General features: G+C 37.9%; 5 protein-coding genes and 1 pseudogene across 6 annotated transcripts; 5 read left to right on the top strand and 1 right to left on the bottom strand.

Annotated features, from left to right (window-relative positions):
* The first annotated feature begins 24,250 nt into the window (after window positions 1–24,250).
* Window positions 24,251–25,963, top strand: LOC141621999 (1-aminocyclopropane-1-carboxylate oxidase homolog 1-like). 2 transcript variants are annotated; one of them, XM_074438092.1, is made up of 4 exons: window positions 24,251–24,538; window positions 24,644–24,956; window positions 25,028–25,349; window positions 25,575–25,963. In XM_074438092.1, exons 1-4 carry the CDS (start codon window positions 24,430–24,432, stop codon window positions 25,839–25,841), a joined length of 1,011 nt encoding a protein of 336 aa, XP_074294193.1. In that variant the 5' UTR covers window positions 24,251–24,429; the 3' UTR covers window positions 25,842–25,963. The 2 variants fall into 2 exon arrangements, with proteins under 2 accessions (XP_074294193.1, XP_074294192.1); XM_074438091.1 differs by having other exon boundaries at window positions 24,299–24,956.
* A 2,193-nt stretch (window positions 25,964–28,156) lies between these two features.
* LOC141620618 (putative disease resistance protein RGA1) lies at window positions 28,157–30,283 on the bottom strand. The gene has a single exon (XM_074437442.1). It carries the CDS (start codon window positions 30,281–30,283, stop codon window positions 28,157–28,159), a length of 2,127 nt encoding a protein of 708 aa, XP_074293543.1.
* Window positions 30,284–31,128: 845 nt separating this feature from the next.
* Window positions 31,129–33,007, top strand: LOC141620617 (1-aminocyclopropane-1-carboxylate oxidase homolog 1-like; annotated as a pseudogene).
* An 11,942-nt stretch (window positions 33,008–44,949) lies between these two features.
* On the top strand, window positions 44,950–47,235 carry LOC141617803 (1-aminocyclopropane-1-carboxylate oxidase homolog 1-like). Its single transcript, XM_074434947.1, has 3 exons — window positions 44,950–46,010; window positions 46,105–46,426; window positions 46,523–47,235. Exons 1-3 carry the CDS (start codon window positions 45,484–45,486, stop codon window positions 46,787–46,789), a joined length of 1,116 nt encoding a protein of 371 aa, XP_074291048.1. The 5' UTR covers window positions 44,950–45,483; the 3' UTR covers window positions 46,790–47,235.
* A 1,651-nt stretch (window positions 47,236–48,886) lies between these two features.
* On the top strand, window positions 48,887–53,795 carry LOC141617804 (1-aminocyclopropane-1-carboxylate oxidase homolog 1-like). Its single transcript, XM_074434948.1, has 3 exons — window positions 48,887–51,830; window positions 52,511–52,832; window positions 53,216–53,795. Exons 1-3 carry the CDS (start codon window positions 51,304–51,306, stop codon window positions 53,459–53,461), a joined length of 1,095 nt encoding a protein of 364 aa, XP_074291049.1. The 5' UTR covers window positions 48,887–51,303; the 3' UTR covers window positions 53,462–53,795.
* Window positions 53,796–54,657: 862 nt separating this feature from the next.
* Window positions 54,658–57,107, top strand: LOC141617802 (1-aminocyclopropane-1-carboxylate oxidase homolog 1-like). Its single transcript, XM_074434946.1, has 3 exons — window positions 54,658–55,588; window positions 56,033–56,354; window positions 56,591–57,107. Exons 1-3 carry the CDS (start codon window positions 55,062–55,064, stop codon window positions 56,855–56,857), a joined length of 1,116 nt encoding a protein of 371 aa, XP_074291047.1. The 5' UTR covers window positions 54,658–55,061; the 3' UTR covers window positions 56,858–57,107.
* Window positions 57,108–72,089: the final 14,982 nt, after the last annotated feature.

Genomic DNA, 72,089 nt, shown 5'->3' with positions numbered 1-72,089 from the left:
TGTGCAACCCTTTAGCCCAGAAAAGGTGATAACGCGTATCAAATTCCTGAGGTAGAAGGTCCGCTCGGCTGGGGAACATGAATTGATTATCTTCTCCAGACATCTTTGCCTCTGTTTGCTTGTTTGAGATCGCTTCTCGAGGTATGATGATTCGGAGAGCGGAACCAAGACCTTATCAACGTCCGAACCGAGCACTAGGCTAAAGGTGGTTTATTTTGGACTGTAGTTGAGACTCAGAAGATGCTTGTGGATAAAGGACGGGTGGCGTCTTGAAAGAGAAGCCCCCAGAGTGAGAAGGTGGGAATTTGACAAAATAAGGAATGAGCGACGTCTTAAGGAAGAAGCCCCCAGTAAAGAGGTATAAGATTAAATTTTGCAGCTGGGTGGGCTACTTTTGAGGATTGATGGTGATGGTTGAGATTGAAATTGGTGTGCGGTTGTGTCCTTGTTGGGGGTCTGCCTACGTATTCGCGTGTTTGCGAAATCAAACCAGATCGTAGTTCTGAGCTGGTTATTGAGGATTGGAAATGTTGTGAAAGGAGTATACGGTTGTGCCCGTGTAATAGGACTGCCTACGTATTCGCGTGTGTGCGAAATCAAACCAGATCGTAGTTCTGAAATGGTTATTGAGGATTGAAAATTGGAAATGTTTTGAAAGGGATGTGCGGTTGTGTCCTCGTAATAGGACTGCCTACGTATTCGCGTGTTTGCGAAATCAAACCAGATCGTAGTTCTGAGCTATGTGTCTAAGCGAGTTGTTAGGACCTTAAAGTGATTTTGAGGGGTATGGTTGTGTCCTTGAAGGACTGCCTACGTATTCACGTGATGTGAAATCAAACCAGATCGTAGTTCTGAATGTGTGCCTAAACGAAATGTTAGGACCTTAAAATGTGAGGGTCACGGTGGTAAATTCCGCTTGGTGACTCGAGAAATGTGTGCCTAAACGAGTTGTTAGGACCTTAAAGTGTGTGGGTCACGACGGTAAACGCCGTTTGGTGACTCGAAAGTTGATTGGAGAGAAATACCTCTTGATCATGAATCAAAGAGGCATAGCTTGTGAAAATGTTTCTTTTTGTGTGAGCACACTAAAAAGTGGACTCTAAGAAAGCAATGTTTTTTTTTGAAGACTCCGAATCTGAGTCAAAGTGAAAATGGCTTCGCCATTTTAGAATGTGAAGCTTGGTAAAAAAGGTTTGTTTCACATATAAAAATATGGAGTTTGTATTTTGTGATGTTTAGACCGATGGGTTACGGCTTGTAATGTGGTGCGGAATGGGGTCTCCGACTTGATGTGTCCTGAGCACGAAATGGTTGGTAAATAATGTGGGATCAGATTTCCATGTCTGGACCTTAAAGGTTAAGGTGCGATATTATGAGCTTGAGGGGAATCCTCAGAAGCCTAGATAGTTCTCCTTATAACAGTCTCTAAAAGGACTTAAGGGTGAAGCAATGTTGGTCATGATCTTTGAGGGCAATCCCCAGGATCCTAGACAGGTCTCCCTGTAATAGTCTGTAGAAGGACTTAGGGGTGAAGCAGTTTTGGTTGAGGTTTTAGTGTTTGGTGTTTTGGACTTGTCGGTCCGGAGTTTGGTGTGTTGGACTTGTTGGTCCTGGGCTTTGGACTTGTTGGTCCTGGACTTGGTGTTTTGGACTCATGGGTCCCAGGCTTTGGACCTGTTGGTCCTGGACTTGGTGTTTTGGTGTTGGACTCGTTGGTCCGAAGTTTGAAAGGTGACGGTTTTTAAATCCGTCATTTCAGTCTTTATGAAGATAACGAATTTGAATTCTGTTATTTCATTTTCTTGAAAAGTGACGGTTTTGAATTTCGTCATTTGAAATTGTGGGAAAATAGCGAATTTGGATTTCACTATTTCGTTTTTGTTTGAAAAGGGCGGTTGTAATTCCGTCGTGTGGGGTTGTGAGAAAATAACGAATTTGAATTTCGGTATTTCAATTTTGTTTGAAAAGGACGGTTTTTAAATCCGTCGTTTGACATTGTGGGAAAATAGCGAATTTGAATTTTGCTATTTTTTTTTTGATTTGAAAGTGACAGTTTTATTTTCCGTCGTTTGAAGTTTGTGAAAATAGTGAATTTGAATTTCACTATCTTGTTTTTTTTTTTGAAAAGGACGGTTTTAATTTCCGTAGTTTGAAATTTGTGAGAATAGTAAATTTGAATTTCACTATCTTGTTTTTTGATTTGAAAGTGACGGTTTTATTTTCCGTCGTTTGAAATTTGTGAAAATAGTGAATTTGAATTTCACTATCTTGTTTTTTGATTTGAAAGTGACGGTTTTATTTTCCGTCGTTTGAAATTTGTGAAAATAGTGAATTTGAATTTCACTATCTTGTTTTTTGATTTGAAAGTGACGGTTTTATTTTCCGTCGTTTGAAATTTGTGAAAATAGTGAATTTGAATTTCACTATCTTGTTTTTTGATTTGAAAGTGACAGTTTTATTTTCCGTCGTTTGAAATTTGTGAAAATAGTGAATTTGAATTTCATTATCTTGTTTTTTTATTTGAAAGTGACGGTTTTATTTTCCGTCGTTTGAAATTTGTGAAAATAGCGAATTTGAATTTCACTATCTTGTTTTTTGATTTGAAAGTGACGGTTTTATTTTCCGTCGTTTGAAATTTGTGAAAATAGTGAATTTGAATTTCACTATCTTGTTTTTGTTTTGGCATTAGCCTTGGCTTTCGCTTTGGCTGAATAGATGTTGGCTAGGGCCTTCGATTTTAGCCTATCGCTTTGACTTTGGGTAAATGGATGTTGGCTTGGGCCTTTGATTTTGGCCTTGAGCTTTGGCTTTGGGTGAATGGCTATTAGCTTGTGCCTTTGATTTTGGCCTTTCGCTTTGGCTTTTGATTTATTGGTTCTTTGCCGTCCTTCGTTCGAGGAAGGTAGAGGTGCAGACAGGGATGTGCCCGTTGGTGAGAGGTTGATTCTTGGTCTTGGGATGTTTTTGTGGGGAAATGGGCTTGCCTTCCCTCATTGATCATGAACAAGGAGATGTTCTGGTTTGTTATCTAGGTTCGTCATGGGATCCCTTTGATAGAAGCTCGTTCTAAATTGGGTGCTAATGAAAAGTTTCTATTGCCAGACATGGAATAGGTAAAGAGAATGGACACGGAGTTTCGAGTCCTCTGCTTACTCGGTACGGAACGTCATTCGAGTGTACTCACATTGAATTGGAACATATTGTTCATTTTAAATCAATTCTCAAATCAATTCTCGTTGTCAACGGGAAATGGTAAAGAGGAGAATATATGACAGCTGGAAATTGTGCTTTTATTTAGATAAATAAGATGTTAGCACAGACTCGTTGAATACATGTGACTCATGGGGGACAGCCCCCAGTTGTCGTTTAGGAATAAAAGGACAGACGCTAGGATAAATATGAGAAAGCCTAAGACTCGGAATCAGACTCAGACTTAATCGTAGATACGAACTCCTAATCATCAATTTCCTCCTCAAAGGTCTCTTTCGCAGCATCCAGCGGCTTGATTGTCTGGTTTTGAACATTGACCCACTTGAGCACTTCACTCTCGTTGTTGGGGATGATATGAGGACAACAGTCCATGAGGCTTTTATCTCCTTGCAAAAAGAGATGTTCATGAGGGTTATTTTCATCACTTGGTTGGCATAGGGATGAAGCTACCAGTTCATTGTTGTCGATCATATTTTGAATAGCATGTTTCAGTTTGAAGCATGTTTCCGTATCATGACCTTTTCCTTGATGATATTGGCAATATGAATTGTCGTCCCAAAAACGGCTTTTCTTGCATTCAGACGGGTCCGAGGTGGACCCGATTGGTTGGAGCTTCCCTTCAGTCATGAGCTTTTGAAGAGTTGCGGCATAGGTTGTGTTGAGACTAGTGAATGTCCTTTGAGAACGTTCAACCTTGCTATTTGACTTTAGACATTCAGGAGGATTGTCCTGACTGAGATGTGCAATTATGATTTTGCCAGCTTCAATCATATCTTGAATGGCATGCTTGAGTTTGAAACAGGTTTCGGTGTCATGGACCTTGCCTTGATGGTATTGGCAATAGACATTATCATCCCAGAATCGGGGTCTTTTGTGTTCGGGTTTGTCCGGAGTCGGACCAATGGGTTGGAGCATTCCTTCTGAAGCAAGTATCTCCAGAGTGGTGCCATATGTTATTCCCAGATCTGTGAATACCCTTTGATGTTTTCCAATGGTTCCCACATTGGTGTTTTTTGGGGTGTTTTAGTGAGTTTTGTTTTTGTTTTTGTCAATCCTGGGCGGAAGCAGGATTTGGTCGTTGTCAATGGGAAGTTTTTGGGATGTTGCTTGGTATTTTGAAAGGATATTTGTTGAGGTGATTTCATGTTCTTTGTTGGTAGGTTCGTGGATGTGGGAACCAACGGATGACTCCTCATTTTCAACAGTTGTTGGTCGGTGAACGGAGGGTCGGTTTTCTCCTTGATGGTTAGGTTCATTTTCAGTACTACCAAACCTCTTCTCCAAATTAGCCACCCGAGTGTTCAAATCATTGATAGCCACTTGCAGCTTTGAGAATATGTTGTTGATGGAGACGGAGAGCATCATTATACCGCTTTGTATTCCATCCTCATCAATTGCATGAATTTTCTCATCGTCAAGAGAAATGAGGTGAGAGCAGTCTAGGGAAGATTCCTGACTGTGTCCAACTGGGTTTTCTGGAGGGTTGATTTTGTTGTTTGTTTGGGGAGGTAATGGTAACTCGCCCTTTTCGATCATATCAAGGATGGCGCCTTTTAGGGAGAGACACATTTCAGTGTCATGTCCGCGGCCTTGGTGATATTTACAGAACAGTTTTCCGTCCCATCTTCGTCCTCGCTTGTTTGGAAGAGGGTCTGGAGTTGGACCAATTGGTTGAAGTTTTCCTTGGGAGGTTAGCCTTTCCAAGGCTGTGGCATAAGGCATACCCAGATCAGGGAAGGACCTATAAGGTCGTCTGGTTTTGGTTTGGTCGTTGGCCAGTAGCCGCCTTTCAAGGAGCTTAACCCTTTGCTCAATATCAGAAGAGAGAAAATTCTCAGTTGCCATTTTTTCCTCAACCTGGGAGAGACGAGTGCTCAAGTTTTCCACGGTAGCTAGGAGTCGAAGGACCATGTCAGCAGGAGTTATGGTGGATGCAGATGGATCAGCTTCTTGAGTTCCTGGTTGGCAATCGATGGCACGATAGGCATTATAACTTGTCTTGGCAAGGTATTGCACAAACAAAGGCAAGTGCGACACATATGTATAAAAGACAAATACGTCGTGAAGACGGGACGGTGTGACTAAGTTATGAGTTCATTAAAGATCGTGAATGACCTCTCGTTTTTTAACTCTTGATGCATGACGTTGAACTTAGACTCGAGTGTCAACTTTGGCATAGTGATGCCCAGACAGACGACTCTTGACTTAGTTTCGATGTGTGTTGATGGCGTGACGCCATTGGACGAGACATGTACACATGCTTGACCTTTGACCCGTAATGTAGGGGAAATGCGGGTTTAATACCCGAGAGGTTTTGACACTGCTAAGGCCATTGAAGATGTCTCGTCAATTAGGCGACACGACCTAGACCAGAAGGTAGGTACTATCTTCGGCGGGGACTCAACGTTATCGAGATGACTTGACTTGAAATCGACTGGACTCTAATCGACTCGAGGCTGAATCAGAAAGGTGGATTGAAATTTTCGAAAATAGAAATTCTCAAAAAAGATTCATTTGTCGTTTTATGGACGACTTCCGAAGAGTAAGGATCTTCAAAAGTCGGTCAGTTAAAAGGGTTGTCTTAGGTTTGTTTTCAAAAGACAGTTTGAGTTGAAATTGCGCCGGCTCTGAAAACAAAGTGTTGTTTCCAAAGACGGTTTTTGAAATTCCGAATCACGGATTAGAAAATCGAGAATCGAATAATTTGGAATCGGCATCACAATGGCCATGAAACGGTTAAGTTTGTTATCAAAGGATTTAAAATTGGGTTGAAAATTTGAAAACGGTTACATTTGTTTTCAAAGGTTTGATTTTGAATTGAAATTTGAAAACGGTTAAATTTGTTTTCAAAGATTTTATTTTTGAATTGAAATTTGAAAACGGTTACATTTGTTTTCAAAGATTTGATTTTTGAATTGAAATTTGAAAACGGTTAAATTTGTTTTCAAAGATTTATTTTGAATTTGAAATTTGAAAACGGTTAAATTTGTTTTCAATATTTGATTTTGAAATGAAATCTGAAAACGGTTAAATTTGTTTTCAAAGATTTGATTTCTATTTGAAATTTGAAAACGGTTAGATTTGTTTTCAAATGATTGAGTTTGAATTTGAAAGCTGAAAACGGTTAGATTTGTTTTTAAAGATTTGAAATTGGATTTGAATTTGAAAACGGTTAAATTTGTTTTCAAAGATTTGATTTTGAATTGAAATTTGAAAACGATTAAATTGTTTTCAATGATTCGAAAATGGAAATTACGAGGATTGAATCCGTCATTACGGCGGGTTAGAAAACTGTTTTAACCTTGAAAGAAGGTATGCAAATCAAAAATCGTGAGAATTGAAATTGTCATTACGACGGCTTAGAAAAGCCAAATTTGATTTCGGAGACGAGATTCGAAATTTGGAAAGTTGCATTGGTTAAAATTGTCGTTAAGACGGTTTGAAAAACGTTTTAGTTTGAAAACGGCTTTCGAATTTTGAAAATTCGAGGGTAGAATTCGTCATTACGATGGAGTAAAAGGGCGCTTTGAGAATGCAACGGTTGGCGGCAGACCGAGTTTTAAAACGGCCATTATGACGACGTAAAAGAGGATTTTAAAAAGGTTTGTGAAAACCAAGGTTTGAAATCGTCATTACAACGGTATAAAAAGGTGCATTTGAAATGGTTATAAAAACCGGGTTTTGAAATGGTCATTATAACGGCATAAAAAGGTGCGTAGAAACGGTTGTAAAAACCGGGTTTGAAAATTGTCATTACGACGGCCTAGAAAGGTGTGTTGAAATGGTTGTAGAAAACCGGATTTGAAAATCGTCATTACGACTAGACCTGGCAAACAGATCAGGTCGTGTCGTGTTCGTGTTCGTGTCAACTTTAAACGGGTTACCACTACCCCAACCCTAACCCGACCCAATTACTTAAACGGGTCATTTATCTCAACCCTAACCCAACCCATTTAATTTTTCTATAACCCAACCCGACTTGTTTAACCCATTTATCTTTTAGCAGGTCATGTTTAACCCATTTATCTTTTAGCGGGTCATTTTTAACCACCTAACCCGTTTAACCCAATAAACTATTAAAATAAACCAAACTTTATTAGCCTATTATCCCATAATTAAGGAATAAAAATACATTTTTTAAAGTTGTTTGGGTGGACTATTGACACTTTTAAATAAGCGGGTTATTCGTGTCGGGTTCGTGTCAAAAGAGTTCAACCCTAACCCGACCCATTTAAGTTTCGTGTCGTGTCCGTGTCAACCCAATTACTTAAATGGGTCACAACGTCTTGACCCTAACCCGCTAACTTCGTGTCGGGTTCGTGTCGTGTTTTCAGGTCGTGTAAATAATTGCCACCTCTAATTACGACGGCCTAGAAAGGCGTGCTGAAATGGTTATAAAAACCGAATTTAAAAATCGTCATTACGACGGCCTAGAAAGGCGTTGAAATGGTTATAAAAAACCGAGTTTGAAAATCGTCATTATGACGGCCTAGAAAGGCGTGTTGCGGTCGGCAAAAGACCGAGGTTTGAAATGACCATTATAACGGCGCAAAAAGAGGTGATTTTGAAAGTTTGAAAATGACACAGAAGGACTTATGATCAAGTAGCACATAAGCACTCACAGTTTCATTATATTATGCATTATGCTGACACGGGTTTTGCCTTAGAAGGGTGGGTTACACACCAAGCAATCAAACCCTGATTTTCGAGAGGGATACCAATCCAATAAAATGTGTAAGGAGGGTGCCCTAGCCTCGTGCTCGAAGGTGATGAAAGCTCTTTGACGAAACAGAAATGTGTAACGTCAATGGTATGCTTGACTCAATCGGGATTCGAAACGCGGGGATGAGAAAACTCACGCCGACAAGACGAGCCAATTGGTCGATAAGGGTTAGGTTGTGGTCCCAGACAAGGAACCCGACTTATGACCGTAATATCAATTAATGCACTTTAACGACGACCTCGTTCGATTTTCACCTCTAAGGATCACAAAGACACAAGTGTCCTAGTTTTCCCCAGCGGAGTCGCCAAATTGTGGACATGGCCCACAGGCCGGTCTGTGGATTTGGGACACCTACCAATCTGCGGTCACGGGCCACCTGCACGCCAGGCCAATCTGTGGACATGCAGCGGTCTTTTGAAAGCCACGCTCGGCGGCGTAAAGATGCTTTCGACCGGATCGCTTTAGATCGGTCGGTTTCGTCTCGGTAAAGGTCTCGAAACGATATAGAGATGTTCGGAGTCGCCACCAAGCATTTGTAGGATGCTTGGAACCCGTTCGAATCCACTTTATACCTCGGTCAAACGAAGCACAAAGCAGGGTTTGACATAGGTACTAAAGATAAGGACTCGTCCCCCTTTTAGCATTCTATGCCTAAAATGACTCTCGTACGCCCTGGATAAGGCCATCAACTATCCAAAGGTTCTGAGTAAGGGGTGAGGGTACGTATTAGGAAGCCCTTTAATCGAACACCCAATCCCGCCCGCGTTATCGGCCTCTACTGATCGATCGTGGTTGTTTAAGTGCAAGAGTTGATAAAACGGTAAATGCATGAATGCACATCCAAAAGTTTAACCTAACATGTGAGAGCTTTCTATGTCAGTTGATTTAATTCAAGTATCTAGTATAACATGTCAAGTTGGATTTAGGTTGATTTACATGTGAAAACGGAAATTAAACATCTATTTACCAAATTCGGATTATGATGCTTAATACGATCCATTTATTTGAAAAAGGGTGTTAAATGACAAAGTGTAAAAACACGTAAACTTGTCAATCTGAACCGTCATGTATACGGGTTAACCGTAGTCGAGATCGTCCTAGACAAGTACCAAAACAGGACAGAACAGTGTCAGGCAGCCCCTTTGGGGCGCGAGCCTATTGGCGAGGTAAGGGGTTCTGCCCAGATTTTAAAATATGAAAACATAAGCCTCTTGTGGCGCGAGCAAAGAGGGCGTCTCCTAGTTGTAAAAAAAAGGTTGTTTAAAACGTTGTTGAAAAGGTTATTTAAAACCGTATTTGTGATGAATGTTTGCAAACATGATTTGCATGACTCGGAATAATTACTATTATGTTAGTAATATTCGTTGTCGGATTTGCAAGTTTGAAAAGCATAGTTTACAAATAAAAATGTAAAATGTTTGATTTGAACTAATCATGTTAAGTTCATTTCTTTGTAATTAGTCAAGTTTGTCATCGTGCTCGGGTTAAACCGACATGGTATAAAGAACCAAGGATGATTATGAATTATGACTAATATATTTACAAATGTAAACAAATGAGAAAAATGGTAAATAAAATAAAAAGGGGGTTAAAATACCCATTAAAATGTAATTAACCAGTAATATCATCGAGTCACGGAATAAACCGTCATGGTATAAAGAACCAAGGATGATTTTGTTTTATTGTTAAAACGTTTATCATAAAAATGATTTGAAACATTTGAAACGGTAGAAACCGATTACAAATAAGAAATGAAATAAAGAGGAAAGACGAGAACAATCACGGTTGAGTCTGACCTGGACACCCATAAGAGGCGCGAGCCTCCCTGCATAGCAAGGAGCTCCTGTCTCAGGCCAAAACTCGGTTTTGGCTCGTCTAACCTATATTTGAATCGTGTTATGCATTGTTCATGCATATAAACTCATAAAAACAGTAAAGACATGAAATAAATAAGATATTTACACCCTCAAACTTACGTGTATTGATGTTTGCGAAGTAGACGACTTTAGAGACGGTTTTCTCGTTGTGACTAATCGCGATCAAAGAAGTTTAAAAAGGTGCCTTAAAAAAGGATTTAGTTTTGAAAATAAGTTGAAAATATGTTAATTAAAACATGTTGATTGATGAATTGAGTTGGCCAAATAGGTCGGTCGAATGCACGGCGACGGTACCAAACAAAATGTGTAAGGCTTGTGTTTACGATCGGTAGGTCGTAAACACATGTCGATTTTGTGACTTAGGAAGTCGGGTCTAGAAGTTTAAGGAAGAAGGAGGGGGCGGACTCTCGCGTGAATATTATGGTGTGTGATGGTGGGTATTTATAGAGAAATGTGGGATGGTAGGTCAGTTGAGTTTGCTTGGAGGCTAAGCAGACACCCCATTGAGGCGCGAGCAAGCCTTCTATGCAATGGGGTGCCCTGTCCTTTTCAATTTGGACGTGGCCAATTCTCCATCCATGGTTTGGTTGGTTTGATATGTGGTATTCATATAGGATGTCGTGTAACAATGTGGGCATCTAATAAGATGATTTTGGTGTTACTTGAGGTAGGTGTTTTGTGTGCTTGACTCGGGTTTGACCTGTGTGAGTCGGGATTTGAATTTCGAGTCGGTTTTTGGCCCGGTGTCGGTTTTGACCCTAATTAGGGTCATTTTAATGGAAATGACATGATAAAGACATTCATGGCATTATTTTTGTCATTCGAGATTTGGGTTGACTCAGGTTGACTCGAGTTGCAGATTTCTGAGTCGGTTTTGGGTCCGAAGACGGTTTTAACTCTAAATAGTGTTATTTTAATGCAAATGAAGTTAGAAAACCATTTATGAAATCGTTTTTCATATCCGAGTAGTGCATTAAACCGTCTCATGTATAGCCAATCCACGCACGCATATCAAAAACACGTTATAGTCCGATCATCATCGGGTGGTTTTTGGAAGGTGCAGATATTGGGTATCTACAACAACATTATGACCTTTAATTAATATGTTGTAAGAAAATAAAAATTGATTTTTTTTTTTATTTCTGAGGAAATTAAAGCAAGTTCAAATAAGTTAGCTAAAAGTTATAATTCACAAATTGTACGAAGCAGTATAATCATTTTTTTTCTATTATTAATACGAAATAAATGTTATAAACTTCATGAGAATATTAATGCGGTAGAGAACTATAGAAGAGTTGGCAAGTACGTGACCCCCTTTTAGGTTAAAATTTTTTCATTTATTTTTATATTTTTGCCTAAAGGTGGTCAAAGCATCGTATTATGCATGACAAATATGTCTCACCCTTCCCCAATTCGTATCTCTCCCTAAATTATAGTGTGATGATGTGCTCAATTTACACAAAAAAAACATAGCATCAACAATAATTAGTTTGCTTCATATAATTGAATAGTACGGAGTACCATTTTTTATGCATATAAATTTGTCAGAAGAAAAGCTTGAGAGAGACGGTCTTCAATTCACTATGTTAGGGAAAGACTACTCTTACCCTTTTATGTGTTTTTCAAGACTTTTTTTTTTAATGTTGATTGTTGCTTGAATTGAATCTTAACCTTATATATATTTCAATAATAAGTGTATCTAATTTACCTTGAAGCCTCATTCAAATCTATTTTATTACTCGTGGTACCATTTTTACTTTAAATTATAAAACAATCGCACAATAAAGTTTTTCAAACATTTACTCATTTGTCATAATATGATATTTCGATTCGCAAATTAGCAGCAACTTTCTTTATCTTTTAATACTCCTTGAAAAATAAATATCAAACTTTGTACTTATCAATAATTTGTGAATATTTTATTTAAATTTTGATTAATATACTTTTATATAATGACAAATGAATGTAAATAATATATAATAAATTATCAATAGAAGTTGAAGTGTATTGTGAGGGAAATAACTTTAAAAATGGTAGGAGAAATACATATGACATTTGAAAAATAAACTTCGTATTATGTATAATTAAATATGACATTAGCAATAACAAAATTTCATTGTTCATTTTACTCTTTACATGAGTAAATTCCATGTAGTACGTATTATGCATGCACATTTGTCACAACCCAATTCGGCCTAGGGTCTTTTAGCCTCATAATAGCTCATTTTTTTAATCGAAAGTTGTTATAAAATTTGATATTATAAATATATCAAAGATTTTTTTTCCTTCTAATATAATAAAAAGTGAACAAATACTAATGAATAATTTTTTAATATTAATAAATTTTAGATAATTAATTTATTTCCTGTTTCTAATAATAAAATTGTAAAATAATTAATTAATTCTCATTTATAATAGGAAAATCATATTCCTAATTATCTCCTAATTCTAATAGTATAATTAGGAAAAAACCTTAATAAATTGTAAATTTATTTCCTATTTCTAATAGGAAAATTGTAAACTAATTAATTAATTCTCATTTCTAATAGGAAAATTATATTCCTAATTATAATAGAAAAATTGTAAATAATTAATTATCTCCTAATTCTAATGCTAATAGTATAATTAGAAAAAAAAACCTCCTTTAGTTATATACTAGATTTAATGCTCGTGCGATGCACGGGCCGATTGGTTGAGCTTTTTCATAATATGATTTTGAGCAGATAAATACAATAGTTTAGGAATATTCTATTGATGACATATATATATATGAACAATGATTTTAAATTCTGATGATTTTAAACAATATCAAAGCCATGTTCTTTTCGGCTGATAGAAGTTGAACTGAACTAAATGAAGTTGAGCTGAGTTGAACTGAACTGAACTGAATGGAGTTGAGCTAATCTGAACTTATAGGAAGATATTATATGATAAGTTAGCATATCATATAATATCGTATCTTATATGATATGGTAGTGTGTATAATCTTGTTGCCTTATACATATAGATTGTAATTACCTTAAGTTTGTGGGAATATTTTGTTATAGCTGTATATATGCCTTAATGTACGAAGTTCATATTCATTCAATAAGACACAATTTTCCATCCTCTGTTTCTTCTTGTTCTCTTCATGGTATCAGAGCAAATCAGATTCTGAGCACACATCTTCCGCAAAGCGATTTCCTTGTTTCAAAATACAAAAAAAAAAAACAAACAAACAAACAAAACTAAACAATGACGACTGGAGAAACTGGAAAGGGAGGCGAAGGAAAGAAAGGAAACGGTAGCAAGACAATCGAACAAATTGCTCCGTCCTCGCCACTCTATTTACATCCATCCGACAGTCCAAATTTATCATTAACAAACATAATTTTTAATGGTGAAAACTATGACCTTTGGGCCGATGCAGTCCGAAACGGTCTCGACGCCAAGAACAAGTTGGGGTTCGTCGAAGGAATTGTGAAGAAACCAGAAGCTATCGAAGAGGGAGAAGAAACCCTTCAATCAGTTGCGTGGCGTCAATGTAACGCCATGGTAAAGGCGTGGTTGAGGAACGTGATTGAAACTAGGCTTCATCCTAGCATCACTTTCTCGGGAACCGTAATGGAAATATGCAAAGAACTTAAGGAGCGATATTCGACTGGTAACGCACCTCGCGTACACCAGTTGAAGGGCGAATTGAACGAATGCAAGCAGACAAAGAATCAGTCGGTCGTCGAGTACTACACTCGATTGAAGGCGATTTGGGACGAACTGGGGAACTACAGTCATGTTCCTCAATGTACTTGTGGAGCCGCGGCAGCATTGACAAAAGAACGAGATGAAGAAAAAGTCCACCAATTTCTTATGGGGCTCGACACGAGTCTCTATGGCAACATTCGCACGAACCTGCTTATGGAGGATGAAATCACCACCCTTAGCAGAGCCTATGCTCTAGTATTAAGGGAAGAGAGACATAGGAGTGTGACAAAGCCAAAGGAGGAGGTCAATGATGCGGCTATGGCGGTGAGAACAAATTCAGGGGAAGGTCGAGGACGCGGCAAAGAAACAGAGAATCAACCTCCACGATGTGCCGTGTGCAAAAAATGGTATCACACGGAAGAAAATTGTTGGGAAAAATATCCCGAGAGAGCACCAACAAGAGGCCGAGGTCGAGGTCGACGAGGAGGACGCGGCTACGGGCGTGGAGGCAGAGGACAAGGAGGCGCGTATCAGACAGCTAATGCCGCGACGACGAGCGAGAATGAGGTGAATAAGCAGGGATTTACCGAGCAGGAGATGACTCAATTACGAAACCTGTTGGTGAGCAAACCCGACAATAGTCAAAAATTAACAGGTAACGAAAATAATTTTATTAGTAATTGGCTATTAGATAGTGGTGCATCGCATCACATGACGGGACAACGAAAACTGCTCGCAAACGTGAGAAAAGGAGCATCTTCCACGGTGTCTCTACCTAATGGGATGACAATCATAGCCCAGGAGCATGGAGAAGTAGTTCTGAGTGATGGTTTCGTACTGAAGGATGTCTTATTTGTGCCAAGTCTAAATTGCGATCTTATTTCGATACAACAATTGATTAAAGAAAATAATTGTATTGTAACCTTTTATCCTACTTATTGTGTTATACAGGACCAATCTACGAAGATGACGATTGGACGGGGTGAGCACAAGGATGGGGTTTATTACTTGAAGAATGGTCAAGAAGCCGTTGCTAGGACACACATAAACAATGATGGGCGACTGTGGCACAGGAGACTTGGTCATCCATCACATAGTATACTACCTTTCTTTTCTAATTTGGTTGGCAAAAACTTGTCTTGGAATTTTGATGATGTTTGTGACTCATGCTGTCGTGCTAAACAAACGCGGTCAATTTTTAAATTGAATAATAAAAGGAGCCTTGAATTGTTTGCCTTAATTCATTGCGATATTTGGGGTAAATATAGCACGAGTAGTTTGTCGGGGGCCCATTATTTTTTGACCATAGTGGATGACTATAGTAGACATGTATGGGTTTACCTTATGCGAGATAAAGGGGAAGTGAGTCAACTTTTGAAAAATTTCTGTCAAATGACCGTGACTCAGTTTGGTAAACAAGTTAAAATCGTGCAAAGTGACAATGGGACAGAATTCCTTTCAGGGACTATGAAAGAATATTATAATGAACATGGGATTGTTTTTCAGACCAGTAACATAGACACACCACAGCAGAATGGAAGGGTAGAGCGCAAACATAGACATATCTTGGAAAAGGCTCGAGCCCTACGGTTTCAAGCTGAACTACCATTAAAATTTTGGGGAGAATGTGTCCTGACTGCAGCTTATCTTATAAACCGTACACCCACTCGCATACTCAACGGTCGGACTCCTATGAATTATTACATGGTAACGAACCACCCCTCGAGAACATACGGGTTTTTGGTTGTCTCTCATTACGCTCATAGCAAAGAAAAGCCAAAAGATAAATTTCACGAAAGGGGTAAACGATGCATATTTCTTGGTTACCCTCATGGTAAGAAAGGTTGGAAAGTTTATGACTTATCTCGACATACTATCTATGAATCGCGAGATGTGATTTTTTATGAACATATATTTCCATTGGGGATCACTAATAAAGAAATAAGCACGGGATTATTCTCAAACCAAAAACATACTATTAGTGATGACCATGTGACGATTACTTGTGACCAATTAGAAAATGAAAATGAAGAGCCTGACATAGAAAAAGAAAATGAGGAAGCAGAGAGCACTACTATGCAGGCTGATGAAGAACAACCCACAAGAGAAAATGAACAGGTCCATGAGCAGGCCGTGACTGAGCAAGCCGAGACAAGCATACCAATGGGTCGTGGTGCCCGCGAAAAATTCGAGCCCGCTTGGAGAAAGGATTATGTGTGTAAATCCACAAGAATAATAAACCCCACACAACAAGCTCACTCACCCAATCGCTAATTCGTAAGAAAGGTACGCATTATCCAATAAGTAACTATGTTACAAACAATTGTTTTTCTAATGCTCATAAGTGTTTCCTAGCTGCAATCAATGAAATTCAGGAGCCTCGGAATTATTTCGAAGCAGCTACAAAGGCAGAATGGCGAGAGGCAATGTCCAAAGAAGTTACGCCTAGAAACGAATGGGACGTGGAAAATTGTCGACTTGCCAGTTGGAAAGCGAGCAATCGGGTGCAAATGGGTTTACAAGGTGAAGTACAAGGCGGATGGTACAATCGAGCGATATAAAGCGCGACTGGTGGCCCAAGGCTTCACGCAAATCGAAGGTGTTGATTATCATGAAACGTTTGCACCGGTAGCCAAAATGACTAGCGTCCGTTGTCTCTTAACAGTAGCTTTACACAAAGGATGGTCTATCACACAGCTCGATGTAAACAATGCTTTTCTTCACGGGGATTTAGATGAAGAGGTTTACATGCGACTGCCACAAGGGTTCGAATCACATGGGCCGAACAAGGTATGTCGATTATTGAAATCATTATACGGCTTGAAACAAGCCTCGAGAAATTGGTTTGCAAAATTGACCGACTCATTGCTAAAATATGGATTCGTCCAATCTCTGGCTGATTATTCGTTATTTACATACAATCACGATGGTGTGTTCCTTGGAGTACTCGTCTATGTTGACGATATGATTATTGTAAGCGACAATGATAAAGCATGTGCACGCCTCAAAGGCTTTCTCGACACAAGCTTCGGAATTAAAGATCTTGGTCGCTTACGGTACTTCTTGGGAATCGAAGTAGCATCTGGGCAACGAGGTTTATTCCTAAGTCAGCGAAAATATGCATTAGAAATTGTTAAAGACGGAGGGATGGAAGGCGCAAAACCAATTGGAACTCCTATCCAACAGAATCATAATTTGGCACTAGCGGATGGGTATTTGCTCAAAGACCCAATGAAGTTTCGACGGTTGGTAGGTCGTCTTCTCTACCTGACAATAACGAGACCTGATTTAGTTTACGCGGTCCATACGTTGTCCCAATTTGTTCACGCCCCACGAAAGGAACACATGGATGCTGTTCTACGAGTATTGCGTTATGTCAAGGGAACCGTAAGCAAAGGCATCATTCTTCATAAACATTCGAATTTACAGCTGCATGGTTATTCAGATTCTGACTATGCACGATGTCCGTTGACACGTCGCTCGTTAACTGGCTATTTTGTCTCGTTAGGAACCAGTCCTATTTCGTGGAAGGCAAGAAAGCAAGCAATGGTAGCCAAATCCACGGCCGAAGCGGAGTATCGTGCAATGGCCGCAGTGACAAGTGAATTACTTTGGTTGAAATCCTTTCTACAATCTCTCGGCATTCATCATGAGCAACCTATGAATGTCTATTGTGATAATAAAGCAGCGATGCATATTGCGAAGAACCCCGTTTTTCATGACCGTACAAAGCATATTGAAATAGATTGTCACTTCATTCGTCATCATTTGCTAGCCAAGACGATTTCAACTTCTCATGTGCGAAGCAAGGAGCAATTGGCAGACATATTTACAAAGGCATTAGCAGTTGAACCTTTCGAGTATCTACAAGGCAAGTTGGGCATTGGTTTGCCCGATGCTCCAACTTAAGGGGGAGTATAGGAAGATATTATATGATAAGTTAGCATATCATATAATATCGTATCTTATATGATATGGTAGTGTGTATAATCTTGTTGCCTTATACATATAGATTGTAATTACCTTAAGTTTGTGGGAATATTTTGTTATAGCTGTATATATGCCTTAATGTACGAAGTTCATATTCATTCAATAAGACACAATTTTCCATCCTCTGTTTCTTCTTGTTCTCTTCAGAACTTTATAGAGTTAAACTAAGAGTTACTTTGTGAAGAGATGATTTAAACTGAGCGGAATTGAACTGAATGAAACTTAACTGTATTGAATTAAACTGAATAAAGCAAAGTTAAACTGAAATGAACTGAATTTAAGGCGGAAAGAAATGAGTTAATGAACGATGGTTACATATGTAAGGTACAGAACAATGGTTTCTTCGTATTCATGTATGTGTTTGATGCATATTAGTAGTAGCCTCTCTTAATAAATAACTACTGCAAGTATTGATTCTATGGCAAAGACGATTTATATTTACAAATACTAAGAATATGAATACAAAAAGAGATAAATTTCCGTCATGTATTTCATACGTCATGGCTTTTGTAAGATTTTCTTCCTCCATTATGACATGTGCATTTTATTTATCACAAAGGCCATAGTTTTTATACTGACAAAGTTTAAGCTACCTCTAATAGAGCTATGAGCTCATCATTTTTCTTCAATTATACGTATATATAAAAGCAATTGTGAAAGCTCTATATGCAAATTTTGAAATAAGTTAACTTATTTGATTAAAATAGCTTATTTTTATCATATATCAGCTACCCCTACATTCTAAGTTAATTTGCCAAAAAAAATTGTGTGCCTATCTTTAGCTTCTTTAGCCCAAAGCCTCAAACAAATAAAAAACGCCTATATGATAATACATACTCTCTTCATACCACACCAATGATAACATTGACGTTTTCACATTTGTCAAGACACGTTTTGCAACATGAATATATTTAGTTACACATTATTAAAAATTATAAAAATTTGATATTCTTATAGCATTCATGACGATAAATCAAAAAAAATTCACATGACTATATTTTGTCTTATAGATCAAGAATAATATCAAAGATTCCCTACGATTATGAATAGTGTCAAGATTCTCAATGTTACCATTGTGTGATATGGAGGGAGTATATAATGGGTTCTTTTGCTTCGTAAATATTTATGATGGCTTGATATTTTGTGTTAAAACCATTTGCATGGTATATTTGTTCAGATGTTTAGCTGCTAATGTAACGTATAACACCTCCAACGATCAATGAGAATCCTAACATCATTCATTAACTTCAAATTCTTTCGAGTAACTTTTGACTTCTAACATTGTTAAACAACCTCAAAACTTTATCTTTACCTAAATTTAAATACTAATTTATTTAGTACGAAGTAGGTCATAAAAGTCGGAGACTTTATCGCTCAAAAGTCGTTTATCTCTAGGTTGCCTAAAATCTTACATTTTATGAAAATAGTTAGATATTTCTTGAGTTAAGAAGTCGAGTACTTGTGCAATAAGAATTCATCTTTTCCTTAAAAACGGGATTCATAAATAAAAGGCATCATACAATACTTATTACAAAAATACAATAGAAACCGAAGAAAAAATAAATTACACGTTATTTCAATTGTTGATAAACATTAGCATATCCTCTTGTCGATGTTTTATTGTTAGTCTTTTATTTAAGTGGTCACAATATTATGGATAGACAAAGGATACCCATACTAAACTAATGTAAATAGGCATTAAACATATAAAATGAAGAAAATCCTTTCAAGTAGGATGGCTCTAACAAGGGAAACAAAATAATGCGTAAACTTATATTATCTACGTGACTACATCACAATAATAATACTCACCAAACAACATCACCATAAGGAATTGTAGGTGTAGTTTCTTAATCATAAAATATACTCGTTTACGATCTACGGACTGAAAAATAAACATGATACGTACTCGTAATAATCAAAATTAGAGCCGGGGAAACCAACCTTGAATTCAACTTCTAATCTTGGGGTACATGTTAATATTACTTTAAAAGAAAATTTGACATTATTAGTTGTCTAAATTGGAATTTCAATGTGATTTTATATGTAGTTTATACAATATCCTCTTTAAACTTTCAGTTACTCTAAGTCTAATGTGTTCTTAATTTATTGACCAAATATTTTACTCCGTACTTATTTTTGTGTAGATAGAGAAGTTGTATTTGTATTAAAGAAGGACAACTTTGTTTAAAATTCTTATTAATGTCAAATCCTCCAAAACCTTCACCTCGACCTATTAATCACTGAATTCTTCACAAAAAAATTCAGAATAATAAAGTTAGTCCTAAAGAACCTGATAATTACAAATAAACATGAAAAACAAACAAATAAACAAATAAATAAATAAATAAAGCCTTTAATACCCTTCTTTTAAACTCGTTAAATTTGAGCTTTGTCGTTAAAAAATTAAAATGTAACATATAAACTTTAAAAAACTCGGAAAAAATACACACAAGCTCATTTACCTATTAGATCTAATAATGTAGTACATAAGATGTATGTTTTTTTTTTCCCGGAAACATGATTTACTCGAGTATGCCACTTTTTGTATAGTATCCAAGCATATCATATCCTATATTCACTGCATAAAAGAGAAAAAAAATATTAGTTAGCAACTATATAAAAATAAAAACAAAGAGAAATACATTATAACCTCAAAACTATTTCCTATAAAATTGCGTTTATAATAAAAAAAAATATAAAGGAAAGGGAAACCAAATGCGAATCACATATTTAGAAATTTAGAATTTTAAAGGCTAAAAAGCCGTATTTATATACTTCATACATGCTAATAGTTTGACTCCTATCAAAAGTGAAATTGATCATTGAGGAGTTTTAAAATTAAATTAAGTGAAGTAGTAGTGGTAAAATACTTGATTATAGAATCCCTCCCCTAATTGCTATCAATGTGTAGTACGCAACATCTTATAGTGACCAATTGACCATAGGATAAATGTATCTATTCTATATTTTATAATGATTTGTATATTTTTCTGTTAGTTATGATATTTTATTATTATAGTTTAATTTTATCAAATTACTTATTTTAATATTAAATGTTGGACTCTCTGTAATCGCTCGAAAAAAGCTTCCTTTATTAATATAGATAGATAGATAGATAGATAGATATTGATTTAAAAAAAAATGTAATTATTTGAACCTTAATTTTATTCGAATAATCAATTCCTAATTGAATTCTATTAATAAAATTGATGAATTCTTATACAAATAATCAAAATCGTTCAACAGGGAGTAAGCCAAAATTGATGAATCCTTATACAGATAATAAAATTGATGAATCCTTATACAAATAATCAATTCCTAATTGAATTCTATTAATAAAATTGATGAACCTTCTAATTCAATTAATCAGCAAATCGTTCAATCAATTGATGATGAGCCCTAATTCAATTCCTTAATAAATTGGTTTGATCTAGTGTTTAATTTTATTTTTTTAATCATTAATTAATGATGAAACCTAATTCGTCAATAGAGGCCTAATTCAATTAGTCAACAAAATCGATCAATCAATTGATGATGAACCCTGATTCAATTCGTGAAATTGGATGAACCCTAGTGTTTAATTTGATTTTATTATTATTATTAATTAATGATGAACCCCTAATTCGTTAATAGTGGCATAAATTTGCGTGCAATTAGGGGGGAAAAAAGGAAGAAAACAAAAGGTGTTATTAGTAAGGTTCAAACACGCGTTGCATTAGAAGGGAGTTAGTTTTTGCAAGTATACTGGTAATCAATTAAGTTAGGGGGATCAACCGAAATCTAATTTGTTGTATCTTTTTATTTTGTGTGATATTTCTTTTTTAATTTTACTAATTTCTGTGATATTTCTATAAAGTGTTTCGCAACATTTTTACGGAATATGGTGATGTGTAGTTGAGCTTCTTACCATTTCTTAGCAATTTGTTCATATTTTAAAAGGGTTGTATTTTTTCATATACACTACTACAGATACAGGCTATAACAACGGTCAAAAACCGTTGTTATATAAAAAAGCGGACGTTGTTAAAGCGTCCGTTGTAGAAGGTTTTAACAACGGTTGGTTTACTTAACGAAACCGTTGTCAAAAAATATTAACAACGGTTTTATGTATAAAAACCCGTTGTGGAAAGTGTGACTCAATTTTGGGGGGAAAGTTATAACAACGGGTTGTAATATACAAAACCGTTGTTATAACTAAAGACAACGGGTTGTTTCTCAATAACCGTTGTTGTTTGTTCTTAAAAAATAAAAAAAAATTAAATTAAATATTACTAGATGCATGCATAACTACGGCCTGTTAGAATTCCGATGCATGCATTATTACTGACATCACTGTACATATGAACGGATAATATGGAATGAGAAGGGTTAGTAATAGGATTTGAAGCAAAGATTATTGAGAGATATGATGATGATTATTATGGCACAACTTCCTAACATATATATTAATTAAAAAGCAATTAACTCAACCCACACATTGCTTAGTATAAATACATTGCATATCTCAACTAACATTTCCATTATCTCATATATTCATCTCCAAACTCTAACTGTTAAAACAAACTCTACTTAATCTTTCAAATCAAACTCAAAAAACTCTAACAAAATGAATGATTTCATCCTAAAGACTCTTACCATGATCGAGAACAACAACAACTTCATCCGCCGGTTCCTCCATATTGAGGAAAGTTTCAGAGCTACCTTGCGGAAGCTCGATCCGCACCGAAGCACGCCAAAGAAAATGGCTTGACGGAGCAAAGAAAGCAGCTTGCGGCTATATGACGATATAGCAATCGGCTGAACTAACCTCCAAATAGCCAAGGAGGAGAGGACGGATACGATAGAGCACAATAAGATCCTCCATGAAAATATAAGAATTGCATTTTTACATATGTAATTTTTTTTTTTTTTAATTTATGTATTTATAAATATATATATATATATATATATATATATATATATATATATATATATTAATTATGTTTATCTTACTTCTTCATCTTGCTTCTTCATTGTTTTAGTAACTAATTATGGGAACAATACTTAAACAAATAACATAATGGTCGATAAAAACACATACATGCAAAAGAAATAAATAGAAAAAGAAAATAATGACGATGAAACTAACGAAGACGTGACGGCGAGATTTACCCGATAAATACGAACGTAATGACGATGAAATCACAGTGACGGCGAGAAGATAAAACGACGATGAGAAAGAGAGAAATAGAGAAAGAGAGAAAGAGAGTGTGTATGTGTTTTGTGTTTGTTTGTCTGATGTGTTTGTGTTTGTGTTTGTGTATTAAGGGTTGTGTTTGTGTATTAAGGGTTGTGTTTTGTGGCTGCAGCAGACTTCTGTTTGTGTGGTTTATAGTATTGAAGGTATTGACAACGGTTATTAAACAACAACCGTTGTGAAATAAGTTTTAACAACGGTTGTAAAAAACACCCCTTGTTAAATAAGGTTTAACAACGGGTTTCAAAAATAACCGTTGTGATTACTTTTCACTAACTTTGCGCCAATTTTGCGCCAAATTATTAACAACGGTTGTGCATGTGTGACCCGTTGTTAAACCTAATAACAACGGTTTTTATAACCATACCCGTTGTAATTGATTTTAGTAAAATTCGAGCCATACATTCTACAACGTCTATTGTGATTTTCGTGAATAATCGTTGTTAAAGGGGCGTTGTAGTTGCCTGGATTTGTAGTAGTGATATACATTTAAGGATAAACAAATTTGATAAAAAAAGCATTCGAGAATCACAAAGACAAATAACAAGATTGTCAAGATAAGATATGGCTAAAATTCTGAAAACGTGGATTGCATTAGAATATAGAAGCACGGGGCATCGTATGCTTGTTCCTTCATTATCTATTGGAATCGAAAGGCACTCTTATTTTTTGCTCAAAGTAACCACTAATATAACAAGGCATTTGGAAAATAAAAATTAGATTTTGCCTAAATTAATTTAATTGAATTATAAAGTTGCTACGGTATATCCATCTTATTAGGGTGGCGACTTGTAATCCTACAAATATTATAGTGGAAGAATTGGACTACTCGTCCCGCGATTGTTTACCTCATTGGTTTTTCCGCGTAACCAAAAATTTTATTGTGTCTTTGTCTATTTATTAAATTCAATATTTTATTTTATTTTTCCGTCATTACACAAAGAGGAAAATACGAGTTTTTCCTAGAGGTGGCAAATAATGACACGACACGAACCCGACACGAAATTAACGGGTTTGGGTTGAGACTTAATCACCCATTTATGTAAGTGGGTCGACACGAACACGACACGATATTTAATTGGGTTGGGTTAGGATTGACCTCTCTAAACACGAACCCGACACGAATGACCTATTTACTAAATTAATCCTAATTTTTTTTTATCCTCATCACATAAATATACTTAAACTTTCAAAATATGGACGTGACACGATAACCCGACACGAAGTTAATAGGTTAGGGTTGAGGCCTTATGACCCATTTATGTAAGTGGGTCGACACGAACATGACACGAGATTTAATTGGGCCGGGTTTGGGTTGGAGGGAATGTGACCCGTTTACATGTGACACGAACCCGAACCCGAACCCGACACGACCCGATATGTTTGCCAGGTCTAATTTTTCCCAACAATTTTCAACTACTAACTGCTACTGTATATATCACTTAAATGATTAAATCGTCAATAATTGTTATCCGTTTTTTTCTGAACTTACAGCTGTTCTATATCAGGAGAGTTGTAACATCTATTGTTACCAGAACATAAAACATCTACACTTGTTTCACAAACTGGTTTCATTTCTCTGCATGTGCTTCCTTTTTTCAATTGTTATTATTTCTTAAGCAAATTATCAAACATCAAACATTTTATAATTCCTTAAACTTACTAAACAAAGTAGCCAACTTCAAGCTTAACTTGGTAACTAAGCGGAAATGAGCAGTATCCTCACCAATGAGTTACAGGGTGAAGATTATGATTGGGAAAAAGAGCTGAAGGCCTTCGACGAAACAAAGGCAGGTACTAAAGGACTGGTAGACTCTGGTATAAACATTCTTCCTAAGATGTTCATTCAACCTTTTGATGAAATGGTACAAAAATCGAGTATTAATGATGCAAACCTTCGAGTTCCTGTTATTGATCTAGCAGGACTAGACAATGATACAGACCGCGAAAGAATAGTTCAGGAGGTCTTGCATGCATCACAGAAATGGGGATTCTTTCATGTATTAAACCATGGTATTCCCATGGATGTTCTTGATGGCATAATAGAAGGTATCAAGATGTTTCATGAACAGGATATAGAAACCAAGAAAGAATTTTATGGCAGACGCAAGAAGCAAGTAGAATATAACAGTAATTACGATATGAGGATGAAAGCTGCTATCTGGAGGGATACATTGACTGTTAATTGTTCCTATACCGATCATCTTGACCCCAAATTATTACCACCCATATGCAGGTAACATTATCTAATGTTTCTACTTTTACAAAATTGCTCATTGTTGTTTCATCATCTCTTTTTCTCCACAGGAACGCAATATTAGACCATACTAACCAAGTTCTCAAGCTCGGCAACACCATACTGGAGTTACTGTCACTGGCACTTGGTCTAAAACCAGATTGTCTGAAAGAAATGGAAAGTGACAAGGGATGGACCTGTGTGTACCACTACTACCCTCCGTGTCCACAACCAGAGCTGGCATTAGGAACTGAAAAACATTCTGATTCTTCCTTCATTACAGTTCTTGCTCAAAACCAAATCGGCGGCCTCCAAGTTCTTCATGAGAATCAGTGGGTTGATGTTCACCCTATTCCTGATGCCTTGATAATCAACATTGGGGACATTCTTCAGGTTTTGTCATACCATCCTCTTTTAACCTCAGCTAGATTATGTTTGTTTTCTGTCCAGTTGACGTGACATATCAAAATGGAATACGTAAACTATCAAACGAGATGAGACAGAGGTCTTACTAAACTAGACCTGAAGAATGTCAGATTTAATACCTAGTTTAGCTATGTTGCAGAATTAATCGAGATTAACCCGTTTTTCTCATTAGCTATTCCATGTATGTGGCAGATGATATCTAATGACAAGCTCAAAAGTGTGTTGCATAGAGTAAGAGCCAATCGTGACGGTCCAAGGATTTCTGCAGCCTTGTTCTTCACAGGTCTAGCCACATCCCCAAAGAATTATGCTCCAATCAAAGAGTTAATCTCAGAGCAGAACCCACCAATGTACAGAGAATTTACTATAGGTGAATTTATAGCGAATTACTTCTCTCGACCACTCAACGAAGACAGATACCATCACTTCATGATCAAAGACAGTGAACCAAGCAAATAGAGGACAAGCATCCTGTTGCTATCAACCTGAAATAATAAAGACTCTCTAGTTCATAAGTATGTTATGAACAAATTAGGACTACGCCATTTGTAATGCATATTTACAACTTCGCTTTCTATCCAGTTTATGTCCCTCAAAGCTATCCAGTTTATCTACTTCCACCTTAGCTTCCCTAGCTATATTTGGACAACTCCTTTCTAAAAAGTTCTCAGATGATGTGCTGAATAAGCTATAATTACACTCCACCAGTTTTTAGCGACTCATTCTCACATTTCGAGATAACTTCCACTATCACAAGTATCTCAATATTACACAATTTATATAAAAATTTATACAAGTACGCTCTTATTAAGACATTTTTTCGCGGCTAATCTCGCAACATAAATTTTGTCATCTTTTGTAGTAGTTATCTAATAGTCAACCAAAACGTCATAAAAGGAAACTAGTATATGTACAACAACGGAGGTAGTAGTAATTGAAAGGTAAGGGGCTGAGAGATTTTAGCTTAATAAGCACAAAATCCACCCGTCCATTTGTGTAGGTAGATAACAAAATACGCTATCTAACTATGTATATACGGAGTATAAGATTGTTGATTTAGTTGGCGGAACTTCTTTTTGGCTTCCTTATGGGTGTGGTTGACCTCGTTTTTGTAAAATTGTATTAGGAAGACGAAACAAAAAAGGCTCTCATGTAAGCTCTAAAGATTTACCCTCGCCATATACGAAATAGGTTGTGGGAAAATTTAAACCTCATTATCCCTTGAATACATCCAAAGCTCAATGGAGTTTTCTTGCAATTTTGATACAAATTTCTGTACATAAGAAGATGCTTTAAGTATATCAGCGAAGAGAGTAATTTTACCACGAAAGAATGCTTTAGTGTAGGCATAGCTTCACAATTCACCGTATATAGCTGATCGCAATTCAGGAAGGACTTCATCAGAAGATGGAGAGATGTCGGTTTCAAGAGCTCTTCCATCCAAAGCTTCACAAACTATTTTAATAAAGCGAGTTAAAGAAGTTTCTGAAATTTAATAAAACATATACTAGCATATAGATGAAAAACGATTTGCTACACACAGATGCGTTATAATGAATGTAAAATCATTTTTGTAAATAATTTTCTCAAGCCCATTTTTACAGCATAGAGAAGAGTAGAAACAGGAAAATCAAACATACATAGTAACTGTGGAGATGTGATGAATGAGGTGCCAGTCCTCCCCACTTGGCTGATAGCATCTTTCCTCGAGCTGCTTTGTACAGAGGTTGATTGTTAGGCATTCGAGAGAAGTGAGTTTAGGCATCCAATTTGGCAGAGATTTCAGTTGATCGCACCACGATAATTCAAGAGTTTGGAGGGATGTCAGGTACTGCATTCCCTCAGGCAGATTCTTCATGGTACCACAGCGCAAATTCAAATAACGCAGGGTTCGGCCAAGGTGTCGCCATGGTATTCCCTCTTCTTCTTCTTCAGCATTTCCGGTTAGAAGATTAGGACAGTGATCTATATGTAAACCTGTCAAGGCAGATAGATGTTCTATCCCTCCACATAGACTCTTGATCTTGGGGCATTCGGAAACTTTTAGATCTCTAACAGTAGATAAGTAGCCGTTTTGAAACAACTCTCTAACTTCTGATAGACTCTTTAGGACATCATATTTAATTAACAATTTTGTAGGGAACTGATGCTCCAGCGACACCAATTTTAGGGATCCCAATTTCCTTGTAATAAGCTTCATTTGTTGAGGAGTTGAGGAAGAAGAATCCTGTGTTAATTTCAATTTCATAGACCTTTTGTAATCACGTATAACCAAGCGCGCAACAACAGGACAGACAGGAACGGATGTCATCAATGGGCATTTAAGTATCTCACAACTTCTCAATTGTGAAAGAAAGGGAGATGAAGGTGATCCTGACCACCATCTTTTCAACACTGGTAAATCTATGAGCTGTAGCGTTTCAAGGCAAGGAAAGAATTTTTCAGCCCTTGAGCCAACTGATGAATTTGAGTCTAGATTTCTAGTATCCTCCATATACTCCAAATTAAACAAGTTACGGACATACAAATCTTTCAGATGACGCAGTTTTCCCAACCATGGAAGGGACTGCAATCCTTGACAATCACAAATTTCCAAAGAAACAAGATTAGGAAGAAAGGCGCACAATTTATCTCTTGCCCCCCAACTTGGCATCCTTACACAATTATATCCTTGCAACCCTAATTTCTTCAAATTAGAATGGGGAGACAACTTTTCTAACAATTTTTCCTCGAAATCCAATCTAAAGCATGTCCATGTACGTTCGATACAAATACTAATGGCACTGAGTTGTTGCTTTCCACTCATACATGCATCTCCCCCCCCTACTGACATCATTCACAAAAGTCCCATTTGAAGGGATTTGAATTTCAATCACAAGTTGTCCTCTTAAACCAACAAGAGCTTTGAGGTTTTCCAATTCATCAAATAAATGTGTTTCACCTAAATTTGTCTTTCCCAACATAAATCTACCCAGTGTTTGCAAATTCGTCAATTTCCCCACTCCTAATGCTAGACAATTTAGCTTATTACAACAATCTATTCCCAAGTAGATAAGATTATGCAATTTGTTAATTGATTTTGGGATAACTTGCAGCTCATAATTATCCGAGAGATCTAAATATCGTAGGTGCAACAATTTGCCAATGGATTTTGGTAAACTGCTAAATTGTAATCCACTTAGGTTTAATGTCCGGAGGCACACGCACGTTGCTAGCAGTTTACGAACAAGTAACTCGTCCGCACCAATATCCCCAAAACTGTGTAACTGAAAATATGTACGAATACGACTCTTCCCGAGAAAACTTCTCAAACAATCACGTTCCATAACACAGACATGACGAACTTTATCACCTAAGTCACCAACTGTGTTTGAATTCAAAACACAAACCTCGTATCCAGAAACTTCCATGGCAATATCATGCATAAGATCATGAATTTTACATGAAACGATTTCACCATCTTCATTTTTCTCTACATCTTGAAAGAAGCACCTTCGTAATAAAACCAAAAAATACTCCTCAGCTGCATCTTGTATGCTTTGACCTTTTTCTAGAGGTACAACGTACCCTTGTGCCATCCAAAGATTAACTAATTTCTGTTTTGGAATTTCAAAATCTTTGGGAAATAGTGCACAATAGCTAAAACAACTCTTGATTGGGGAGTCCAGATTGTCATAGCTTAACTTCAATATAGGCATGATCCCCTTTTCTTCATACATGATGTTAGCTAAACCCGTCTCTAGAACTCGCTCCCACTTAGTTTTATCTTGTCCATACAGGAGGGTTCCCACTGCTCTTATAGCAAGAGGAACATTTGCACATCTTTCAATGATCTTTTGTCCAATTTCAATCAAGTAGTTAGGCGCGTTTATATCTTCAAAAGCTTCCGGGAAAGCGGTTTTCTCAAACAAACGCCATGAATTATCATTAGATAAGCCCTCCAACTTGTGTGCAAAACCTTTACCAACAATTTTTGCTGTTTTGGTTGATCGTGTGGTTACTAACACCCAACTTCCCTTTGCCGCTCCCTTCAGAAACCCCTCTAACTTAAGCCATTCATCCCGATTCTCGGTCCATACATCATCTAAGACCAGTAAAAACTTGTCTTTCACAAGTAGCTCTCGCGCTTTGCTTTGCACAACCTCCAAGGTGCAACCATCGTGTTGTTCATGTGTTGCGGAAACCAAAAGGTTTTTAAGAACGACACCTTCATCTAGATGTCCTAAATCTTGATCAGAGACACACACCCACAATCTCAACGGAAATTCTTCTTTGACCATATCGTCATTATACACAAGTTGGGCAAGAGCAGTTTTTCCTATGCCTCCCATCCCCGTGATGGTAAGGAAAGACACTTCACCTTGAACATTAGAGCCTATCAACATGCGTCGAATCTTCACCACATCATCATCTCTTCCAATGATATCATTGGCATAAATATAGGAACAAGTTTCAACTCTTCTTTTCCTAATAGGTTGGGGGTTGATACCAAGTCCAAATTTAGTATGTACATGAACAATATTAGCCAAGTTCTCCTTAACTTTCTTAACACCATGAGACATGTTATAAGCAACACCCATGTCCTTAAAAAGTGAAAAAAGACGCACCTTATTACCTTTTATGAGCTTCTTCTGCTGAGCTAGGGTGACAAATTCGTCAATCAGATCATCGGCATCATAAGCAGCATCCTTGAGCTTTTTAATATAAAGTTTTGTTTCATGGGTTAGCTTCTCTGTCTTAGCTTCAGCATCGAGTAAGACAGCCTTGATGGTTTCGACAGTTTGTTGGAGCTTCTCAAGATCGGCTTTGTAACCTAACATAGAGCAGACTTTTTTAAGCTCGGGACACTGCAGTGCTGCAAAAATAGTTTGAGCAACAGACAATGCAGTTCCAATGTCCATTTTTGTCTTTGCTTGGATATTGTTTTTCTTTGCCTTTAATGAATCAAGAGTAGTAGCAACTAACAAGCTTTGATCCAACACAATATGTAAATCTTCTAAAAGTTAAGGAAATGAATAAATAATGACCTGCTCTGAAGTCAATGCTCAAGTAAACATTTATTTAATTAGAGTGTGACTACTTTTTAATCTTGGATTTACATACAGAGAAGCATATTACACGTTCATACACGTGGTTTACCGAAAGCGGGTAATTTTAAATGCTCAAATCAATTAATAAGTGCAAGTGACAATTTAAAATTTACCGAGTGTTTTTGTTCCAACACAATATGTATCCATTTGCTCTTAACATTGTTCATCAACTTGATCTTTAAACAATAGAGATTTAAGTTGAAATTTTAAAATCGTACCTAATTCACCCCCTCCCCCTCTTAGGTACTTAGAATCCATAACTCTTCACATGTATGCAACTACTGTAATGGTGATCATAACGAACGTAATTATGATCATTCAGCTTACGCTGTCATGTCTTATGAGTATGCACATGGTAGAACATTACTTAGGAAAACTTCTACGAAAATAAATTGGCATAAACTAGTATTTCATGATCTTTTCTTTAATAAACAAGGTCGTTAGAGAATAGGTCTTTATCTTGGTTTTTGACTTAATCCTGGTTGAAGAATATTATCGAGAAGGTGGATATGTACATCAGTACATGGTACCACATTACTTGGATCTATGTAATTAGGTTGGCATGAACTCCGGTATTTCATGTTCTTTTCTTCATTTAACAGAAAGTTTACTTAATCGGAATATGTATATAGAAGCTAGTCCAGCTGATACAGAACATGGACAACAATATGAGCTGTAAAATACAAAGAGATTATGATCAGGAGGAACAGCTCAAGGCTTTTGACAACACAAAGGAGGGAACTAAAGGATTGGTAGACTGGGGTATAGACATTCTTCCAAAGATATTCATTCGACCACTCAATGAAGTATCAGGAAACTGTCGCATTCATGCTGCCAACCTTGAAGTTCCCATTATAGACCTATAAGGACTCGAGAAGGATAAAATCGCAAAAGGGTAGTTGAAGAAATCCGAGATGCGTGCATCAGAGAAATGGGGATTCTTTCAGGTTATTAACCATGATATACCCTTGGATGTTTTGGACAAAATGTTAAAGGGCGTTCAGATGTTTCATGAGCAGGATTCTGAAGTTAAAAAAGAGCTTTACAGCCGAGACAGGAAACAAGTAGTATACAACAGTAACTATGATCTTTACAAATCCAAAGCTGCTAATTGGAGGGATTCACTCATTATAAACCATTTCTCTACAGGTCATCTTGACTCAGAAATGATACCACCAATCTGCAGGTAATAATGCTAATTTCTAATAAGATTATTTGGGTCCTGCACACTGCTGGACCAAAACGACATTGTCGAAAATATAGAAGCCAAATTTATATATGCTATGTTTTTTAATTTCTTGTGTGGGTAGCGACCCCCTCCTCGCCTTCGTGGATCTTGATTACTACACTGATCACTGGATGTTTTTACAGAGAATGTCAAAATTCAAAAAACTACCTCTTACTCCAGTCTGTTTGTTCAAAATGATTATAAGAAAGGGTTGAATTCTAAATCTTTCATCAGATGCTTTTCTAGTTTATACTCTCTCAAATGTAGCCAATAAACTGGATTTGGCTTTTTTATACTCACTTCAAAGTCAAATTTGAGCTGTTTGATTGAGATGAAGGGAAGAAATGTTATCCTAGGTCGCAGGCACAGGTCTCGGATCTTCCTCATCTATATTTTGGTGCACAAATTTTGGATCAACAAGCTAAATTATTTGTTTTTCCACAGGGAGACAATACTAGATCATACCAAACATGGTCTCAAGCTAGGTGATATTCTACTGGAGCTATTGTCACTGGCACTTGGTCTAAGGCCAGAGTCAGACTATCTGAAAGAAATGGAATGTAACAAGGCTGGGCCTGTGTATGTCATTACTACCCTCCATGTCCACAACCCGAACTGGCCTTAGGAACCGCTAAGCACTGTGATTCTTCATTCCTCACTGTGCTTCTACAAGATCAAATTGGCGGACTCCAAGTTCTTAATGATAATCAATGGGTCGATGTTCAGCCTATTCCTTGCTCATTGGTTATCAACATAGGAGATCTTCTACAGGTTCTGGTTTTGCTATATAACAAACTCTTGTTTAAGACTGGCTAACGGAAAGTGTTTTCTTAAACCAACTCCATCCACATTTAACGTCAGATCGTCTTACGTTAGACTTGTTTTGTGCAAGTATTTCTTAGCAATTTGGAATGCTACTAGATCCAAATCCTCGCTAATTATGTCATGAATGTCACAGATGATATCTAATGACAAATTCAAAAGTGTGTGGCATAGAGTGAGAGCCAATCACGTTGGTCCAAGGGTTTCTGCAGCATTCTTTTTTTCTGGCGTTACCACCTCCCAAAAAATTTATGCTCCAATAAAAGACCTAATCTCAGAGGAAAACCCACCCATTTACAGAGAATTCACTATTCAAGAGTTTTTCATAAACTTTTTCTCTTGGTCTCTAGTTGAAGACAGAAACAAGTACTTCATGATCAATTACGGAGAAGACAGAAATTGATATGGTCTACATGCTAAGGAGAGTGGTGGTGGAGATTTTCGATAGACTACTGCCTACTGCTTGTTCTGTTGATTTTTTTTTTTTTTTTTTTTTTTTTTTTTTTGTGTGTGTGTGTGTGTTCCGTATCCTATCCAAAACTCATTCTTTGGCTTTTTATTATGACGGAATAAAACAAACCAGCTCACTTTGTTGGTTCCACTTCTTTTCATTTTCTGAAGTAGCTATGCTGTTGTATGCAATATGCAGTGGTTCAAGTACGCCAAGTTGACTTTCCATTTTATTTTCATAGCAAGTAAAGGAACTTTATGCAATATGCAGTGGCTCAGGTGTGGATTATCCAGTGCCTTTTCTTGCCTAAAAAAGGACTTTATGCAGTATGCAGCAGTAGTATCACAGCTTACATACTTGGCGGAGATGGGAAGTCGGAGAGCCACCCCCGCCTTCTACAATCAACTACAGAAACCTCGTAACGCATATACCAAAATTCAAAACCGACGTGCAATCAATTTACTGACCAACTATCAACAACTAAAACATGACAGCACATAAACACATTACAAAGATAACACCATTTATCATTTGAAACTCGACTCATTGTTAGAAACGTTTCAAGAAATCGAGTACTCTTTAGAATAAGAGAAGTTTAAGGATAAACTTTTAAAGTAGTACCGAGAGTTGATATAACAGTCACAATAAGGTTAAAAAGAAATCGAGTAACAATAATATTTTGATGATGAAAAAAAGAGCACATTAAACTCATTGTTAGAAACGTTTCAAGAGACATTGACAATAATAAAGATATGAAACACATGGTTGAGGTGGAAAGGATATATCCAGAAAAAAGGAATCTAAGAGGCTTAAGGGTATACTGCATGACTTCATCTATATTAGTCATTTATCATACTTTAAATTCAAAGATCAAAAGAGAGGAGACATGTACATGTAATGTTAAACGAATTAAAATCAAATGGATTGTCATTTTTTTTTTTTACCAGTTAAACCTCTCCAAATTATTATCTAAGGGAAAAAATGTGTTATCCAATAAGTGTGAATTAGTTAGCAATAATTAACTACTATCTAAACAATATTTATTGTTAATCAAATATGTTTGCATTAAAATTGATCTATAATCCCCTTTATACAATTAAGGTTAAAACATCCTTACGCATTTTACATTTATTTAGACAATTATTTTAAAATCCGTGCAATGCACGGGCATCACACTAGTTATTAATATTGTCAACTAATCACATATCTCCACATCTAAGGTCATGAGTTGAGTCAATTTGCTCCACCAAAGGTCAAAAATTGATCTCTTCTCCCCAAAGGTCTCCATAATTTTCTAATTAAATCGTGATTAGTGTGACCAAGTAAATTCATGACCTAACAATTGACCTTACTTGGGCATGGTCTAAGAAGAGGTCACCGATTAACCCTATTTTATAATGGATCATGCTAATTAAGTAACTAGTGTTTGCTTAACTTGACCCAACTACCACCTATTAACCTTTTCATCCACCTTGCTTGCTGATGGTCTAAGGTTAACAAGCTTGCTCAAATCCTATGCTTTTTTTTTTCTTTTTTTTTTTTTGGCAAAGGTGTCCTCCTAAGGAAAGGAAACTAGCTCAATCGAAATCGATCCACAACATCCTCACGGATGAAAGCGGTAATCGAAAATCAGAAATTTCCGAATTACCCAAAGTAACATAAGAAAACAAGGGAAACAAAGGCACGAAAAATGAACTCTCAAAGAAAGTTGTGCAGATATTCCAAAGAAAAGAAAAAAATCTCGGTCACAAAGAAAGAAAGAAAAAGAAAAGCTGAAAGAAAGCAAGAAAGGTGATGGCCACAGGAACCAGATCTCCAAACTAATGCACAACTTTCCAAGTTTCGAAAAACTTTAAGAAATGAATCAGATCTTCATTTTAAGCTAATCACTTAAAACGGAGGAATACCCAAAAAACAGATATTCCCAACACAATTGCTAAATAGAATTTTGCTAAAATCAAATTATGAGAATAAACCTCATAACAATTTTTCTGTTTAAATTCTTGTTTCTTTCAAACTTTCAAAGCTAAAGATCTATGACTGAAACTATCTCTCCGATGCTAAAATAGAGAGTAAGAATCAGTCAAATCTTAAAGAATGTAAGAAAAGAAACAGGAAAATAGACTGAGAAAGTAATTTCTAAGTGAAAAGAACAAGGAGGAGAAAGGAAGAAGAAACCCAAACTCCAAGGTGTCCTCCTTGTTGATATAGTTCCATATTGCTATAGGTTGGCTTACGTATGTTTCATACGTAAGAAACTTACGTATGTTCACCCTTAAATAAGTATTACAAAATCTCATTTGTGACGGCATGTATCCGTCATTTTGAAGTGACGGATACCATTTTCCCTCACAAATAACCCAAATAGAGGAGAGAGGGAAGCACATGGGGGTGCCCTACCTTGTCCCCCCTATTCATTTTGTGAGTGGTATTATCCGTCATTTATTCCGACCCGTTTTCAGCAAGACTAATTGAACAAGTATACTCCGTACGAAAAAGTAGACTCCAATAAGTCAATAAGTCAATATAATTCAATAAGTATCTCTTTACTTTTCCAAAGGTATATCATTGTCCTCTTTTTCCAATAAAAAATGTTCCTAGCAGTCTAGTACGCAACATTTTTCAAGACAAATAGAAGCCACCCTTTCAGTTTTAAATCTCAAGTTCACTTCCTTGTTTCCAAACAGTAAGCAATGGCAAATCAAATGAAGAGCATCAAACTAAACAGGTTCACTTCTTTCTTACAACAACAAACAGACCAAACCCAATCACCAGAATCGTCACCAACTGACCTCATCACTCTCATCCTTTACCATCTCAACCAATGGCTAACCTCCATATCAAACCTCTTCACCACCCTCTTCTCTGATCTAACCAACTTCTTTACGCCCGAAACCCGGGCTCGTTTGGCTGATCACTGGCTGATGATCGCTGCAGGCACTGTGCTGTTGCTTTGCTTTATGTGCTGCTGTTTACCTGCCATTTTGAGATGCTTTGTTTGGGTTTTGGTTGGTTGTTTCAATCTCATAAAAGGGTTGTTCATGATGTTTATTAATGCGATAAAAAGTGTGTTTAGATGCTTGTGTTGCTGTTGTGGGAGAACTGGTAAGATGATGAAAGCTCCTGGTACAGCTGGAAGGCGTCTAATTCCTCGGGCAACTTTTGAGATTAATCCTACTGCTTATTTCCAGAATCTACGTGCTACACCTCTCCTATCATCTTAATAGCCTATATGTAAAGATCTAAATTAGTATGGTTTCTGGTGTCTATTAAATGTAACTTTAATATGTGTGTTCTCTAGTTTTTTTCATATCTGTAAGGAGGAAATATGTTGGTAATGCTATTTATGTCAAATATTTAGGAAAAATTGGTATATGCCTACTGCTATTGTCTAATTCGAAGAACTAACTGTTATAGACTTTCACACCCAAAACCATAGATCATTATCACTCACCAACAAGGGCCAAAAAACTTATTTTCTAACAAAGTTCAGTGGATGTATTTGTCTAAGAAGGTAAAGGATTCAATTCTCACCTGAAAACATGTATACTTGGTTCGAGTTTGAATTTTCATCAAAGAACTCATCGTAGTTGTTAAGTTTGGTCCAAAGCTGAACAAGCACAGAAGATGAAACTTTGAAGTATGAAGAAATCATATAACTAAGAATTGTCTAATGCACACAATTTGAACTTTCAGGCTGGACAAATAACATCAGCTTGTAATTCTTTAGTCTCTCCCAAATCAGATTTAAGAGCATTGTTGTCTTCACATGATTCGATCTGACTTTGACTTGACCTTAAAACCGGCCCTGTAATTTTGTTAAACACCTTATCGGCAATGAATGCCTCCACAATTAGAACATCAACAAAGCATAAATTTGGTTTAGGTAGGTAATTCGTCAAACAATTCGTGTGCATTAGAGACAAGTTCCACTACTGGCGAAACACATGCTTTTGGAATTTGTAACTCATCTTGCCATTCTCTCACTAGCAAAAGCGAAAAACTAAATCATCCGCCACAAGTAAACAAGCAAAAGCGTAAGTATATAAACAAAAGAGAACAACCTTACCACCAAAGAATGCTTGAACTATAGGAGAGATGTCGGCTTCGAGACCTCTTCTAAAGCTTGGCACTCTAGTGTCTGAAATTTAATAAATAGAGAAACATAAGATGAAAAGCGAAGTGATACAGTCATACAGATGCTTTATACTGAATGTAAAATCATTTTTTATAGATTTCTCAAATCCCATTTTTACTACTACATTTTAAAGAGGGAGTAATGGTGTACCCATTTTAATTTATATATAGAGAAGACGGAAAGAGTAGAAACAGGAGAATCAAACATACACAATAACTCTGGGAATGTGACGAATGAGGTGCCAGTCCTCCCCAGTTGGCTCATGGCATCTTTCCCTGATTTGCATTGAACTGTGGAAGATTATGAGGCACGTAAGAGAAGTGAGTTTAGGCATCCAATTTGGCAGATATTTCAGCTGAAAGGAACACCGTAAAACAAGCGTTTTGAGGGTTGTCAAGTATTGTATTCCCTCCGGTAGATTCTCCATTGTATAAACATCCAAATCCAAAAATTCTAGGGTTTCACCAAGGTCTCGCCATGGTATTACATCTTCTACAACGTTTCCGTGTACAAGAAGTTTAGGGCATTCAGATATTTCTAAATCTGTCAAGGCAGATTGGTGTTCTATCCCTCCACATAGACTCCTGAGATTGGGGCAATTCGAAATTGATATATGTTCAAGAGCAGATAAAAACTCGTTCTGGACTAACTCTCTAACTTGGAAATATGCTCCTCCCCTGCTTCTAGCCTTCACAGATGTCTCATTTATAGGAATCCGAATCTGAATTATAAGCTGTCCTTTCAAATCAACAAGGGCTTTTAGGTCTTCAAGTTCATCAAATAATCGCGTCTCACTTAAACTTGTCTTTCCCGCCATAAATCTTTCAAGTGTCTGCAAATGCATCAACTTGCCCATGCCTAATGGTAGATTATTTAGCTTAGGACAGTCTTCTATCCCTAAATAGATAAGGTTATGCAATTTCGTAATTGATTTTGGGATTACTTGCAGCTCACGATTAACCGAGAGATTTAAATACCGTAGATGCAACAATTTGCCAATGAATGCTAAATTGTGACTTACTTAGATCTAATGTACGGAGGCACTTACAAGTCGCTAGCAATTCACGAACAAGTGATTCATCCGTACCAATATCCCCAGAATCTCTTACATGAAGATATGTACGAATACGAGTCTTGTTGAAAGATTTTCTCAGAGGACCACGTACATGACGAACTCTTACATCTAAGTCACCAACTGTGTTTGAATTCATACCACAAATCTCGTATCCAGAAACTTCCATAGCAATATCATGCATAAGATCGTGAATTTTACATGAAACAATCGCACCACTTTCATTTTTCTTTACATATTGGAAGAAGCACCTACGTAACAAAATCATAAAGTACTCTTCAGCTGCATCTTTTATGGTTTGGCCTTTTTCTAAAGGTACAACGTAACCCTGTGCCATCCAAAGATTAAGTAATTGTACTTTTGGAATTTCAAAATCCTTGGGAAATAGTGCACAATAACTAAAACAACTCTTGATTGGGGAGTCGAGGTTATCATAACTCAACTTCAATATAGGCATGATCCCCTTTTCTTCATACTTAATTAATGTTAGCTAATCCTGTCTCTAGAACTCGCTCCCACTTAGTTTTATCTTGACCATATAGAAGGGTACCCATTGCTTTTATAGCGAGAGGCACATTTGCACATCTTGTACTGATCTTTTGTCCAACTTTGACCAAGTACTTGTACGCATTTGTATCTTCAACTTCTGGCAAAGCAGTTCTTTCAAACAGACGCCATGAATAATCATTAGATAAGCCCTCCAGCTTATGCATAAGCCCTTTACCAACAATTTTTGCTGTTTTCGTTGATCGTGTGGTTACCAACACACAACTCCCCTCTGCCGCTCCTTTCAAAACCCCCTCTAACTCAAACCATTCATCACGATTCTCGGTCCATACATCATCTAAGACAAGTAAAAACTTGTCTTTCACGAGTAGCTCGCGAACTTTGGTTTGGAGAACCTCCAAGGTGTAGCCATCATGCTGTCCATGCGTGGCTGAAACCAAAATCTTTCGAAGAACTTCTCTTACATCTAGGTATCCTATATCTTGATCGGAGACACACACCCACACCCTCGATGGAAATTCCTCTTGCACCATTTTATCATTATACACAAATTGTGACTTACTTAGATCTAATGTACGGAGCCACTTACAAGTCGCTAGCAATTCACGAACAAGTGATTCATCCGTACCAATATCCCCAGAATCTCTTACATGAAGATATGTACGAATACGAGTCTTGTTGAAAGATTTTCTCAGAGGACCACGTACATGACGAACTCTTTCATCTAAGTCACCAATTGTCTTTGAATTTACATTACAAACCTCATGTTGAGTTTATGGATTCAAGTACCTAAGAGGGGGAGGGGGTGAATTAGGTACTATTTAAAAATTTTAACTTCAACTTTATTAATTTAAAGTGAGTTGTAGGATGAAAAGAGACAGGAGAATACTTCGAATAATATAGAGAAATTAAACAAGTATTAAAATGAACGTTTGCTGAAGTATGAAGGTAACAATTGTTTTTGATCAGAATTTATTTGTCTCGGTTTATGAAGTACAGATCGCAGACCAAATGTGACAGATGTGGAACTCGTTAATTCGAAAGTTAAGCAAAGCAAATGCAAACGAAATAAAGAGCAGCGGAATAAGACAAATAAAATCAAACACGAGATTTTTGAATTGGTTCGGCAAGAACTCAAGTGCCTACGTCCAATCTACTTTTTATTGATTAATTTTAGTGATCTACTCCGACTACTAAAAAACCCGTACAATAAAAAGACAACAACCTACTCCGGTGGTTGTGACGCAAGTTCAAGAACTACTCCGTTCTAGAACAAGTCAACTCGCAACCTACTCCGGTTGCCAAAGAGTTGAAGACTACTCCGTCCTAAACTCTATACACAAACTTAGAACGTTATAAGGATCAAGTTTCCACTAGCTTATTCTTAAAAAGAATTGAGATGGACAATTTTACAAGATGAACGTTATAACGCCCTCACAAACACTTCAAACCATGGTCACCATCATAAAAAAAATGATCGACACCATGGTCACCATCATCACTTAACATACAAATCAAAACCCCAAAAGCAAACTCCATCAACGACAATTCACCAACAAAACCAACCTACTCTGCCGCACCATTTTCGCACCAGCTACTACCCCACCAGGCCACCATCGTCACTTTATGGTACCCCAATAGTGTTTCTAATTTCTAGCACCCCTGCCGCACCATTAAACTACTCATTATGCTTTCGTTTCTGATCTCAATTCATAAATCCAACACTAGTATAAATCCAATCCACCAAATCAATTTATTAAGTATTATATATCAATTATCAAGTGAAAAGAATATAAGCATAACAGTAATTGGGGAAAAATTATGAAATTAGGGTTTGGAGAAATTGGGGGAAAAATTGAGAAGTGGCAGGAAGGAGTGAAGGGCTTGCGTAATAAGTAGACTCGTCAGTCATCGGTGGTGACGCGGTGTATTGAACTCGTGTAAGTCGTATTGGCGTTGGTCAGTTGGTGCCGAGAATACTGAGCGAGATTGGTGGACTGATGTTTGATGGTGGTCGGTGACGTGGTTTGGTGGGTAGAGGGTTTAGGTGATGGTGCACCGCTGGTGGTGGTTGTAGGTGGTCGGTGACTTAAGTGTTAGTGAGGGGGAAAGGTTAGATGGAAGAATTTGTGAGGGGTATAGGGTTGTTAGGGATTAGAAGGGGAAGTCATCATACTCATCAACCAGTTACCGGTCACCTGAGTACGAGAAAAGTGGGTAATAGTTCGTATTAATGTGAGTTAATTTGAAGGTTGGATTAATATAAGATGAACACCAATATGATAGATTATTCCTGTGAAATAATCCTTTTTTTTAAGTCTCATAGTATTAAGATTATTTTGAAAGTAGTAATTAACACAAAGTCGGAAAAAATAAATAAAAATCATTAAAGTGGTAAAAAAAATGGAAGAAGAGGTAGATAAATGACGGAAAAATATTTTTATTTTATTTTATTCTTTTCGAAAATTATAAGTATTTATTGTCGATATTCATGCGCGGTTTCTTGAAAAACGATATATTTTTAAAATTAAGTACATTATTCTTGGTGTTGTACACTTGTACTTATAAACTTAACCCAACAATACAAATGACAACCATGAATGATCAGAAGCCGAACAAGACTCGACTTGATCAAGCATATTGACCCGATATATCTCGGCCCATTAATTTACTGACCCGAAATAGAACCAATCTGTAGTAATCATTGACCCGCCAGTTAACCCAACTCGTATGTGACCTAACCTGAACCCGACTAAAACCAAATACGCAACCCGATCCGATCAAACCCGAACTCGAACCCGACCCGTAACCCACACGTGTGACCGATTGCCACCTCTATTCATAATACGTGAAAATGATATAATTGTTTTATTATTATTATTAATGGTTTAATTGTTATTTTATTTCGAGTCAATTTTCGGGTCAATTTCGGGTTAATTTTTCGATTGTATTAGTTTTGGGGTTAATTTCGGTGTATAATTCGAGTGGGGCCGGGTTGAGTCAATACTTGAATCGGGTTGACTTGGGTCGGGTCGGGTTCGATTTCAGGTGAGCTTTAATCATGTTACGTCGAGCTACGAGTCATCATCGGGTCGGGTCGGTTTTGAGTCGCACAATTTTTGGGTCCTATCGCGTCCGCTTTGCTAGGGTTCGGGTATGGTCAAGCTTGCCAGCTCCAGATCAGAATGGTATTTTTGAGAATCAGTTCTTAAACCATTTTGGGAGAATTCAAATTTTAAAATTTCACTCTTTATAAATGTTTTGGTTGTCGGTTTTAAAAACCGATTTTGCTCTTGTAATTTTTAGTTTCTACTTTTAAATTTTGAGGACGAAACTTTTAAAGATGAGGTGGTTGTAACACTCTGAATTTTAATTAATTGAGCATATAGTTTTGACCAATTATATATTTTATTTTAAATGAGATCGATGATTTACCAATACTTAATTTATTATAATAAGAAACTATTATAAAATGCTAATTTAATAATATTTACTTTTAATTTTATTAAAAAAATCAGTCTTTATTTGTGACCGGACAAAAGAAGAACAGAACTTTATTTAGAGTTTTTTACTCATATTTATCCCGTTTTATTGTTAAGACGGGAATATATCCATCTTAAGGAAGACCTATGTTAACCTAAAATTCAAAAAATTCTTTGTCCAACATGTTTTATGTTGCAGAACATGAGTGTGCATACTTAAGTTCGATCCCTAGTACGCATACAAACGCCACAAGGTTTATTAGTCTTCTGAGTAGGATACCTTATATATATTAGGTAATAATCCTAAAACATCTTTCGAGGGGTGTCCTAGACGTTTGTGCCAAAGTTCCATCAACAGACATTGCAGTAGCGTGAGACACACCGCGAAACATTTACAGTCCTTCCTTGTATTGACCCGCTCAATTCAGCCTCCTCGTCTGGCGGTCCTGGATAATACAAAACGATTTAGTACAAGTAACTATGCAATCCGAATAATCAATTAATTGTCACAAATACACATTAATCATAGTAGTTACTATTAAAATTGATTCTTTCCCCAAATAAATTTTGCCAAATAGTAATGCAGAATTGTAGATCGCATTATTTTGGAAGACAAAAAAGTTGAACGGTTGAACCAAATAAACCTAGGGACTCCAAAAACACAAAGGCAAAATAACACTGTTTCTTATTTTTCCAACGGCGTCTTTGTTAAATCTCGAAGTTCACTTGCTTGTTTCCAAACAGTAAGCAATGGCAAATCAAATGAAGAGCATCAAACTAAACAGGTTCACTTCCTTCTTATTACAACAAACAGACGAAACCCAATCACCGGAATCGTCACCAACTGACCTCATCACTCTCATCCTTTACCATCTCAACCAATGGCTAACTGATCTAACCAACTTATTTACGCCCGAAACCAACCCGGGCTCGTTTAGCTGATCACTGGCTGATGATCGCTGCAGGCACTGTGCTGTTACTTTTCTTTATGTGCTGTTGTTTACCTGCCATTTTGAGATGCTTTGTTTGGGTTTTGGTGACTTGTTTCAATCTCATAAAAGGGTTGTTCATGATGTTGTTTAATGCGATAAAAAGTGTTTTTAGATGCTTGTGTTGTTGTGGTGCAAGATCGGGTAAGATGATGAAAGCTCCTGGTACAAGTGGAAGGCTCCTAATTCCAAGGGCAAGTTTTGAGATTAATCCTGCTGCTTATTTCCAGAATCTACGTGCTACACATCTCCTATCTTAATAGCCTTAAACTGTCTTCAGTAATCAGTATGATGGGGCTAATTGTCTAAATATGAAGAATAACAAACTAAGTTAGTATGGTTTCTGATGTCTTTTAAATGTTCTAGTAGCTTTTATTCGTCATCTCTAGTTTTTTCATATCTGTATGCAGGAAATCTGTTGGTAATGCTATTTCTGTGAAATATTTCGGTTTGAATGCTAATTAATGAGTAATGACCAGTCGAGAACTTGGATGCGAAAGTCTAACATTGAGTGTAATTTCAAACTAATTACACTCAATGCCCATCTCACAATCTTCCTAATAATTTCGTCAACATTAAATTCTTCCCGATCAAGATCAGAATGAAACAAAAGTCCAATAACATATTAGACTTTCGAATCCAATAACAATACCAAAGACTTAAACATCATGTTAGACTTTCGAATCCAATAACATACCAACAGTTTTCTCAGATCGATATCTCCTCCATTAACATCGTTTTCACATACATAAGGACACGTTTTCTCCCACCTCCTCCTTACAGGTAGGAAGTCAACATCGTACTTAAAACCATCATTTTCACTGACAGCCATCCCCATTTTCTCCTTAATGTTCTGCACCCTTTTACTCAAAACATCGTACTTAAAACCATCATTTACCCTTTTTATAATCTACGAGAGCTGTAAACAAATAATTTGAACGTAGGGAGTAAATACTCACTAATTAACCAAAATCTAAAACATTATAGAGAAGCATAAACGATATAACCATGGACTGAACCAATAACATAATACGAGTATATTTTAGAAAGTGATTCGGTCCGCCATCCACTCTGTAGTCCACAGTCCATTTAGTTATGTCTTAAAACAGTCCATTTAGTTATGTCTTAAAACCCAACTGACGATGTAGTACGAGTAACATAAACTGTTGGAACAACCGTGAACCGACCAAATAAAGCATATTCCTATCTGACTCGGACCAAATTGTGAGGTCTGCTTAGTCTGTCTGTCCAAACCATCGAGTCAGCCGGCCTACTTGTAGAACAATGTCGACTCATTTCACGTAAATAGTTTCGAATTCACCTCATTTTTGTAAACTGATAAGAGGTACAGGTCAAGTCTAATCTTTGGTCCTGACCAAGTGACCATCAAGTAAATATATAGCCGTATTTGTAGGTAGAGCATTTCCTATCCTGTACTTCTTCATCACGTTTAATTATCTGCTACAGAAACAGTATTAAATGATTTCATATAGTTCTCGACATCTTTTACGCAGCAAAAACTCTTCTATTCTTTCTGTAATAAAAGTACTCGTTTCTCTTTAGGAACGTTCTTGGTTATTCTCAAATTGCATCTTTGCCTAAACCAGAGTTGCGTAAGTTGTGTAACCATGGGTCGATTGTCAGTAAGCCAAGCTGTGTGTAGAGTACAATGTAAAAACGACAATAGGATAGTGACTCTTATCACGCCATAATAATCGTAATATATAGAGATAAGTTCATATGGTTTCTTCGACTTAATAAAGTCGACTCTCATTCATATGGGTGTGACCTAGACTCAACTATGGAATTGACATGGTATCCGACATCAGAGTTTGTGGCTAAAAATCTCACATATGACGACACCTTCTTAGACTTATGAAATGAACGTGACCTCTATTTACTTCGTGGGCATGACCCTGGACCGCGCAAAAGAGAGCTCTATTTTAAGGTGTTGATTCTCAACTCCTAACTGTTAAATACGGTGTATTAACCAAGAGAGCACTATTTTAATGTGTTGATTCTCAACTCCTAACTGCTAAATACGGTGTATTAACCAATCCGTCAATAATTATTACGGAGAATCAGTTTTTCTGAACTAACGACTGTTCTATATATGGAAAGTTGTTAAACCTGCTGTTACTAAAACATAAAACATCTAAACTTGTTTCACAAACTGGTCTCATTTCTCTGCATGTGCTTCCTGATTATTTAATTTCTTAAATAAATTTGGTTTCTAACTTAATCCTTGCTGTCTTGCTGAAGAAGAATTGGTCGCGAAGGTGGTAATCGAGAAAGACAAGCTAGTCCTGCTTATATAAAAAGATGGACAGCAATGTAAGTGGTGAAATCCAAAGAGATTCTGATCGGGAGGAACAACTCAAGGCTTTTGATAACACAAAGGCGGGGACTAAAGGATTGGTGGATTCGGGTATAGACACTCTTCCAAAGATATTCATTCGACCACTCGATGAAGTATCAGGAAACTGTAGCATTCATGCTGCCAACCTTCAAGTTCCCATGATAGACCTATCAGGACTCGAGAAGGATGAAAACCGCAAAAGAATAGTTGAGGAGATCCGAGATGCATCAGAGAAATGGGGATTCTTTCAGGTTATTAACCATGGTATACCCTTGGATGTTATGGATAACATGTTAAAGGGCGTTCGCATGTTTCATGAGCAGGATTCTGAAGTTAAGAAAGAGTTTTACAGCCGAGAGAGGAAACAAGTAGTGTACAACAGTAGCTATGATCTTTACACATCCAAAGCTGCTAATTGGAGGGACACACTCACCGTAAACAATTCCTCTACAGGTCAACTTGACTCTGAAATGATACCACCAATCTGCAGGTAACAATCTTGTTGAAAAATAGAGGAGACAAATTTTAAAAAGCCCATGACAAATTTCGGACTGACTAGCGCTAAGTTATTTATTTTTCGGCAGGGATGCGATACTAGATCATACCAACCATGTTCTGAAGCTAGGTAATACTCTACTGGAGTTATTGTCGCTGGCGCTTGGTCTGAGAGCAGACTATCTTAAAGAAATGGAATTAGACAAAGGTTGGGCCTGTGTATGTCATTACTACCCTCCATGTCCACAACCAGAATTGGCATTAGGAACCGCTAAACACACTGATTCATCATTCCTCACTGTACTTCTACAAGATCAAATCGGCGGTCTCCAAGTTCTTTATGATAATCAATGGTTTGATGTTCAGCCTGTTCATGGCGCTTTGGTTATCAACATCGGAGATATGCTACAGGTTCTGCTTTTGCTTCTTGTATAAGACTCGCAATGAGTTTTTAGTTAAACCGATTCAATTCCACCATTTTAACAAATTGTGTCATGAATGTCACAGATGATATCTAATGACAAATTCAAAAGTGTGTGGCATAGAGTAAGAGCCAATCACGTTGGTCCAAGGGTTTCTGCAGCCTTCTTTTTTTCCGGCGTTACCATCTCCCAGAAAATTTATGCTCCAATAAAAGACCTAATCTCGGAGGAAAACTTGCCCATTTACAGAGAATTCACTATTGAAGAGTTTCTCATAAATTTTTTCTCTCGGCCTCTAGTTGAAGACAGAAACAAGTACTTCATGATCGATTACAGTGAAGGCAAAAATTGAGACAGCCTACTGCTTGTTCTGTTGAATTTCTTTTCTGTTTCCGTGTTTTAAAGTTTCCTTGTTATAACGGATGCAAGAAAGAACTGATAAAAACAATAAAGAGACAAACGCACAGATTTACGTGGTTCACTAACGGTGTGTTAGCTACGTTCACAGGGCAGAAAGGAGAGAGTTTTATTGATATGTGAGGAGTTTTCAGATTACAGATTCAGACGGTATGACTGCTAGGTAGAGGCTTAGAGAGTTTATATAATACTCTCTAAGACCTAATACAGAATGACCTCCGCATAGTTATTCGAAGCGGCGGTTAACAGAATCAAGGCACAAACCCAACACTTGTGTTCTGTAACCTATCCAAGAACTTGCTCTTCTTTGGCTTTTTATTATGACGGAATAAAACGAACTAGCTCACTAAGCTGGTTCCACTTGTTTTCATTGGTGACGTAGCTAGTCGCATTTTTATTATAAGTCATGAGGGCAGCAACTAGTGAGATAGAACTATACAAAATAAGGCTCCAGAATATGATCCAAAGACGTTGATATTTTCGTGCCAAAAGGACAACTTTATTCAATATGCAATGGTTAAGTTCATTATCCTGTTCATTACCATGCCGCAGAGTTTCAAGTTGAATATCCAGTTTCTTTTGTTGCCTAAAAATGAACTTTTAAGTATATGCATTTGTACGGTAATAAATATGATGGATTACATACTTGGTGGAGACGGGAAGTCGGGGCCAGCCTCGTCTAGTACGAGAATCTACAGTACCCTCAATGCAAATACCAAAACCGACCGCCTCACGCCTGCTGCAAGCTATACATCCCAAGTTCCAAGTCACTCATCTGACCAAATAGGCAAATATCATCAACTAAAACATGACAGCACGTTACAAAGACAATAACATCTTACATTGTCGAACTCAACTTTTGGGCAGAGTTGCGATAAATTTAATGGGGCTTATTGTTATTGCAAAACAAAAAATCATAACGAATATAACACCGTCTTATAAATGACTAACTAATCATCTCAGTTAAATCACTGTCGGAAATAAGGTAAATACCTCGTCAATTGATTTGAATTAAACTTGAAGCGGCGATTGGCGGGAATTGTAGTCATCGGAGGCATGACTTCATTACAAATTTTCGGCGCATCTCCACCAAAATTAGTTGAAAACTTGGGTTTCTACGAAATAACATACAAAAACGTATCATTAGCGGTATGATATGAAATAAAATTTTAAAGGTAAATATAGGTAACTTCGGCGGAGGCAGAAAGGCCACCAAAACTATTGTTCTTATATTCAAAGCGATAATATGATAAAATCTCCTATAAGAGCAAGAAAGATTACATGTTTCTGGTGTTACTCGGGTACAGCCACTTACTGAGTTTTTTCATATCGTGGAAGAATCGTCTTTGCAGTAAAACTGAAAAACATTCCCCGGGCAGCATCTTCTATGCTCTGACTTTCTTTTAATGACACAATAAACCCTTGTGAAATCCAAAGACTAATTAATAAATCCTTCTGTATCTCAAAATCCCTCGGAAACCATGCACAATAACTGAAGCAACTCTGCAATCAGGGTTTAAGATGACCATAACAGAGCTTCAAAATAGGCCTGATTGTCACTGTTACGGAGTCTGATTTTGGCCAATCCATATTCCTGAAATGATAGCCATCTACTTTCACCCTGACCATATAAAAGACTTCCAACCAGTTTTATAGGAAGAGGGATAATAATACATCCTTCAACAATATCTTGGCAAATCTCAACCAAGTTATCCCAAGGACTTGCATCTTCAAAAGCCGTATTTTCAAATAGACGCTGTGAATTTTCTTCAGACAAACCCTGCAACTCATAAATAGCACCCGTCCCTCCAACACCAACAATACCAAGGACTGAAACATCATGTTGTACAGTTGAATCCAACAGCATACCTACAATATTAGGACACAACATTTCTTCCATTAACATCATTTTCACACATAAGAACAAGTTTTCTCTCATCTCCTTGCAGTTTGCAAGTCAACATTGTATCCAAAACCATCATTTTCACTTGACAATAATCCCCAACTTCTTCCTAATGCTTTTAACCCTTTTACCTAAAGTATCAGCAACAACAAGAGTTTCAAAACGACAAAATAAAAAACAGGCGTACCCCTTCACAGACTCAATCATCCTCCACAACCTGTTTCTGCTCAAGAATGGTGACAAACTCATTAGCGTCATAAACTGCACCAGGGTACTCCTCGAGCAAGATAAGTGTTTCCTTGGACATCTCTTCCTGCTTGTCCTTCACAGCAAGGAGCAGAAAAAGAAGTCATAGGCGTATAAGGGAATAGTGAGGGAGGTAATATATAAAATAGCAGTGGCCAGAAAATTTACATTCCATTTGGACTAAACCTGTCAAACGAGTCGGACTACGGGTCAGGTCGGAATATGGGTCGGGTCAAATTTTGACGGGTCTTAAACAAGCATACTCCGTACAAAAAAGTTTAACCAAACCTAAGGAGTCCAATAAGTATGTTTCTTACTTATTAAGTATGTTTCTTACTTTGACAGGTCTAATTTGGACTTAAACAAGTATACTCCGTACAAAAAAGTAGACTCCATTAACTACAGTATGTTTCTTACTTTTGCAAAGGTGTATGTATGTGCTCCTTTTTCAATAAAAGCACTCGAATATTTTTCAAGATAACAGAAATCCACTCTTGCAGTTTAAATCTCAACTTCACTTCCTTCTTACAAACAGTAAGCATGGCAAATCAACTGAAGAACATCAAACTAAACAGGTTCACTTCCTTCATACAACAAACAAACCAAACCCAATCACCAGAAACGTCACCAACTGACCTCATCACTCTCATCCTTTACCATCTCAACCAATGGCTAACTGATCTAACCAACTTTTTTACGCCTGAAACCCGGGCTCGTTTGGCTGATCACTGGCTGATGATCGCTGCAGGCACTGTGCTGTTGCTTTGCTTTATGTGCTGTTGTTTACCTGCCATTTTGAGATGCTTTACTTGGGTTTTGGTTGGTTGTTTCAATCTCATAAAAGGGTTTTTCATGATGTTGATTAATGCGATAAAAAGTGTTTTTAGATGCTTGTGTTGTTGTGGTGCAAGATCGGGTAAGATGATGAAAGCTCCTGGTACAAGTGGAAGACGCTTCATTCCAAGGGCAAGTTTTGAGATTAATCCTGCTGCGTATTTCCAAAATCTACGTGCTACGCCTCTCCTATCGTAATAGGCTAAAACTGTCTTCAATATGATGGGGCTAATTGTCTGAATATAAAGAATTACAAACTAAATTAGTATGCATGGTTTCTGATGTCTTTTAAATGTAACTTTTATATGTGTCTTCTCTAGTTTTTTCATCTGTAAGGACGAAATCTGTTGGTAATGCTATTAATGTGAAATATTCTGGTTTGAATGTTAAGAAGGAAATACACCTCTTTGAGCTTGGCACATTGCACTGCTGCAAACACAGTCTGAACTGCAGATAGAGTTGCTGCAAAATCAAATGTGTATAGGAGAGAGATGTATTATTAATCGTAATCATAGATCCAACTATTGTATTGTATTGTTAATATAATCATATAGGCAAATCCCATAAGTCTGAACATTGGATTGTGGATTCTAGGATAAACTACACAAAAAATGAGCAGCAAGTCCGGTAACACCAGCTTGTGTTAAACTTGAACAATAGTTAATAGTTATTGCATGACACGGTCTTACACTATGAGACGGTCTCATTGTGTAGAAAGACAACTCATTTTTATTAGCATTAAATGAGTTAATCTATGTTTATTTGACAGCAAAAATGACCTAGACCCTAAGACCCAGAGGAAGACATCTTAAGTTGCCCAGCTTGACAGTAATAAACGGATGACACGGCATGGTTCCAACAACCCAAGGATATTGCTCCAGCAGTCTGAAGGGATGTCTCTCTCATTAGAATGAAATAAGTATGACAGTCTCTCTAAAATTCAGCAACTTTTAAATACCGAAATCCAAACCTTACATCTTGCAGGCTCAGCATTTCCCATCCTTCACTTCTTCATCAGCTTATAATCTGGCATCTGCAAATCAGGAATGGTAAACATTCTGTTGAAAAGGTCACTGATCACATCACCAAGATTACGTACAAGTTACAACAATCAACTTAAATAATTAGTTGGCATGATCCACTTCTTGATTGTCTGTCATGTAAAGCCAATAATGTTCAAATATTATATTAATGTGTTGATTCTCAACTGCTACCTGCTAAATATTAATTTGTCAATAATTGTTACAGTATCAGATTTTCTGAACTTACAGCTGCTCTATTATTCTATATAAGGAGAGTTCTAACATCTACAGTTACTTCAGAACATAAAACATCTAAACTTGTTTCACAAACTGGTTTTATTTCTATTCTTAAGCAAATTTTCAAACTTTCTACAATCCCTTCACTTTACTAAGCAAAGTAGCCAACCTATCTTAACTCAAGCTTTACCTAGTAATTAAGCAGAGATGGATACTATCATTGCCAGTGAATTACAAGGTGGTGGCTTTGATCGGGAGAAAGAACGTAAGGCCTTTGACGAAACAAAGGCAGGGACTAAAGGACTGGCAGACTCTGGTATAAACATTCTTCCTAAGATGTTCATTCAACCTTCCGATGAAAGGGTACAAAACTCTAGCATTCACGATGCAAACCTGAGAGTTCCTGTTATTGATCTAGCAGGACTCGACAATGATATTGATCGCGAAAAAATAGTTCAGGAGGTCTTGTACGCATCACAGAAATGGGGATTCTTTCATGTTTTAAATCATGGGATCCCCATGGATGTCCTAGATAGAATGATAGAGGGTATTAAGATGTTTCATGAGCAGGATTTAGAAGCCAAGGAAGAGTTGTACAGCAGAGGCAAGAAACAAGTAGAGTACAACAGTAATTATGATAGGAGGATGAAAGCTGCTATTTGGAGGGACACATTGGCTGTTAATTGTTCCTATACGGATCATCTTGACCCCAAATTATTACCACCCATATGCAGGTAATAATATCTAATGCTTTTACTTTGAAACAAGCAACAAATTACTTTTTTTTTTTTTTTGTTACCAATGGCTCTTATTGATCTAGTAAATATATGAACGATTTTTGGGATATTCTACATGTTACCCGATGTTTTTTTTTTCGGTTTTTTTAAGGTGTACCCCTCATTTTGAACAATGAAATGTGGCTAAGAGTTATAGCCGGTCAAAGAATTTTATTTCAAAATAAGGGGAAAAAATAAAGATTACTACGAAAAAAAGACGCAGTGTCTCGATTCTTAGGGTTTTAAGTACAATTACTAATATTAATATTTTTTAAGATCCATGAATTTTAACGAGCTTAAACTTAGTTTCTACAAAACAGAGGAAGACTGATACACAATAACACATACCAACAAAGCACACACAGATTTATTTTCGGAAATTCATTCGTTAAGAACTCCACAATGAGTGTCCCTGGTTAATTGCATTAGGAGAATGAGAATTGGCCGATAGGGCCAGACGACCAGTGCATAGCCTAGTGAATAGGCAGTGGTACTTACCTCCAGTTCATGACCCAGTCTGGACATAACCTAAGGCCATATGGCCTTACCTGTGAACATGCAGACTTGCTAATTGCCACCTCAAATATGTCCTACTAGGTTGGTTTTACAAACTCATTCATCATCGCTTGTTTACACAGGAACACGATATTAGACCATATTGACGAAGTTCTTAAGCTCGGCAACACCATACTCGAGTTACTGTCACTGGCACTTGGTCTAAAGCCCGATTGTCTGAAAGAAATGGAAGGTGACAAGGGATGGACCTGTGTGTACCACTACTACCCTCCATGTCCACAACCAGAACTGGCATTAGGAACTGAAAAGCATTCTGATTCCTCTTTCATTACAGTTCTTGCTCAAAATCAAATCGGCGGCCTCCAAGTTCTTCATGAGAATCAATGGGTTGATGTTCAGCCTATTCCTGGTGCTTTGATCATCAATATTGGGGACATTCTTCAGGTTTAGTTATACCATTCACCCCTTTGTTTAACCTCAGTAATATGGTATTCCCTCCAATCAATTACGTTTGTTTCTGATCGGTTCCTTATGTAACCTCAGTAATATGGTAATCCCTCCAATCAATTCGCTGTAATATGGTATTCCATCCAATCTATTACTAGCGAGAGTCGCTCATTCCACAACACAAAACAATGTCTACAAAAGAAAGTAAATGGTTGTACGCGACATCTAAAAATGGAATACGTAAACTATCAAATGAGATGAGACAGAGATCTTACTAAACTAGACCTGACAAATCTCAGATTTAATACCTAGTTCAGCAATGTTGCTAGATTAGTTGTGATTAGCCCTTTTTCTCACTATCTTTTCTATGTATGTTGCAGATGATATCTAATGACAAGCTCAAAAGTGTGTTGCATAGAGTAAGAGCCAACCGTGTTGGTCCAAGAATTTCAGCAGCCTTCTTTTTCACAGGTCTAGCCACATCCCCAAAGACTTGTGCTCCTATCAAAGAGTTAATATCAGAGCAAAACCCACCAATGTACAGAGAATTCACTATAGGCGAGTTTTTTGCAAATTACTTCTCTCGATCACTCAATGAAGACAGATACAAGCACTTCATGATCTAAGACAGTGAACAAAGCATATAGAGGATAAGCAGGCTGTTGCTATCAACCTGAAATAATAAGACTTGTTGGTTTATAAGTTTGTTTTGCAAAAATAAGGACTACACCATTTGCAATACATATCTATTTACTTTATGTCCCTCAAAGTTCCTGTTGCATCCAGTTTATTTACTTCCTCCTTAGCTTCCCTAGCTATATTTGCAAAACTCCCCTCTATAAAGTTCTCAAATGATGTGCTGAATAAACTATAAATACACTCCGTCAGTTTCTAACGACTTATTCTCACATTTCGAGTTAACTTCTACTATTATAAGTATCGCAATTCACAAAAAACTAATAAAAAAAACTTATACAATACAACAACATTACCCCAGTGCCTCAATGGCTCCCGCAAATTGCGGGGTAAGGGGGGGTCGGATGTACGCAGCCTTACCCTTGTGTTAGCAACACAAAGAGGCTGTTTCCGAATGACCCAAGATGAAAATTGCGTCGAGAATTACATTGAAGGACCGCTACTTCACAAAAGAAAGAAGCGCAACCACTTTAGTGAGCCATTTTGATTTATTCCATTATAATCCATAACCAAAGAGTAATAAGTCTTTGGCTCCATTGGAAATATGGAAACAAAAAAAACTTTTACAATACACTCTTAGTAAAACATTTTCACGGCAAATCTAACTAGTAACGACAAAAGCTTTGTATCTTTTTTAGTTATCTAAAAGCCAACCAAAACACCAAAAAAGAAAACCAGCAGATATACGACAATGGAGGTACTTGAAAGGGACTAGCCCTGAGAGGCTGAGGGAGTTTATCTCAATGAGCACAAAACCCACCCGTCCTGGCCATCCATTGGTTAAGGAAGACAACTAGATATGACATCTAACTATCTATATACGGAGTATAAGTTTGTTGGCGGAACTTTCTTTGGGTTTTGTGCCAAAAGTAAAGGTAAGCAAATCACCGGGACAGAGGGAGTATAATAAAACGCAAAACTCTACCTGGATTTTGTGAGACAATCAACTAAATTGATGATTATCAGTATTCGGCAAGTCCTTGTAAGAGTAGTAACTAATTTTCCGTACTTACTGCATGTGACAGTTTATCATCTCAGACTGTAAAATGACTAACTAATGAGGACCACACAGTTTGTACCAAAAAAAAATGAGGACGACGTAGTTAGGGTCTACATTACTCAGAGGCGAGGTGTGCATAAATTCTAAAATGACGGATCTAATTTTCCGATAAATGGAAAATCGAGTTCGTACGTAAGAATTTCTTCTTTGATTGGGACAAATATATACTTACTGTCCACAATCACTATACCAAGATACAGATATTTGATAGCTCTTTTACACACATAATTGTGCTCCGTACATATGCACCCATTGAACCCCCTTAGAAATGCAAAACATCATTGACATTACGGTTCTAGTAAGAAACGAACTCAATCCCGCGACTCTTTATTTTATGATCTTTTCTTAATAAACAAGGTGGGTAAAGATAGATCCTTTTCTTGGTTTCTGACGTAATCCTGGTTGAAGAAGAATTGATCTCAAAGGTGGTTAACTAAAGACAAGCTAGTTCTGCTTGATCATATAAAAAGATGAACAGCAACAGGAATGGTGAAATCCGAAGAGATTCTGATCGGGAGGAACAACTCAAGGCTTTTGATAACACAAAGGCGGGGGCTAAAGGATTGGTGGATTCAGGTATAGACACTCTTCCAGAGATATTCATTCGACCACTCGATGAAGTATCAGGAAACTGTAGCATTCATGCTGCCGACCTTCAAGTTCCCATGATAGACCTATTAGGACTCGAGAAGGACGAAAACCGCAAAACAATAGTTGAGGAGATCCGATTTGCATCAGAGAAGTGGGGATTCTTTCAGGTTATTAACCATGGTATACCCTTGGATGTTTTGGACAGCATGTTAAAGGGTGTTCACATGTTTCATGAGCAGGATTCTGAAGTTAAAAAAGAGTTTTACAGCCGAGACAGGAAACAAGTAGTGTACAACAGTAACTATGATCTTTACAAATCCAAGTCTGCCAATTGGAGGGATTCACTCATTATAAACAATTCCTATACAGGTCAACTTGACTCGGAAATGATACCACCAATCTGCAGGTAATAATGCTAATTTCTTGTCTCGGTAGCGACCCTTCTCATCTTGTTGGATCTTGATCCCAATTCCCAACACTGATCCCTGGATGTTTTTACAGAGAATGTCAAAATTTAAAAGTACCTCTTGGCTTTTGCTCTATTTTGTTTGCTCAAAATGAATATAAGAAAGGGGTTTTTTTCTTAAATCTTTTATCAGGTGCTTTTCTAGTCTATACTCTCTCGAACGCAGCCAATAAACCGGATTTGGCTTTTTTCCTACTCATTAAAAAGTCAAATTGGACCTGTTTGATTGAAATAAGAGAGAGAGGGAGGGGGGGGGATCTGAGATTTATTATCAGGGTAGTTCATAGGGAGCATCTGCTATCCACAACTCTTGGATCTTTTCACCATCTATATTTTGGTGCACAAATTTCGGAATGACTAGCTAAGTTATTTATTTTCCCGCAGGGATGCGATACTAGATCATATGAACCATGTTCTGAAGCTAGGTAATATTTTACTGGAGTTATTGTCACTGGCACTTGGTCTAAGACCAGACTATCTGAAAGAAATGGAATTAGACAAAGGTTGGGCCTGTGTATGTCATTACTACCCTCCCTGTCCACAACCAGAATTGACATTAGGAACCGCTAAACACACTGATTCATCATTCCTCACTGTACTTCTACAAGATCAAATTGGAGGCCTTCAAGTTCTATATGATAACCAATGGATTGATGTTCAGCCTATTCCTGGCGCTTTGGTTATCAACATCGGAGATATTCTACAGGTTCTGGTTTTGCTATATAACAAACTCTTGTATAAGACCATCTGTGATGTTACATTTTTTTGTTAAAGCAACTCCATTCCACATTTAACGAGTAATTGTGGAAATGAGTATTTTTTTGGTCTGACAATATCTTAATGTCAGATCGTCTTACATTAGCCTTGTTTAGTAAGAGTATTTCTTAGAAATGCTACTAGATTATTTCCAAATTCTCACTAGTTGTGTCACGAATGTCACAGATGATATCTAATGACAAATTCAAAAGTGTGTGGCATAGAGTGAGAGCCAATCACGTTGGTCCAAGGGTTTCTGCAGCCTTCTTTTTTTCTGGTGTTACCACCTCCCAAAGAATTTATGCTCCAATAAAAGACCTAATCTCGGAGGAAAATCCACCCATTTACAAAGAATTCACTGTTCAGGAGTTTTTCGCAAATTTTTTCTCTCTGTCTCTAGTTGAAGACAGAAACAAGTACTTCATGATCGATTACAGCGAAGACAGAAATTGAAATGGTCTACCTGCAAAGGAGAGTGGGGACAGGGATTTTTACTGCCTACTGCTTGTTCTGTTGAATTTCTTTTCTGTTTCGGTGTTGTAAACTTGTAAAGTTTCCATATTTTTGTGTTCCGTCTACTGTCCGTTGGCTCGCCCTACTTTGGCTTTTTATTATGACGGAATAAAACAAAGTAGCTAACTTTGTCTATTCCACTTATTTCTTTTCTATTTCGGTGATGCAATATTCAGTGGTTCAAGATGATTATTCAGGTTCTTTTCATGCCAATTAAACTACTTTGTACAGTATGCAGCAATAATATCACGACTTACATACTTGGTTGAGATGAGAAGTCGGGAGCCAGCCCCGCTTTGTATGAGCAAATACAATACCCACAAAATGCATACATAAAAACCCGACCACCTGCAAGCACATTACAAAGATAACATCTTACATTGTCAAACTCCCAACATTTCGGGCTAAACAAAAGACTAACTAATGACGAAAAACCCAACTATTAATCTTCTCCGTCATCCATCTACATACATTATTAATTTCACACTATAATTCCACAGATAATTCCCACCATAGCGAATTTAACATATATAGCATCAAAAGTAACCTATTAAGATAGAATTTAATTCTCCGTACTCATTCAAACTTTCAAGTTTGATTACAGAGATTAGAGTAATTAAACCATAATAAAATCAGTTAAATCACTGTCATAAATAAGGTAAATACCTCACCCATTGATTTAAATTGCAGTTGAAGCAGCAATTTGTTAGTCAGAAATCCATAAAGCGGCAAAATCTGAACAATCTCAAACCCTAATTCCCAAATTACCCGATTTGTATTCCACTCTCCCTTCCAATCACCCATTTCAATTCCAGCATAAACTCAGAAAACCCAATTGAAAAAAGACGGAAACTTACTTCGGGCTTCCGTACGAGCTCGTGTTTATTAAATTTCACATGGTGACGTTGTAATTCGACTGATTTCGTGATGGATTGAACTTAACACAAGGGAAAAGTATAGAGAGTATGGCTGAGGAGAGAAATTCTGTAATGTATCAGGACTTATTGATTCATTACAAAGTAGGAGGCAAGATCTCTTTATATAGTGCCGGTATAAGCGACTTACTTTCTATTACAACAAACTCAATAACCAATTTTAACTAACTTCTAACAAACTACTCCTACGCCCCGATCATTTGTTTGTTTCCTTTGTTATCGGCACACATACCAAGAAAAGAGGAGAGGCAATTCTTGGATGACAAGTGGAACAAATTGAATGTATATAATCAAATTACCTATAAAGTCGTTCCCAAAATCAAAAAATAAACAAATGAGCGAGATACTTCTAAAATTGAATAGGTAACCAAATGATCAGCACAAAGGCAGTAATTAGCAATTCTCTCGAACAACGGTCTTTTTCATGTTTTTTTGTCCAAAAATGACCACCTTTTGGTAAATAGCGATTAGCGACTATTTTAGGGTAAATAGCGACTACTTTAAATCAATAATGACCACTTTGAAAAAAAATGATAAAAAAAAGTTGTCACTATTTATTAAAAAATGGTCACATTTTTCTCGATATGATGAGCATACAATAGAATTTGCGCAAACCAATATATTTGTTCTCCAACACCTTCCCTCAAATTGGAGGGCGTACGATATAGCCCTAACTTGTTTTTGTAAAAGATGATGTTGAGGGCTGGAAAGAACTTTCGTGAACAAATCAGCAGACTGGTGATCAGTTGGTACATAAGCCAACTAATTGAAGGATAGCTTTTCTCTAACAAAGTAATAACCCAAATTTTGAGTTGATGTGTTTTGTTCTTTCATGGCAAATTGAGTTCTTTGTTACACGTATGGTAGCCTGGCGGTTGCATTTGAGGAGGGTTTGCGCTATTTTAAATACCTTAAACTTAGTAAGAAACCTAGTTAACCAAGCAGCTCAGTAGTGATTCTTTTGAACAACGAAGAAAGTGAAACCGTTTGTTTCTTCTTTGATTTCCAATTGATAAACGTTCCTCATAAAAAGACTACGAACCCACTAATTGATTTTCTATTATGGGAGCATAATATCCAGTATGCATCAGAGTATCCTTGAAAGAAGAAATTTGATCTGCCATTTAGGAAAATGCCTTTAAAAACATCATTGACAATGTGACTATTCCCTTGGAGAAGCTACAAATTGATATACTAACTCCTTAACAAATTAAAAAATTCATTTAAAAGTTCTCTATAATTGGTAGGGTTATTAATTAAATTCTCTGGCTTAGTGTCACGGTCCGAAACTTTGAGTCGGGGCGTGACGCGCACCCTTCTCTAAACACTCGACAAGAATGCAAGCGAGAGCGTCAAGCACTAGTGCATTCGTAATCGGTCTCGGGTTGTGGATGTCGGAATCCTAGTCTCGATCGACACTCACGGGCTTGTTAGTGAAGTGAAGGCAAGAGTCATTCACAAGAAAGCAACAACAAGCAATAAGAAGGCAACTTGGTAGGACGTAGATTTTTGATTGACTAGTACTCCTTGATAGTTACATCCTTGTAGTAGGAAACATTAAAAGTGTAGAATAGCGATATACCTATTTATGGAAAGAAAAGCTATGCTAACTATACTAAACTAGGAAAGTATTTACTAAAAATATACACGAGGAAATGAAACTACATAGCATAAATAAATCTAAGGGTTCGAAGTGTGCGGATCGTCACACTCTCCCCCACCTAATCTGTTGCCGTCTTTGGCAACGCTGGAACTCTTCAAGTCTTCAAGGCTGGATTAGTCGGCTGATGTTGCTGGAAGTTGATTGGAACGGATGTTGGCGCGCTTGCTCTTGTTGCGGGTTGGATCTTCAGGATCTGGATGGTACGACTTCAAGCAGCTCACATGGAAGACCAGGTGACACTTCATCCAGGCAGGGCGGTCAAGCTTGTAAGCAACTTCCCCAATCCGCTTGATCACTTGGATGGGGCCTTCATACTTTCGCACCAGCCGCTTGTCTCTTCCCCTAAGAAATCTCATATGCTCCTTATTCAACTTCACCATGACCATGTGTGGACGCGGGCCACGGGCGCGCTTGGGAAACAAGCGTTTGCATTTGTAGAGTCGCCACCAATTTATTGTGGAAAATTGGAAACCGTTCGAATACCTCGTGTCATGTCAAGACACAAAGTAGTGACATGAACACCAAGAACTCGTTACCCTTAGCATTCTATGTCTAGAATGACTCTCGTGGATGCCAATGAACACGGATGTTCACAGAGATCTGGAGTAAGGGGTGAGGGTACGTATTAGGAAGTTCTTTTGATCGAACACCTAATCTCGCCCGCCTCGATAGCGGCCTCTACTAATGATTAGGGAAATTATCTATACTCGATATATTGTCGATTTATATGCATGCAATGCAACATCCAAGTTTTAATCCAATTAATTTAACATACAATTGAGTCGAAGTAGGGATTTAGATTCAATTACATGTAAAGGCATACAAATGGTATAATAAAAGAAATACAACAAATACAATAATGAAAATTACAATAATTACATCGGATTCATTGATTTATGTCGAAAATACTTTTAAAACGGATAATTTAAGAAAGAATAAACAAGCGAATTAACGAACAGGAATTAGGCGATAATACGAATAATAGTTAATTACATACATAAACTAATTAAACTAGGTCAAGGCAGATCGGATGTTCAGAGACAGAAATCAACCTGGAACAGGCGCAGCAGGACTGCTCCCTCTGGAAGAGGCGCAGCAGTTGCTGCGTCTGTTCCAAGGCTGAGTTCTGGCTGTGAAGCCGGAACTGCAAATCATTAATATTCGTGGGTGAATTTAATGATTAATTATGATATTCGACCCGAATGAAAGTGATTTAATACATTAATTACATGTGAATGAGTCATAAAAACGATAAAACATGGATGAAACGAATGTAAACGAATTAATTACATGAATGAAAGATTGATTAGTGACATGGGTGAACTAATTAGGTTAAATATGACGAATTAATGAAGAACTAATGACGGATATGATAATAGACAGATGGGAATATATCAAAGATCGAATTCCAGAAACTCAATATGAAAGAATCGAACTACAACCCGGATTGATTTTAATGACGAAAACCCGCAAATATTGGTTATAAGGGATTAAAGTCGGGATTTAATGATGAATTAAATGATAATGAATTACTTACATGTTAAAATTGCTATACTTAAAATTATCGCGTCAAAGAAACAATGAACAATTGATAACGAAACAAAACAATCGAATTATCAAAAGATGAAGGAAGAAGAAAGGAAGCAGGAACTGCGGCAGCCTCACGAAGAGGCGCAGCAGGTGCTGCGTCCTTTCTCGACGTCTGTCTCCTGATAATCCGTAAAAGGAGTTTTAAACATGGTTTTACAAATCGGTTTTAGAAATACTTTCGACATAAATCTTACATGATGATTACAAAAAGTAAATAACAATAAACAAAGAAGGATTTACACCCTCAGACTTACATGTTTGACGAAACGAGATGAACTAAGTTTATGTTTTAGTGATGCTCGACTCGAATGTAACGAAAGTGCCCTCGTAAGAGGAAACCGATTAAGATTAATTAAGGTTGATTATGGTGGAGTTGGTCAAATTGGTCGGTCATGCAAAACGAGGCTGGTACTCAGAAAGATCCGAGTTTACGTGGTCGAATGTTCAAGCACGTAGGCGCCAAAAAGTAAGAACGTGGTCTAGAATGCAAAGGGAGAAGAAAAGGGCAGACACTCGCGTGAGAAATATGAGGAGCGAAGGCTCCTATTTATACTAATCACGTGAAGTAATTAGGGTTTTCAGAGAAACTTTGGAAGTGAATCTCGGAAAGATATGAAAAGATACGAAAAATACGCAGAAAAGGGCTTGGGAAGAGGCGCAGCAGCCATCCGCGTCTCTTGGAAGAGGCGCAAGACACTTTGCGTCGGTTCCCAAGTGGTTTCCTCCTGCAGAAGAAAGATTTCCGTGTTTAATTTATGGAATAACGGAATAATCTTGTTTTCCTTAATATTTTGTATGAATATTACGGGAAATTCTTTACCAAAGATTAAAAGATTGTGAAATATGGAATTGAAATATCCGGAACATTCCAGAACATTCTGATTCGGGATTTTAGCGGTTATCAGAAAATGAAGACGGTTTTAGGTCCGGACTCCAAATGTACTCTAATTACTGTCAAAACGACCGTATCGGCGCGTAGATGACAATTAAGAGGTAGACACTAGTGTTTGAGCAATCACTTGACGATAAACTTACGAACTGTCACAAATCATTCCGCGTACCAAACATGCGGCCCAATCATCACCGGGTGGTTTGCGGGAGGTGCGAAATGAGGTATCTCTGAGCCCCCACTTTGACTGAGGCTTGGACAAGGTGAAAGTCAAAGTATAGCCATCAGGTCAATCGAAGATTACAACCTGACGACGCGAAGCGGTTCAAGGGGTCTGAACCAAGGACCTGTCGTCGGGAACATTTTAGAGTCTGTCGACTATCGGGGAGGGTCATTTAAAGTCCATTGGACTTTTGTAAGAAGGCTCGCCAGCCATAAGAAGAGACCATACCTGAGATTTCTTCCTCGAGATGCTTCCGAAGGTGCATAGGAGCTAAGGTTAAGCGTATGAGCTAAAGGTAAGCATAGGAGCTAAGGGTAAGCATAAGAGCTAAGGGTAAGACCTAAAAGATATATAAGGATTGTGCTAGGGCGTGAGACCCTAAAGGAAAGCATCGACGGGAAGGAGGTCAAATATAATTTCGACCTAAGGGGTAACTAAGGCTCGAGGGTAAGAACTCTGCCGGTCTGGGAACTTCTGGAGAACGACACCTTCATCGTACTCCGTGGGGTAACAAGAAATATCGTGAGTATCAGGACATAGGCGGGAGCTGCTGGGAGAAATCTGCTTGGGTCGTCTTCAAACATACTTCAGAAGAACTTGAGAAGGACGATTGTATGTCGTGAACTCTCGTTGGGGAAAACCTTATCGGGAACTGATCTCCATGTCTCGAGAGGGATTGTCTATCCGCTTACTCTAGCTGGGGGAATATAATGAAGGCGTGTCGAAACACCTGTCAAAGAATACTTGCTCGTTGTGACAAGCAAAGTCTTGGAATAAATAAACAATGTACGATAGTCTGCAGTTGGCTTAGAAATGCGGGTCTGAGCGAAGATTAATCGTCAAACGGACCAGAAAAGATAAAATGGCATTGGGGAAGAGGCGCACCAACGATGGGCCCACAAATAACGAACTCATAACGAATTTTTGAAAATTCGTATGAAGGGAAGTTGAGGAAGAGGCGCAGCAAGAGCTTCATCTCTTGGAAGAGGCACAGCACCTGCTGCGTCTATTCCTGGGGGTGTCTTTCCTGCGTAAAAGCGCGATGAAACAGGGGTTTCATTTCATTTGTTTTAAAACATAATTTCTCAATTTCTCTCTCAAATCTCAACCATTTCTCGCAAAATTTGATCCAAAAGCTTGCGTTTGTCATGACTAATCGAGGTATGTATATCGTTCTTGCATTAATCTTCTATAATGGATTTTAATTGGATCGACAAAATTTAGGGTTTTCAACCCTAACATGTCGAAAATTTGGGGCTTTTCCCCCAAATGATCTTGCCTTGCAAAATTGACCTTGTAAATGGCTAATTGGTAGTATAAGGATCATAACCATGTATTTGTTTTGAATTTTCGTTGAGTTTTGGGCATTTGAGTGAAATTGTGATGGTTTCACAGCTAAACCGTAAATTGCTTCGAACATAGCCTTAAGAATGCCCGTTTGCGATGAAACTTGACATTTGGAACCCTTGGTTGACGGGTAAACTTCCTACCATCTTGGAATTTTGGTTTGTGACGGCTTTTCAGGACACTTTTCTAGGGCATAATCGCCGTTATAACGAAATGCTGTCGAAATTTCGACTCGAACCCATGACTAGGCTTCAACTTAACCCAAATTACCACATGAGTGATCGGGTTTGTGGGAATACGGCCAAATATGGCGAGAAAAGAGCGATTTCGGGGCTTCTAAAACTCGAAAATCCCCTAATCAAGGTTCGTCGTCACTTGACGCGACCTAAAATTACTTTAACGTTGCAGGTGAGGAGGCTTCTACTTCTGGGAGAGCTCCCATGGACATAGACACAACCGTTGACGCTTCTCGTGCTCTCGAAGAGGCAGTTGCTGAGGACGATGTCCTCGAGGAGGAGGAGGAGGCCCCGAGGCGGGCCAACGTTGGGCGAGGCGGTCGTCAGCTGAGGGGAGCACCTGCGTGGCCTGAGACCTGGGACAGCAGGCACTTGCTTTGGGCTGCGGAGGGTCACCTATCCTATAGGACGGTGAAGAGCTTGGTAATCTTGAATTCATCACTCACCACTCATCTTTTTTGTTTTATTTATTCATATCTTTTCCAATTTCATTCAAACTAAAGATAGCTTTTGTTTCAAATCACAATAGGAGGCCGGGAACATCAGATTGTTCTTGGGCTACATGACGGCGATGGAGTGCTACGAGAGGCTGTCGGTGGAGGAGCGAGCCATGATCGAGCGGGGAGCATTCGGCGCCCTGGTGCAGGCTTGGAGGGATATCGCGAAGAGGAAGCTGCGGGCTAACCTTAGCCTGGTCCGCGCTTTCTTGGACCGATTATGGGATATGACTTCCACTTTTCACATGCCTTTTGGTGAGGTGGGAAGCACGTTAGAGGACTACGGAATGAATTCTGGTCTGCCGTGTGGGACCGGGGCGGTGGAGTGGCCGGAGACTGCCATGAGGGTGGATTCGGCCGAGGCTAGGAGGTTGATCGGCTGGAACTTGGCGCCGAAGGCTGCTGCAGTGCCTGGTTTGGTGCCTAGTTCTTACGTCCGAGACTACTTTGCGGGGAAGACCCCGACGTCGGTGGTGATTGACGGGAGGGAGACGGCTCCTCCTCCCTGTACAGCTGAGCAGAGGGCCCGCTTGTGGCTTTGGTGGTTTCTGTCTTCGATCTACCTCGGAGACAAGGGAGAGGGCTGTCGACGAAGCTTTTCCCTTCCTTTCTGACCTGAGCTCCCTAGGACGTTGGGGCCGGGTCATCTTTGGTTTTGCGGTCCTCATCCGCTTCATGAGGGCCATGGTTCGTTTGGAGTTGATGGAGAAGGGGACTTCTCCTGGTGCTGTCGGCCCTGGACTACTGTTGGAGGTATGAACCTTCATTTAGACTAAAATCACTTCTTTTAGACTAAAATCACTTCTTTTCTTTATCGAATTATGAAAGATCGTTATTGACTATCTTGCTTCACAGGCGTGGGTGTATTCCTACTTTCCGAGCCTCTCGCCCAAGAGGACGGAGCCGCTGGATAAGGCCTATCCCGTTGTGAGGGATTGGGTGATGTGTCGCACGAGGAGCAAGCATTCCTCTCACGGTGTCTACCGGCGGGACGTGAACGCTCTTCAGCTGGACAGCGTGGGCATCTCACTTATATTCGTTTTGCTTCTTTATTACTTTTTTAACCGATCATAAGAATGATTTCTTGCTTGTATTTTCCCAGTGGGTGCCCAGGCCATGGGCGGAGTACGCTGGCGCTCCTCCTTTTGTGGCTGAGGTCCTTCGACCTAGGAGCTCGAGCCGGTTGCTGCTGAGGACGTCGATGGGTCCTGTGTGGTACTTGGCTGATCGCTTGGCTCGTCAGTGCTCTCGGGATGTCTTGACGGTTCCCATCGATCCTCCTAGGACGATGTTTAGGGGAGCCTTCGAGGCCGAGAGGAGGCGACTTGGTCGGCGTTGGTGGTGACGCCCTCCTTCTTCCGGATGAGGACTACTCGGCGTTCCTCTACGGGAGGTTGGCGTACTGGCCGGTTGTGGTGAGCATTTACCCTCCTTATGACCATTTCGAAAGTATGATGAATGATCATCGATTTAATGGCAATCCTTTGTCTTTGCAGGAGGTTGAGGCGGCGGGCATCGAGCCCCCAGAGTACCCGGAGACCCTCGAGTACACTGACGCGACCGGGAGGACGACGATCTCCGAGCTGCGTGACTTTGACGTGGCTGTGACGGATGCTGGCTTGGACGAATGGCAGCATCTGATTCGGAGGGTGGGCCTCTAATTTGTATGATTTTTGTGTAAGAACACATTTGATTGAACTTATCCAATTATTGAGAACTTCTTGTTTGAAAATGCAGGTTGCGCCGTCTCGGTTTGTGGCGTTATGGAGGGTAGCCAACCGGCCGCGAGCTACTGCTGTCGAGGCACTTGTCGGCGGTCGAGGTCATCAGGTATGAACCTTTCGTCTACTTTATTTTTTGAATTTTCTAATTTTCTTATGATTGCTTGAAATGATTGACATGAGCCAATTTGTTGTTTGCAGAGGGAGCGCGAGCTGGAGCGAGAGCTGGCCCAGTCTCGGGAGGAGACAGCTCGTTTGCTGAGGGAGCTCGAGGTTCGCGACGCCGAGGTTGCTGATCTCGAGGCGTGAGTGGCAGAGTTAGGCGGCGTCCAGCAGTAGTTTTCGTTGTTGTTTGTTTTGTTTTTGGCTGTATCTTGCACATTTGTACATTTTAGGACCTATATTTTGGACATTTTGGATTTTGCTTGGGGCTCGAGCCCCCAGTTTGTTGTACATGTCTCTTTTTTGGTTGTATATATGATGGCCTGAGTGCCTTTTCTGCTGGGTTGCGTTGTTTGTACCTGCAGGTCAGCTTTGAACAGGTTTGGTAGACGACGGTTTACGCCGTCATGCTGCCAAAATTTACATAGAAATCACATAGAACATGTATGCATACATATGGCCTAAATTAGCGCAAAACAATGACTCGAAAATGCAAAAATGCAAATATTTGGTCGGAAATGACCGGACGGTAGGGAGGGTTACCCCCTAAAAAAAGAAAAAAAGAAAAACATATAAGTTTGAAATGGAGAGTGAAATGATTCCCCGAAAAGAAAAAGTAAAAAAAAAAAGAGATGTATAAGTTTAAAAAATGATATAATGAAATTAAATACAAAAATGTATAGGTTTAAAAAAAAGATAAATTAAATTAAATTTGTGAAATGATTCCCCAAAAAAGAAAATTAAAAGAAATGTACAAGTGTGCTAAAATGACGAAAATGTCGATATCGTCTCGAGATGCGCGTCTGCGAAATTAGGAAACACGAAATATGGTAACTTTGACGTATTTACCAAAATAATAACCCGTATGAATAGGAAATTATTCGCTAAGGAATTTAGGAAAGATCCAACGCGGAAAATCACAGAAACGTTGATTTGAGGAAGAGGCGCGGCGCCAGTGCTGCCTTTGTTCCCGGTATCCGTCCTGGCGGATTTTAGGAAACAGATTTTAGTATAAATAGAAACGTCGATAGAGGTTTTATTCACACAATTCTTCCGTCTCTTCCTTCGTCTTATTACATAAAACTCTCAAAATAATCCTTCATCATGAATACTTTAGAGATTCGTCTAAAAGAGTGGACCAATGAGTTCTCTAGTGTGGAGAAGTATGACATGGGTGCCTATAATCTTGGATCGTTGTTGAGTTTGAAGCTTATCAAGGTGGTCAAACCATTCTTAGATGCTTGTCTTGATTATTGGGACCCGAATTATCACGTTTTTGCTTTCCCCGGAGGTGACATTTGCCCATTTCCTGAAAAAATTGCTGCGATTGGTGGGTGGGACCCAGAACACTTTCCTGCTATTCCTTCTACTTCACAAGGGTATAAGAACAAATTTAGAGACTTGCTTGGGTTGACAAGAATTGAGGTGGACCGTCTAGTGACCTCGGAAGGAGTGCGAATGTTGGACTTTATTGACCGATTCATTAACAAGGCCGACCCCACCATCTCTTATGTTGCTAGGCGAAGGGCATTTGGATTTTGCTTGTTACATGTATATGTCCTTCAAAGGCATGTTGATGTGGATTTGAGAGGTGATCCCTGTTTCCTAAGCCTAGTTGAGCAAATGGAACCGCTAACAGAGCCCAACCCTTATGTTTAGAAGAGATCCTATTGGGTTTGGATAATAGGAAAGCCAATCGTGACCTACCTTATTTGGGGAGTCCCATTATCTTACAGGTAAAGAATTTCTTCTCTTCTATTTTTTTTCTTGTTTGCTTTTTCGTTTTTTTTTTCGTTTTTTTTTTTACACCTGCTTTTTTGGTAGGTTTGGCTTATGGAGCGTCTTCGATTGATCGAGCCCCCAGTTAATGTTCCTGCCTATCATGCTCGCTCAATTGCTATGAGGACTAGGCTCTACATGATGGACTTCACTCGAGTCTGCAATTATTGGGAAAACAAATTGAAGAGTGATGATGGTCCCTTGATTAGGTGGATCGTACCATGGTGGCATCTTAAATCTGTCACTGGAGTATCTTCCTTGGATCCTACCCGATCTGTGAGCATTCCTGGCTTAGAATTCATGGTATGCATCTTCCCGGAGAGGCTTATGAGACAGTTGGACTGAAGGCATAAATCCCGAAGCTTGACACATTGTTCCTCGGGCTCGCCGTGGCGCTTTACTACTGAGAGTCGAAGAGAGTGGGCCATTAAATGGGCTCAAAGAAACGTATGGTTCTTGAACTCTTCTGTTAGTGCCTTATGGGTGTCGGACTCCTATCTGCGGTGGAGGAAAGCACTACTCCGGAGGAGCGTGAGAGACTGAGGAAGCGCGAGCCTGTTGACTACAAGGTGCGCGAGGTGGAAAATGAGAAAGAGAAGCATCTGACTGAGGGAGAGGAAGAAGCCGGGTTTCGAGTTGTTCATCCTTCGAAGAAACCGAAGACCTCTCCTGCCGTGGACAAAATGATTGACAAGAATGGGAAGGCTAGACCTCGAGAAAGACCGTTGGTGATTAGGTCCGAAGTGGCGCAAGAGCGTCCGACTCGAGGTCGTGACAAGAAATATGACAAAAATGACAAGGGCAAAGGGAAAATGGAGGAATAGCCCGTGTCTTTATTATTATTTATTATTATTATTGTAATAAGAAGGTGGGGTTTTTAGAATCCTAGCCTATTTTATTTTTTGTTTATCCTTATTATTATTATTATTATTATTATTATTATTATTATTATTATTATTATTATTATTATTATTATTATTATTATTATTATTATTATTATTATTATTATTATTATTATTATTATTATTATTATTATTATTATTATTATTATTATTATTATTATTATTATGTAGCGCACTATTATTATTATTAGAAAATGAATGAAATAAAAGAGGTTAATTGGTCATGAAACCGTTGTGATTTTCTATTTATTATTTTTGTCGAATTCCAAATGCAACTGCAAATATCCTTCTATTTACATTTTAAAATTAATGGGTTGTATCTGCGAAGGATGGCCTACGTATTCATTAAAAAATGAAATCAAACCCTTGCGCGTAGTTCGAGTAAATGTAAAAGAATAATTGTTCTAAGCAAGAGCTTGTAATGAACTTAGAAAAATAAGCATGAGCTTTTTTACTTACTCTTAAGGTACAATTTAGTTTATTTGATGATATGAGGATGACAGATTGTCAAAACGCAAGAGCAAGGTGACATTAGCTTATTTCAGCTTGGCCAGGGGCCGTTTATTTAGTGCCACAAGAGCGACACGTGAGGTTACGCGAGGCGCGTTTTTGTTCCTATTCTAGGCATAATACCGCTTTAGTTGGTCAAGGTTCGTTGGGTTGGCAAATTCATTCCCATCTAGGTCTGTGATTCTAACTGCACCCCCTGGAAGTATGGACTTGACTAGAAATGGCCCGACCCAATTAGGTTTGAATTTTCCTCGTGGGTCGACCGGTAAAAGAGCTCTAATCGACTTGAGTACTAAGTGTAATACCCCGTATTTTAATAATAAGTTATGAGAATAGTTTATGTAATTTAATAATTAATTAAAGGCATTTCTAATAATGAATTAAATAATAAATTTAGTAAAGCAAGTCGGGAATTGGGCTTAGCTAGTAATCGAGTATTGGACCACGTGCCATTAAGTAGTGGACCGAAATTTAATAAATGGGGTAGGAGTGTGACCGGGATTTATATCGGGAATTTATAATATAATATGGAAATAATAAATATATAAAGATAATAATTATATTGATACTAATAATAAGTTAAGGCGATAATAAATTAGTAAAGATAAAATAAGGGAATCCTACTTATGGTAATAGTAATATATGTAATAATAATAATAATATAATGATAATTATAATTATAGTAATTTCTATACTAATTGGAATAGGTAAATTAAGATAGTTTCCTAATTGACCTCACATACTCTTTAATCTTACACTATAAATACCCTATAATAAATCACAAATTAAGAGGATGAGCTTTTGGAGACGGAATTAGCAAGCGATAATTAATAGGTAACAATTTCTAATCTTGTTTTATTTTCTTATACAGCTGATTGTCAGACGATCTTAGGACACTTAGAAACTGACCCAAACCTTGACGGAATGAGACCAAACTTTGGGAGGTGGTTCGTGGGGTTACAAGGGTTGGAATGGGTGTAATGGTGGTGTCAGGGATGGCCTAGGGTGGCGGTGGCAGGCGGCTAAAGGTGGCTGGTCAGGGGGGGTTATACGGGTTGGTTGTGGGTGATTAGAATGGGTAATTGAACCCCTAATTGGCTATGTCGTGACCTGGGTATAGAGGGGTTGTGTTGGGGTGGTTGATTCAACCACTTTGGTGGTGTTGGAGTGGCGGCAGGTGGCGGTGGTGGCGAAAACAGGGGAGTGACTCGTGTTTTGGGCAGGCTGTTTCGAGGGGGTTTTTAGTGGTTGTAGGAGGTCTGGGTTGGGGTGGTATTGGGTGGTTTTTGTCGAGGGTATATTGGTGAGTTGATTGGTGGTTGTAGGTGGCGTTGAAGGTGGTGTTAGGTGGTGGTTTTGGGACGGGTTTTATGGGGTGTCAGGTGAGTGTCGCGGTTGGTGTCGTGTGATAGGGCGTGGGTTTGTGGGTTGTTGGTGGTGGTTTAGCTGGTGGTTAAGGGTGAGTTGGATGCGTGGGGTTGCAGGCTAGGGGTGTCGAGGATGGGTGGTGCCTGTGGTGGCTTGTGGTGTCGGGTTTGGTGGGTTTTAAGAGGGGTGTTGGCCACGGTTTATAAACCGTGTTAGGGTGGTGTGTGTTTGTAGTGTGACGGGTTTTAATTGTTTAATTAGTTCGGGTGAGTCGGGTTCGTAATTGAATCGGGTTTTTAGTTATCATAAACCTTTAATAATTATAGTAAATAATTAATTTGAATAATTAAATAAAAGGAATAAATAAATAAGTAAAGTTAGTAATTATAATTGTTGTAATTGTTATTATTATATAGGTGACGGAAATTGTGAAGAATTATAATCGGATTGGATTTGCTTTATTTATTTGGATTGCGTAATTGGAGTGCTTGCTTGCCAGGTAGGATAATCTACTCAACTATATCTGGTTTTTCGTGTTTAATGCGTGGATGTTATTGGAAGGGTGATTGGTTTATGATTGTTTGTTCAATTAAGTTAATTGAGTGATTAATATTGTTGGTTGTTGGAGTTGTGCATATTATATACGATTATATTGTGGAACGGTTTATGAGAATTGGACTGCCCCAGGCTTAGTCTCTGGTGGATAATGTGAGTGGTGATTGGACTGCCCCAGGCTTAGTCTCTGGTGGATAACGTGTGTGAATGATTGGACTGCCCCAGGCTTAGTCTCTGGTGGATAACGTGTGTGAGTATTTGGACTGCCCCAGGCTTAGTCTCTGGTGGATAACGTGGATAGTTGATGTCGAGATGTGACATGTGAACAGTTGAGATTGGAATATTGATAGTTGTGGAAGATTGGTTGTTTTCATGTATTTTATCCTACTCAACCATTGGTTGACGTGTTTATACTTGTCAAAATAAAATTGATGCCTGCTTTAATTGATGGCATCCTGTGGTGAACCATTTAATATTTCCGGTTAAATGGGGAGCAGATTTAAATAGCAGGTTTTGAGTTTGCTAGATATGGGGAGCTTGGGCGTGTGAGCTTTCGGACCTGCAGGAGTCTAGATCACAAATGTAGTTATATCACTTATTTAATTTCCGCTGCGAGTTGTATTTATTTTTATATTAAGTTCTATTTGATTAAAAATTGTAAGACATATGTAATCATTAAAGTTTTTATTTAAATAACTTTGGTGAGTTGGACTTTGTTATCTACTACCTCGGGAAACCGAGATGGTAACAGTCCTATTTATTTGGGAATGTCTAGCTAAAGGCTCCCGAATAAAT

Source organism: Silene latifolia, chromosome X, assembly GCF_048544455.1.
Source record: "Silene latifolia isolate original U9 population chromosome X, ASM4854445v1, whole genome shotgun sequence".
Lineage (NCBI taxonomy): Eukaryota > Viridiplantae > Streptophyta > Magnoliopsida > Caryophyllales > Caryophyllaceae > Silene > Silene latifolia.
The sequence above is the reverse complement of the archived record's forward strand: the minus strand, read 5'-3'. Positions and strand labels throughout refer to the sequence as shown.

Excerpts from the sequence above, each read along its gene's own strand:
- LOC141621999 (XM_074438091.1), top strand. The coding sequence starts at position 24,430 with ATGAGCAGTATCCTCACCAATGAGTTACAGGGTGAAGATTATGATTGG. Across the intron at positions 24,957-25,027 it reads TTATTACCACCCATATGCAG|GAACGCAATATTAGACCATA; the intron begins GTAACATTATCT and ends TTTTCTCCACAG. Across the intron at positions 25,350-25,574 it reads ACATTGGGGACATTCTTCAG|ATGATATCTAATGACAAGCT; the intron begins GTTTTGTCATAC and ends TGTATGTGGCAG.
- LOC141620618 (XM_074437442.1), bottom strand. The coding sequence starts at position 30,283 with ATGGACATTGGAACTGCATTGTCTGTTGCTCAAACTATTTTTGCAGCA.
- LOC141617803 (XM_074434947.1), top strand. The coding sequence starts at position 45,484 with ATGGACAGCAATGTAAGTGGTGAAATCCAAAGAGATTCTGATCGGGAG. Across the intron at positions 46,011-46,104 it reads ATGATACCACCAATCTGCAG|GGATGCGATACTAGATCATA; the intron begins GTAACAATCTTG and ends ATTTTTCGGCAG. Across the intron at positions 46,427-46,522 it reads ACATCGGAGATATGCTACAG|ATGATATCTAATGACAAATT; the intron begins GTTCTGCTTTTG and ends TGAATGTCACAG.
- LOC141617804 (XM_074434948.1), top strand. The coding sequence starts at position 51,304 with ATGGATACTATCATTGCCAGTGAATTACAAGGTGGTGGCTTTGATCGG. Across the intron at positions 51,831-52,510 it reads TTATTACCACCCATATGCAG|GAACACGATATTAGACCATA; the intron begins GTAATAATATCT and ends TTGTTTACACAG. Across the intron at positions 52,833-53,215 it reads ATATTGGGGACATTCTTCAG|ATGATATCTAATGACAAGCT; the intron begins GTTTAGTTATAC and ends TGTATGTTGCAG.
- LOC141617802 (XM_074434946.1), top strand. The coding sequence starts at position 55,062 with ATGAACAGCAACAGGAATGGTGAAATCCGAAGAGATTCTGATCGGGAG. Across the intron at positions 55,589-56,032 it reads ATGATACCACCAATCTGCAG|GGATGCGATACTAGATCATA; the intron begins GTAATAATGCTA and ends ATTTTCCCGCAG. Across the intron at positions 56,355-56,590 it reads ACATCGGAGATATTCTACAG|ATGATATCTAATGACAAATT; the intron begins GTTCTGGTTTTG and ends CGAATGTCACAG.